We start from the raw sequence: 72,089 nt of genomic DNA on the forward strand, positions 1-72,089 counted from the left end.
TTCTGCAAAACCTTAAAGCTTTCCTAGGGAATGTTATGAGCAAAGCACACAGGTGGAAAGTTTGGTTCTGTGTCCTGGTTCATGGAACTGGGCCATTAGATATGAAATAGTGTACAATTTACAGGAACTCTGAGATCTGACAACAGTGAATTGTTTCAGTGCCTGTGCCCTCTTGCTGGCTCTTGTTGTCTTTCAGCTGAGATTCTAAAGGCTTTAGAGGTGGGTAAATGTTGCCCTTCAGCAGCACTTGAAGGACTAACAATGTTTTCAAGAAACAAAAGCAAATGATACTACCCTGCCAGAGGGAAAAACAAGGTCAATCATGCTATGTAAATCAGCTCTCTGTTGGAGAGAAAAATCAAAACAGAGGAAACCTGCCACCCTCATGGCACAGACTGAACATGAATAATCAAAACCTAATTCCTGCTTGATTTTATCACCAGAGAGGGTGAAATAGGAAGATATATGGGTGCTTAGATGAATACAGCAGTGACCTGGAAACCTCTCAGTGCTTGAAAAATAAACTTGTCGCTATAAACCCCTGCGTTTTCAAACTAACAGTGTATCCCATGCAGAAGGCAGCTGAGGACCTCTGAGGAACTGGCATCTAAACAGCTTTTTGCTGGCATCTATGTAAGAAACATTCAGGCTCTGAATACTATTACTAATATTTTCTTGGGTTATTTAATTTCAGTTCTTGACAGAAAGAGTACCTGAAAGGAAATACTCCAGTGAAAATTCACCTGTTATAGCTCATGTCAGGTATCACTTGCATATTTCTAAGTGTTTAATTAATTTACTTAATGGGTTGGTTACAACTTACCAACCCATCTGTCAAAACAAGATTCAGTTTAACTATAGAGCAATACTTACTGCAGATCTTGCAGAAATCCACACCTCACACATTCAAAAATCCCACTTCAAGCGCCTTGGCCTAGGAGAAAGACAAGAGCAGCAACAGGCACCACCCCAAGCCAGGAGCAGTTCTAAATGGTTGCAGGGCAGGAAGAAAGGTATGCAGCCAGGAATGAAAATGTGAAACCCACTAGGATACTAGAGGAGAACCACACAGCTTATTATAGAAATGCCAAATGCCTGAAAAATATTTCAAACCATAAGCAAATATTTACTCAAAGATTCTATTCAATGTCCTAATTAACTGAGTAAAACCAATTTTGTCTTCTGTGCTTATTGAAAGAATGGACACAATGCTCATTTTCAATTCAAATTTTACTCCCAATGCACAAAGGTTGAAAAGATTTTTTCAAATTTTGAAAACCAGCATAATAATTTTGGTTTTGTATATAAAACAGGGAAACCCAAAGAATACAGAGTTGTGTAACTGACATGTTCCAACATTCAGCATTAACGTTTTGCTCAACTTTATCTCATACATTGATTATTTTCTACATTATCTGCTTCTCAAATTATAACTCTGTACAATACCCACAGACATCTAAGGTTACAATATTCTCAGAAAATACTATGTTTTGGAAGGTTCCAATACTAGTACAGATTACAGTACAAATTAATGACAAGTCAGAGCATCGCTAAGAGATTATTCAGAAGCTTTTACTTTCAGTTCTTATATCACAAAAGACATGTTTAATGTTTACAACAAGTATTAGAAACTGAGATGTTTTTATTTCTGCTATTATAAAAGTAACATAGGAGACCGTTCTAAGCCATCTTCAAAATGCAGACCAATCTTTTTTTTTTTTGTATATAAACTGTACACAAAAAACAAGGCACTATACATTTTTGGATATAAAGTATAAAGATTGATTCGCATAGTTTCTCAAGAAATCCATGCTATAAATACAAATGCTTTGTTCGGTTTAGCACCTGAAGCAGCACTGAGAACACTGATAATTAACTATTTCAAAGAGAAACTTTTCAGAATGCAAAGGAGATACATATTGGTGGTATATCTAATTTGGTACAAGCAACTGCCATCCAGCTACTTTTCTGTAGTTTTGACATGGAAGTCTTGAAAGTGAATATATATTGCATTGTTAAATACATACTTGTTCTATGTGTTTATATAAATATAAATTCTTTATAATCCACAAACTAACAAAATAACACTTTACAAAGATAACTTCTTTAAAAACAAAAATGGCAAGTATTGGATATAGCCAAAGGGCACCTGCAGCAGTAGCTCAAGAAACTACTGTTTAAGTGCATAGGAGAACAGAATTTAAACCCATTACCTTTAAGAGTCAAAATTGAATTCCATTTTCAAAGAGTTCTCTTGGCCTTTTATTTTAATATTACACACCTCCAGATAGGTAGTCACTAATAACTTCAGATTATTTTTATTTGTTCTGCAAATGTAGGGTACAATTCTTCTAAAGGACATAGAAAGTGAGAGTGGACATCCCTTTAGTGCTTACTTCCATGAACACAGCTTAGAAAAGTCCTTTTGCCTTCTTCAGGTTAACCTGCTTCCAAGATGGCAGTGCATTGTACTCCTCTCTTGTCATCTCTAATGCAACCTGCATTTAAAATGATTATTAGCATTAAAATGTTAAAATTATTAAAATGTTTATTAGCAAAAACAACTGATGGGTAGCACAACCAGCAAATCACTTTCTTGCATGGCTAGGCATAGATGCACAGAGTAATAGTGCACCTATTCTTACCTCAAAGTCCTCATCTGAAAGGTAAATTTCAAGCTTCAGTGGATCTACTCCCTCAGGCAGAGGCCTGGCTAAGAGATCTGCTAATGGATACACTGTTTTACACAGTTTGGCCAGAACGTCCTCTACAAGTATTATCTGATTAGAAACATCAGCATCCTGGAAGGAGAAAACAGAGAACAAGATCACAATGCTGAAACCATCAACTGTGCCCATGGCCATCTGCAAATGGCATAGGATAACCTGCTCTGCCTGAGCACAAAGCTGTACACCCAGGTCTGCACACAGGCCAACAGATCTGCCCTACAACAATTTCACAGCTAAAAACAGGTCTGCACTTAGCAGAAGGACATCCTGTACTCCCAGAATCTCAGTTTAAGGCTGAAATCTGTGTTTAGTCATCAAGCCAGCATTTTCTACTAAGGATGGCTACAGAAGACTTACAAAACAGAAAATGTCATTTGTGTTGAGATGCCCCTTGATTGAAAGCTTTTAAAGCGGCCATGTGTAATTTGGCTGTCACTCTGAATCCCAGGTGAGGAAGTAAGTAACAGAGCCCTTGGAGCCAGCTGATCCTTTGAGAGGTGCTTTGCTCCCCTGCACTTCAAATCTGGGGAACAGACAAGAACTGCACATTGCTGCATGACTGAAACAGCTATTCTGTTAAGCTCAAACTCTAGCATATCTCTTTCTAAGAGATGATTCAGGTAACAATTGCCTTCTGTTTTTATCAGAAAAAGAATATGAGAAATTACATGAAAAAATAAAACAGCAATGCCTCTGATATACATATTCCCAGCCAGAATTTAGCTGTGGTGGTGGTTTTTTTTTTTTCCTGCTCAGACTCCTGAACTGTCCTTTCTAAGTTTATCCTCTGGATCTTGGGCTTGATAGTGAAAACAACCAATGTTACTGACAACCCAAGACACAAATACTAGCACTAGGAAAGAGATTATGCAATGAAAAGATTTACCATTTCTGTGATCTCTGCGATGTCTTCCCTGTGCTCCCAACTTGGGAACATATTAGTGAATGTCAGAGGCTCTAGGCCAGCATGAATTAGATAGGATTTTGGGGGCTTCTTTACATTTTTTCCTAAAAACATTCAAAATACAAAAAAAAAGAGGAAGAAATTACAAAAGGTACAATATTTTGCAATCTCACCCACTATCCAAAGTTACCTCCTAAGGGTACTTAATTTTTTCCTGAAAAGCTGAAGCAGTTTAAGGCAGAAAGAATAAATTTTCCAGGATTACTTTTTAATTAATATGGGACCTTTTAACATGTTTTTCAGTATTCTTATACCTGCCTTTTACTGTATCTGACTGCAAAGATTAAAACATATATGCTGAAAATTCCCAATGGCTTCTTCTAACTCAATGCCTTTCTTATTTTACAAAAATAGACTTAGAATAGAGTAAACAGAGTGTGATGGTCTGAAATTAGCCAAATTCAGGTAAATGAAACCTTCTGGTATGCTCAGCAGAAGTGTCCTGCCAACAACCAACTAAGCTTAAGCTTGGAGGCTTAAGTGAGAATATTTAAACTGTTAACTTGTGATTCTGGGGTGTAACACAATAAATAAAGCCTTTCCACTGAGAGCAGAGTCAGCAGAGTATCTTGGCAATTTGGGAATAACGCTGTGACTAGACAAATGGTTTTCTAAGAAAGAGTGAAGAATGTATCTTCAAATAAACACATGTTTATTGCTAACATTGGGGGAGCACCTTTCAGCTCAGGATAGAAGGCATGGACAGGTGTGACACTCAGAGCAGTGGGGCACAGCAATCTGTTACCTTTGCAGTACCGGAGCACCGTCTCCATGGCGCATTTCCTGTCTGTAGCCCACCTGATTCGAGCTGATCCAGTGATTTTGTTCTCCACAGGCCACCAGCCTTGCCACAGGTATACTTCATGGTGATTGTCAACAAGGAAGAGTGCTGCACAGTCAGAAAATACCAAATCCATCATTAGCCACTTACTAGTCTGTGTAATCCCCTAAACAACCCCAGTCTCATATGCTTGTCAGCACCACAACAGGATCATTTCACATCTTACCAAACCCTTTTGTTAATCATCCAGCTAAACTTCAGCTGTACTTTGGTTCTCTGATATAAACAATGTATTTTTACAGCAAGCTTCTGGGATACATACATACACTTGATTATTCCTCAGCATCTTCACAATGGAAAAATTACTGTAATTGCTTAGTCCTGTATAAGCATCACATGCACACATTTTCCTGTGATATATCAAGTTAAAAGTGCTTACAATTACTGAGACACTGCCTGATGCAGAATACAGTCATCTGTTTTCTTGTTACATAAGTATTTTATAGTACATACCTGGCTGTGGGGCAGCATAAAGATCCTCTTGCAAGAATGGCATGGAATTGATGACAGCAGGGTCTCTTGAAGGGTAAACATACTCAGTGGCTGAGAATTCTCCTGATGAACTACTGAGGCCGAACAGGCGGGGCGTGAAATTAAACTTTCCAGGATCTTTAAAGAACAAAAACAAAGAAGAGTCACAACAAAAATGTTAGACTTAATTGCAAAAACTAACAATATACTTTAAAAGTGACTAAATTCTCTGGGTTTTGAAAAATCAGGAAAGACAACCAGATGTCTTGAGGGACTTAGCAACAGCTGTAAAGAAGTCGAGCTGAGCGGCTGGCTGCCATCAGTCTGAATCTGATCCTGGTTAGTTACTATCAGCCATTTCATGACCGGCTGTTTTGCAGCTTAAGTGAAGCAAGCCCATCTCAGAGTTAACTGATAAATTTTCCACTTGGTAAATCAATTCCCCTGCTACCTTTGTTGGCAGTTTCAAAGCAAAGGCTGGACAGGAATGTGTGCAGAACTGCCTCTTAAATCCCTTCAGAAGAGAAGCAAAATATATTGGTAACAGCGTTAACTATTGGTCTGTGCTACAGAGGGGCAGCAGAAGAGGGGGAGAACAAAATGAAACACTTGGTTTTCCAGTACTTTCCATCTAGAACAGTATTACTTAACTCAGCCAGATTTTTGGAAGCATTTCTCTGAAGAACTCGACTACCAAAAAGTTCTTCAAAAACTTTACATTAAATCTGACAACACCACAGACTAGTAAAGTAAAATGTGAGAGCCAAATCCAGGAAGGCAGGTCTACCTTGCAACATGCAATCATAGGCCTTCCGATCTCTCCTCCCCAAAGCGTCCCAGAATCCCAAGGGCTCTGACCCTTCATCACATTCATGAATCGTCACCTTGCTGCTGCTGTGCAGCCCTGCCTCCAGCGGACACCTACAAAACACAAAGAAAGAGTGAACCCAGTGTTCCTGCCCCAAACGGTGCTAACACAAACCTGCTGGCCACTCGCATTAGTGGACCCCAAAAGTACCCTATAGGCTCATTGCACACTTCATACCAGCACAGGCACTTTGAAAAATTATCAAAAAACAAGACGGAATTTCAACAGCTATTCTTGTAGCACTTGGATCCCATTCCCAGAGTGAAGGAGATGCTCACATGAGTTCTCAGTAGGGATTCTCACTGCCTGCTTTTGTAACGGCTGCTGTCCTCCTTGCATGCTTTCCCAAGTTCACTTCCTCTTTTTATTCACAAGGCTGGATTCTAATCCTGTTATCAAATGCACTCTAATTTGCTATTCAGATGTTTAGCATCTCACTCCAAATGGAAAACGACTTTAACTGTAATTAGTACAGTAGGAAGAATGTGGTTGCCCCATCCCTGGAAGTGTTCAAGGCGAGGTTGGATGGGGCTTTGAGCACTGGTCTAGTGGAAGGTATCTCTGCCATGGCAGGGGGATTTGAATTAGATCATCTTTAAGGTCCCTTCCAATTCAAACCATTGTATGAGTTCATCAATAAATGCATTTGACCTCCAGTGAAAGCAATTACAAGATATGAGTTTTCTCTACCAAACCGACCAACCTTCACTCCTCCTCCTGACTAAGCATGCACATGCTGCATTTGTACTTAGAGGACAGCTTTATTTATTTCAAATTTTCTTTGAGCAAGACTACTTCAAGTAAATTGGTAGTCTACATAATCATCTCCAAAATATAGGTCAGACACTCACTGTTCTTTTATTTTATTGGCTGCTGTTCTTCCTACATCCTTGGTGTGAGACTGTGCTTTGCAGCCATGCCACAGGTAGATGAGAGCTTTGTTGATATTGAGGACAATCATGGATGTCCTGGAACGCAGGCTGCTGCAGTGACACGCTACTTCCAGTAAGTTTCCTTCATTGGGAACTTCTCCTCGCACACAATAAAGCCTCCAATCACCTGGAGTAGATAGGAACAGTGCAGCACTATTATAAAATCACATGGGACTGAAAATTCAAAACCTCTGCTCTGGAACAGCTGTTCTTATACTGGATGAATTTCACCACTGAATGCCTACGTTGTCACAGAATGAACTAGCCAAGCACCAGGTTTGGCAAACATTACTTCAGAAATCTTGTGCAGAAAAGATGCCTTCTAAAACCTTGCTACAAGAGTACAAGTATTGAGATCTGAAGAGTTTAACAGAGCAGAAGAGTCAAGTTCTGCTCTTTCATATGGTGAAGAAGGGAAACAAACACAGTATTCCTCTTATTCAGCTCCTCTTCCCCTCTGCACCTTAGGAACATAAATCAAGTGAAAACTGGAACATCTCCAAGCTACAATTCCATTGAAATTCTCCTACCTCAACTACCACATTCAAGGAATATGTTACAAAAAGCAATGATTGGGTAATAAAAGCTTACAGCTTTCTGTGGAGCAGGACTGCTCATAAAGACACTTTTCTTCCTCAGACTGTATAGAAAAGAACATACTTTAAAGCAAATGGACACTTGGCTTAAGTAAAATCAAACAAAAAAAAAACTAGTATGTGCATCAATACAATCAAGTCAGCATGCTCTAGAGTGACAAAATCCATTCTCTGCCTGAAGAAGAAAAAGACTACCTTGAAACAACGCATTGAAAAGCTGTCTCAAGAGTTTCATGGCATTCATTTTTCTTTTCTACAGAGCGTGGAGGTTAAGACTGAATACAAAGCCCTCCACAACAGCTAGAAAAGAACTTTGGGGCTTGAAACTCTTAACTAACAAAAATTTACTTTGTGCATTTTCTTCTTCCTCTTCCCTTCTTCCAGCATGCACAATCATCCCTCCTTGGAAACACTGCAAGAAGCATGGTGGTTCTTTCCCTTGAAGCACTTGTACCTGGAAATTGAAAGCACCACTCTTCATTAGAAAAATTAACCAAGTATACAAAATCAGAAAAACTGGTCTCTATGGATTATTAAAAATTATATAGTTATGGCCACCCACAAAGACAGCTTTCCTTCTATTTTACAATTGTTTAAATTACCACATATCAGCACACAATGGGTTCCATATGTGGCCTGCATATTAAAATAAACCTCTAGCTGGAATCCAATAGTTGAGTTTCAGAGGATAATGGAATACAAAATGAACTGTAGTTTAAATTAGTTTAAACTAACCATTTCTTGAATTTTATGAATTTTTACAGAACCTGTCCACCTTGACTGATGTTCACTGAAACCATTATGGAGATAACATAGGAACTGGAGTAGATTCAAAATTTGCTATAAAACTGGTTTATGATAACATGCATGTTCTTTGCTCACTAAACATTGCATAGCCAACTCCTGAATCAGCTATGTTGCAGAGACTCTCACACTCTTGATCAAGGGCCCTTATAGTTCTCCTCTATGAACTCCTATCTTGCTGGTCATTTCTACGCTGCTGTTAAAAAACTAATTAAAGCAGGAGCAAGGTACAGAAACTAACTTTAAACCACTCATCTTGTATGCTGGTAACAGCGAAGCCACAGCAAAGCCCAAGTCTGCCTAAAGACAAAGCAAACTAGCCTGTCCTTTCAGCTTCAAACTGCATTTGCTAGAATCTCTGCAAACAAAGCAATTAGTATGTAATTACAGAGCAAGCAAATTGAAAATTTCCAATGTGTTTTTTTTGCCTTGGCCTGCAGAAAGTGCTTTTCCTTAGCACTAGGAAGACAGTCCTGCTGTATGAACATGTACTTGAAAGGATGGCATGAATCTGTGTAGCTGTGCTTCACCTATTCCTGCAGGGAAGGGAAAAAAGACCCTCTCCTTCAGCCTTTTTCAGAAATATCCTTAGCAGCAGCATTTTGGAATGACAATCCATAAAGGAGCTTACGTGTCTCTGGCAGCTGGAATAATATCAAAAGTAATTTTGAAGTCTGACTATTTGTAATGGTAAGAACACATTTACAGAAAGGGAGGAGGCAAAAAAGAAAATTCCTGTTTACTGTTTGTGGGTACCCAGACAGGCAAATCTTACCAGGTATGCCATCTAGGAAGCTCACCTGTGCTCCTCTCTCTTCATCAAGTTCCACTGTCATGAGTGCTGATGTTCCTTTCTCACTCACTGTGGAGTGCCTTCCTTGCCAAAAGAAATACACACATTTCTCTTTTCCAACAGCCCGTACTTGTTGCTCTCCTTTTTGTCTGCTTCCAACTGTGAAACAGAGAGCACATGCTGAAGAAAGTACTCTGGCTATAGGTTTAAACAGCACATGATTTAATCTCATCTGCCAGCTCAGCACTATCCCATCCAGAACAGGAAAGAAAAAATGTGCAATTGGAGGAATGTTAGGTCTCCAAGCCAGAGCGTCCCTGTGCAGAGCTGGCACGTCTCCTCAGGTGGATGTGAGCCCACAGGCAGAGATGCCTGTGCTGGTTGGAGAAAGAGATGTAGAAAGACCTGGTACTATCTGGAGAAAAATAACTGACAGCATTTAAGCCAATTTGCATGTCAAATGCATGTCCAGTAATGTTACCAGAAGAGTGCATTAAGGCTCATTTTCCACATTACAAACTGCTCTTTGGCAGCAGGACAGCAGCTGCTTTTTTTTTTTCCCCCTTAAGAATCGGTATTTAGTTGTTTTGATGAGCAAATAATGTTTACAGCAAGTGAAATTCACAACACGACCACTTATAGAATATTGCACACTTCCCAGTGAATAGGGAATAAACAGGTAGAATTAAATCAAATATTTTTAAAAACCCAAGAGTTTTAAAACAGATTTTAAAAAAATGTTAAAACATCTGCCTTGATTCCTGCAGTGCTGAGCAGCAGCCAACTGAAGCACTTAGGAGAAAGCATCCTGTTTTTTTCAAGTTGAGAATACTCAAACCACTGCTCGCTTCTAAAATTTATGGGTTTCATTCTTATCTGTACATCCAGCCCATAAAAGTACTGCCTTCTACATAAAAATTTATTCTGTTTTGGAGTGATTGAATATGTTTTCATCCATTTGGATTAGAAGTCTGTTTACAGTTCAGTACTAGTGTTACCCACTTCTCCCAAGACTTACAAGCTTTTGTATTTTTCTTGGATTTGCCAGTATCTCAACAATTCTGACTAAGACCTACCTACATGTTTTTGGCTAAAAGCCTGAAGTTGTATAACTGTTGTGGTCCTTTCAACCGACCTTAATATATTGCTATTTGGAACAATCAGCTTTAGACTATTTGTCTTTAACTTACCACAAAAACCACCTATTCTTAGTTTAGTGCCAGAAGGGAAGTTCCAATGGGCTTATGGAGCTGACTGGTTCTCAGGCTTTACCTGCTGTTCTCAGGCTCTTTGTCAGAACACTGCTGAGCCTCAAATCCAGATCAAAGGGTTTCCAGCAACAGCAGAAGGGATAGCAAGGGCAATGAGCTGGCAAGGGCTTTTCCTGTCACTGTTACTGATCTCCATAACTAGCAAAGGCTATTTCTTGTTGCTAAGCCTACCTCTCTTGCAAGACATTCAGACCACTGCCATTAGTCCACCTGCTTAGTTATTTTGGTGTTAAGATGTGGGCATAATTCTGGCTTAATGAACTGTCCTGTGCACATGTACACCACCAATGGTGGGTAAAAGCAGAAATAGACAGCATTACATTTGTGTATCAAAAATAACTACAATTTCTTTATTTTCTACTGCTTTCTTTTAAAGAACACACAAAACTTTACTTTTTAACGACCTAGGAAGGCTAAATTGACATCCCTAACCTTTCAAACTGTCTCATATCCATGGAAATCTAGGTCTGGATCTCACCATTTACAGCAGGAGTTTTAGCTGCACTTCTGCATGTTTCAGCAGGATGGAATGGAATTGTTCACTAACCTGTAGTGCTCACCATGTACTTCCACTTCACCACGTATGTATCTCCCTCATGGAACTGCCCTATGCTTTGCTTAGGCAGTCTACTATAATCGAATTCCAGGATGTGCCAGACATCCACAGAGGCAGTGATAATTTCAAACTGCCTCCCATCTTCTCCTTCTACCAGTCCATAACCCCGGCCAATATTCATTCCATCCAAGACTGTGCCCACAGTTGTTTGAGGCACAGCTACCATCAGCATGACATCATATGGTTTAGAGTCAGATCTGGATTCTTCCTGTTAGAAAACACAGAGAAGAGATTTCTTTGAGCACAATATTTTTTTCTTCTTGCCCCACAGTTCCAGTCAAACATTTTGACTCTGGCATATTTCAGGACTTTAGTATCTTGTCATCATTTGATGCCCTGTCAAAGTCACCTCAGCAGTACTCACTGAGCTGCCTGACTCACATATAAATAATAATAATAATTATTATAAATAATGCATAATATATAATCATGCTTATATATAATATATAAACAATACATAAATATAATTCTATTATAATCTATAAATAATAATAACATAAAAACACTCTGTGAGTTCACTGTAGGAAGTGATGTTCTGACCCCTAGGTCAAAGCCCACAAGATAAAAAGTGTGCTCTTGATCCTTGAGCACAAGCTTCCCTGGCTGCTATCCCAACTAGGTCATCTAGTTTGAAATACCTAGCATGCTTATTATATGCACCTTCTGGTGAAGGGATTCACTAGAATTCTTCTCATTGAGTTTCTTCAGTTCTGTCCAGTCAAGAAATTTTTCTTTGAACAGTATCGTCTCATTATGTTCTGTGAGCCTGCCAAACACAGCCCAGTCTGGGCGTCCTTGTCCCTTTCTGTGCAAGGAAACAAGATATAGAATCAAAGTAAACACTGTGAAAAGAGGGCAAGAAAACTTAGTATCTGCAGTGAGACTAAACTCGAGTTACAATACCTGGGTATGAGAGGATTGCATTCTCCTGGGTCCAGAGGATTTATATCACAATTGGAGTAGTCAAAGGTGCCATTCCACAAATGTTTAGCCAGCTGGAATGCCACTTTTCTTTGTGCTAAAGTAACTTCTTTTCCATGCCATACATAAACTTCACTGCCAAAATCAAACACCAGCACCTAAAATCAAAACCAAACAAAAAAAATCAACCTACCATTAGGTTAGGTGATACCCTGATCCTCCAGTTTCCTTGTGCTTAACAGAAACTCCTCCAAATATGAGTTTCTTCAGTGACACTAACAAATAGCACTGCAATACTAGTAAGGACAGGCCAGCGGTCTGCATTGTGATGCCCAGTTTTTGAGGATGACTGGAAGCAAGTAGGTGGAATTCTGTGAGGTGTATCTTTAGGTGGTTGAAGTCACAAGATTAGAGAGCTCTTACTGCTAAAACCTGGGTCTGTTGCATGACTGGTAGCTGTCTGGTTTCAGCAGCTTTCTTTGACATTTAGACCTATGCCTTGTCCTGCAGCCAGGAAAGGCTGACAGAACACACAGTATAGACAAAAATGCAGTGACTTCAGTACTTTCAGGAAAACACATCATATCTTCATTTTAGAAACCTGCTTTCATTCTGGCTTAGATAGGTGAAATATTGTCAGAAGAGGCAAAGTCTGCTAGGGATAGAAATAAAAGCATGTTTTATTTTGTTTAGTTTTTCCAAAGTGCTACTTGTTTTTGCACTTCATGATTCTGGGGTAAGTCAAAATCTTACTGTTGACAAAAGAGGTTTAGACTTCCTAAAATGTTATTTTACTTTAAAGTTAATGTGAACTAATTTCCTGAGACCTGCAGCACACTCTAGACAGCAAAGTGTGCAGAAGCCTTTCAGAAACACAGAGGACTCAGTGCTCAGTGTTCCTCTCCACAAGCATTTGTAGTTGCTGCAAATCATTATCAGTTGCATGTTCCTGCACTTACCACAGGAGCAGTAAGCAGTACAATACCTCTTTTGGTTGTAGCAGGGTACATTTTGGCACCTTTCCCCAGTAGTCATCCTCAGGAATGAGTTTGTCCTCTACAAGGCGGTAAATGCAATTTGTTTCTATTATTGCAGCTTCATACATTTCGTCCTCTTCAGGACTTCCAGCGGCTTAAGGAAAAGATTGTCAGAAATAACAAAAAAAAAAAATTAACTTCAAACTATCTTTACTAAAGAGAACTATTTTATTGTGATAGAGCATCAGATACTGTATCTATAACAATGCTTACACTGGTAATTTGTCTGTCCACCAAGGAGTTTCCAGAAGTCTTTGGCTGCGTGGGTATGGGTATTTATTCCTTCTTCTATAGTCTGTATATAAGAAGCTCTACAGCCAAGTTCCCTCTTTGTCTGAATTAAAGTTGCAAGTTCTGAAGCCTAAGAGATTAACAGTTATCTGAACAGGATTGCTTAAGTCTTTGGAATACTTGTGCAGTATTCTTGCTCAGTGAGAAGGCAAATGAGATATAATACAGCAAATAGCAGAAGAAATGGTTATTATTTATTGCAATAAATAAACAGACACTAGAAAAAAAGTTGCAGAAACGCATTCATTCTTTCATTTGCCTTAAAGCAAGAATTATCTCAGTGGACATGGGAATAAAAGGGACATCCTGCAATTCAGACTGTATTTTTTTTAGTTCAGTCTGTATCCTGAGGATATCCTTTTTATTCCTGCAGTTTCACAAACTACACACTCCTTCACAAACGTCAGCCTTCATTCAGTGCATGACCTAAAACATATTTTCAGGAACCCTGCATATCTTCCTGTCACAGACTCTCAGTTACATGCCACTTTTTGAGAGAACTGGCACTAAGGCTCAATTTCATTAGAGACATATACTGCAATGGTTCTAAAAATAAATAATAAATAAAACCTCACAACACTACTGACCTTAGCTTTTTCTATGACATTTGCAAACTCTCCTACCCACAAGAAACATAAATGTGGAGTTAACAACAGGAAACAGTCTCCACTGTTCAGTGATGAGGCTCTTGGTTCAACTAATCTTGTTTGAACATGTCTTCTTCCTAAAGAGAAAACAAAGCTAATTATATTCCTTCAAATGCTACTATCAAATGTCACGATCTAATTTGTTTTGAATGAAATACAAACAATCCCAGCACATGTGGCAAAATATGTGGAAACAGATTGTTTAAGATTAATTAAAAGACTACTACTGTGGAAAAAGTTTACTCACAGGGAACAAAATAAATGTTGTCTCCTATCAAACTAATATTTCTATTATTTCCTGTTCTTGCTTTAACAACTCTGTGTCCTTCTGGAAAGAAAATAATTAAGTAATGGCAGACATTAGCAAAACTCTAGAACCTTTCTTATTTGCTTAAGTGACATCACAACACAATTTCTGCACGCAGTAAGAAGTTTTAGGAATTTAAGAATTTTAAGAATTTTGCTTTCCAAAGTCTAATTATTTGCAGAATCAGATATGTTACTATGCACTGTAAGGGGAAGTGGATCAAGAACACTGTCACATCATTTCCAAGTTACATTGAGCACTGGAAGAACAGGACAGTTAAAATTTTCTGCAGGGGATAGCCAGAATATCTGAATTATTCTGTTTTCTCCTTGGGAAACACACACCAGTGGACCAATGCAAACCTATTTGTAAGGTTTAACTTCATTACACAATTATCACTCATGTTTTCCGGTTTTGAATATAAATCTTGACCAGAAGATCTAGAACAAGCTAAGCATCTAAATTTGGTAACAATTTCCATATCTTACATTCAGCCTACTATTTATTGAAAGTAAAAGCAGTTCCAGCATACCTTTAATTTGCAGGAGCATTAGCTTCTTGTATGGCACAGCACTGTTGTTAGAGTTTTGCTCTGTTAGATTAACACTCCGCAGGCTAATGTTGCTGAAGTTCTCTTTGCTTGCCAGGCCAGCAAGTGCTACTTCTGAGAAATTTGAATTTGTAGACACTTGTACATAAAAAGAAATTGGAGGAAAGACAAGCAGACAGATATAAAATTATAATAAAAAATTGGTTGTTGCATTAAGAATATAATTTCTGCCCATTATTTCCAGTTTTTCTTCTTCTCCATAGCAACAGCAAAGGCAAGTTGAACTCAGATTAACCACTAGCCCAAAAGCTTTGTGGGTTTAGGATTACCTAAATTTCTAGATATCATCCAAGAGTACACTGTCAGTATCAGAATTATACTATTTGGCAGAAATACCAACTTTGCTAGGAACCATCCCACCCAATGTTTTGTGAAGTACTGTGTAGATCTTCAATGCTTTACAAATAATTAATAGAAGACAGCACAGAGACAAGGCTAATTAACTGTAATTCCCTTAAAATTTGGCTGAGACAGTGTGATGCAACACCCATTTACATGTCAAAGTCTTAGCTTTGTTTTACTGTAAACTTACAGCCCAGATTCTTGGCTACTTTTGTTTATTGCTCAACAAAAGACTTTCAATTCATTCACTTTATGAATTTATAACTCAGGGAAATCCTTCTTGTGAGATGGCAATAAAGTATTACATATATAGTTAGCGTTTTCATCAATACAGTCAATTGTTAAAGATGATCTTTCTCTACTCAAGTGTAATAAGGAAAATTTGTACACCAAAATATGAGTGGCAAGAGAAATCTTTGAATAAATTTTACAGTGATGTCTTTGCTGTCTGTCTGGTTGTCAGGAGAAAGCAACTCCACAAGTAAAACACCTTGTATAAGCCCTTCCACAAAGCACTGATCCTGTATGGAAATTAATCATAAGGAGTCAAGAAGGCTAATTCCACTTTCTGGGAGAAAATTAGGACCCAAAATTGAGGCCAGCGTACCTGAACAAAAGTTCAACTATTCTTGCTAGCTCTCACCCCAGCATAGCAAAGTTGGATCTGCTTTCCTTGATCTCCTGTCCTCATCCTGCACACACTGCAGGCATTGTGGATCTCTCTCTCTCTGCACAAGGTGACTGTACTAAAAATAAATTATTAAATCTGTGTACAGGAGGTGGCTCTAGGTAGCTTTCCCTGAGGAAGTTACACATGCCCTTCTCTACATTTCACCTTATACCTCAATCAATTTATTGCCACTCAGAGAATATATTCCATTCCTTCAGTTCAGTTTTTTTGCATTGGGACTTTTTTTTTAATTAAAAAGGCAAGATGGTGTCTTGTACAAATCATCCTGCTAGCATACTTTTTTCTACTTTCATTCGCTTTGACTCCATGAAGGCAACATTCAGTCTTTGTTCAGTATATTCATGAAGAATATCTTGTCTTGCTGCAAGCATTTTCAGGGGGTTCCTTGAGGACTGGACTCGGCGCGTAGGCCTGACTGCGCGTTTGTGCTCTGCTACAGAAGATGTCAACCTGAAAAACAAGTACTGTTTATAAACATCAGTTAATTTTTCTAGTCCGAATCATCTAATGAGAAGAAATCAGGATCAGTTCCTCAATTCAGGCAGGAGCATGATTTCAGAAGAAATGGACGTGCCCAGCACTAAGATACCTACAAGATGACCTAGAGCTGAACATTTGGAACACTGCCCTTGTGTCTGCATTCAAAACAATGGGGAAAAAGGAACACTTACTTTGGTGCATAAGGATCAAAGATGGCATCAAAGTCCTCATCAAGGTCCAAAGGCACTGAGGAGGAAGGGAAATCCACATGGCGATAAAATTTGGAAAATGTTTCATCATCATCCAGCTTCATCACCTCTTTCACAGATCTTCCTGTAACTGTCAGCACTGTCTCTTGCATCCCAGCAACTGCAGGAATAAAACACCTCAGTGTAAATAATCATACTAGAGTTTCTAACTCTAGAAAAGATAAACATGGCTTGTTTGGTAGTTGTCTGGGTAATTTCGTTTTCTGATGTGGTGGTGGTATTTTGGTTTTTGTTGGTTTTTTTGTGATAGTTTTTTTAATTGATGGTAGAAAAGCGTGTTGATAAAGAACACTAAAACAATGTAACTGCTATTCACATACAATAATCATTATACAAAATAGTAGGGAAACATGGCTAAATGAAAACTTGGACTTTATAAATGAGTTGCTATAGTATGATGATGTATGCATTTTAGGGTCCTGTATATTCCATCTTGTTCCCAACTATGTGATTCCTACCTTTGGAAATACTACAGTCACCAGGGGAAAAGTCACTACTTCAGACTAGTGAGCGTGGCACAGTCATTATCCTACACTAGTGCCTCCTATACTGAAATGTGAATACATTTGTTTATGATACCTGTTACACTATAAATGATATAAATATTTTTGTCTTACAAATGGAGGACAGACATATGAGATAGAAACACCAGACAGCTCTAGAGAGTTTCATATAAATAGCCAACAGGCTGTACAAGGAAGCTGATGAGCTGCTACAGAGAGTCAACTTTCAAAAAAGCAGGAAATTGAATTGTGCTTGGGAGCAGCTTGGTATCCTATTTTGATTTTAATAGGACTAAACTACATTTAAAGATGTTACACTATATATGGCAATATGGTTCAGACTGGTTGTGTGCTCTTAGGAAGTTCTACCCTACAGAAGGATGTGCACATTGCTTTTAGAGAATTAAGAAAGTTATTTAGGCGTCTGTGATTTATTCTACTGCATATTTGTAATGCAATCATGAACAGCTTTTCTTGTTAAAATTTAGCAAAGACTGAATCACAAAAATAAAATTATCATTAATTGCAGTCTGAGCAAAGAAATACTCAGTTTCTGCTACCAGATATTTTAACTAAGGGGTATTTTAATCGATTTACTAAAGTCAGAGAGTGGATACAATGCCATCCTTTGTAACTTTACCAACCTTTGTTATTCAGCCTTCCCAAGAATGACTCCAACTTGTCAAGCTTCATATCAGATTCCAACTGCATATCAGGCCTGGCTTCAATTTCTAAGGAAACCAGAAAGTAAAACCTGTTAATTGAGAGGAAGTATATAAGCCTGAATGTATTTCAGCCATTTTTATTTCTTACCTTCCAAGGGCTTTGTAACTGGAGTGGTGGACTTCTGCCGGAAAGGGGATGCTACTGGTGTTAGTGCACTTGGAGAAGCCAGGCCTGCACAGGGACACAGAACATAGGAAATGCAGCCATGAGTAAGTCTGTGTTTCCAACAGTGACAGCAGAGAAGCTATTTGGGGAAAGCAGATAAGCCTGGCTACTTCCTACAGCCCAGCACACTTCCCCAGCCTCCCCAGCTGAGCTGTTGTATTAGGGATGGCAGAGGGCTCTGCCTGCTCCTTTAATCAACAGCAGCCTCAGAAACCAACCATTCACAAGAACAAAGCTTCATTTCCAAGTGTCTCCTAGCAAGCTAACACAAGATATATTGGCTTTCTCTGGAATACAGTAATTTTGCTCCTTTTCAAGGTAGCAGTAGTTCATTTGGTCTACATTTTGGGCTCTAGCTGTACCACAAGCTACATTTAAAAAAAACATGGAAGTGTTCTGAAAAAAATGGTTTCGTTAGCAGGGAAGTCACTGTGAACTTGCTAGGCACCTTCACCACCACCACCCCCTTTATAAATTTAAGCACATCTCTATTAATACACATAAGAGGATGCATCTGACTTGTGAACGTTGTCTCTGGTTTTCGCAGAAAATCTTGGGCCTTGTTGGGTTTTTAAGAACACATAGAAAGTGAAGTAGAAATGGAAGTTAGAGTCTCCACCATATCAAGCACTACCCTCTCCTTTTGTTGTACTTTCCTCCATCCTTTGCAGTAACTATCATAAAGCAATTCATTCTGATGAATAGCAGATAAAATAAGCATGTATTTTTTAGTTTTAGCTTTCATGTGAATCTACACTACTCTAGTAAGAAAACTGCTTGCTACAGGAGTTGTGGGTTTTACTAGGTAGAAAAGCATACTGAGGCAAAAGAACTGCACCTCTTAACTTTTGTTGCCTAGACTTGCAGTAAATGGGGAAACAGTCATTTACACTTTTCTCTATTATCTATTTTCCACTTAGCCATAGTTTACTAATTACTGAGCCATGTAAGTTTAAGCTTTTAGTTATTTTGATCACATTAAACCAATATTGTGCTGGGAAAGCACATACTAAACATGTTTCCACTATCTTTACTGCAAGGCCTAGCAATATAATTGACATAATTGTTAAACACCAAGTTAAATTTGGAATATAGACCCGCAACAGAATACAACTAGGTAGCTTTTTTCCCCTGTTTCCTAAGAGACTCAAAATTCCAGCAGATTTTAAGTCAATGGGAAAAGCCTTCCTCAAGACACACTCAAGAGGACACAGCTCTTAAGCAGCTCTACCAACACATAATACACAAGACCATACTGAGAACTGCTTAGGAAAGGATCACCTTCCAATTAGGACTGAATAATTTTCAGCCATAAGAAGCAATTAAAATACAGCATCTGTGCACATGCATATAACAAAGATGTTATTTTGCATTTCTTTCTCATAATCTCTTAATTTAAAAACTCATAACAATAGTTCATACTTTCAGGATACAAAAGAGTACACATATAACTAATCCTACTTGGGCTACTTTTATTGATTTCACTGTCATTGTGTTACCTTGCTTCTTCAAAAGAATGATCATAGCACCTAAAGAGATCCTTTCAAGATAATTTTTTTCCTCATTAAGGAGAGAACAAACAAACAAACAAAACCTCAAAGGGCAGGTCCGTGGACAACGAAACAGTTTGTCTTGGTGATCCTCCAAAAAGGGTTACTCTTTAAATAGTGACCAACTGTCATTTCTAGCAGCAAAACCATGTAAACTGTAACCAGCAGCTAAAATATGTTACTAACAGAGGTAGTTCCTAATATTGTTTATTTGTTTGCCTGCCAACAGATTGTAGCTTGGATTGCAAGGAGTTAGTTACTCCTGTTGCAGTATTGCCCTTGCCCTACAATGAGTTTTTTTAATGGTTATACTTTAATTCAAGGTTCATTGTCACTGTGTTTAATAACCAAGTCCTTGTAACAACACAAACCCTAGTATTCATTAAGCACAGGAGATCAGTTTAGGTGCCTTCTTCCCAAAGCTACCATCTTCCCAGGTATGCTGCATGAACAGCTGCATTCCTACCATGTACAGCTTTCAGAGACTCCTGTCCACTTTAGAAGAATCATTAGATCTAGAAACAGTGACTGAATTCAAGAGATCCCAAAAAAGTCAACATTGCTCCCTTGTAATTTCTCCTCTGGGTTTTATGCAGAACCAGGGAATCTTCAGCCAAACATAACACTTCAAGCTGTTGTCCAAATCAGCATCCATAAAAACAGTACTTGTTGGCTAAATATTCCCAGTGATCCTAGGAGTGGGGGAAATGCCAGCAACAGAAATAACTCGATTTCACAACTATCCTCTGGACAGTGCAGCTGGGTTTTCAAAGGAATAATAAGTAAGAAAGAATAATCCAACTATGCCCTGTGGGTTGCATTAGAAGGAAAACCAAAACCATATATCCCTGTTCAAGTGATAGATTTCCACCAGCCAGAGAGAGCCCAGTAATAAGTGGGAGTACAACAGTGCAACACAAAATGGATCAATACACGCCCACAAGAAACAAAACTGAACAGCTTCATGACACAATATTCAGACAAAGATAGACAGTCTTCCTCTTGCTAAATACAGATGAAGTTTCTGCATAGCTTTAGTTTGACTTTATTTTGACTAGACAGATAAGAGGTGTCTTATTTATACTGGGACCATTTCATCACTGACCTTTTTTTACCATTCGGCCAGCTACAGTGAACTGTGTGGAGTCATTGGCTGCTCCTTTGCCCTTGGACTTCCAGGCTTCTTCTCGAGCTGTAATCAGGTGTTTCCTCTCCTCAATGGTCATTTGACTCTCCTGGTTATCTGACATTCTTTGCTTTTTGGGAGAAAGAAAGAAAGAAAAAAGAGATATTTTAAAAAATGCTAAAGACATAGCTGAAGACTGGCTGAACATTGCAACTGCCAGATGCAGAGGGAAGGGAGCAGGGAAGAAGCTGCTGAAGTGAAGTCACACACACAGCCTGGTGACCCTGTGGTGCTTTGCTGCCTTGCTGCCCCATTACACTGTGAGTACAAGGTTTTGGTCTGTGCTCTTTAACCTTTTCTTGAGACTACCAGCCAGGGCAGACGGCACTCCTCTACACACAGCAAACTATTCACTCTGTGTATGAAATAATTTTCCAGGCCTTGTTCTTCTGAACCATGACTTGCTACACAAGTGAGATCACTACTGACTATGAACAGATGTTTTCAAGTGTGCAAATCTGCAGGTGGCGCACAGAAAAACAAAGAAGTGGTGTAACTCCAGTGGGTGATTCCTAATCAGCCTCTTACAGTAACTCAGTTCTCCAGGCAGGATTAGCAGCCTCTCCAGAGACTGCTCATTTTAGTTCTTAAGTCAGCTTGTTCGACTAAACATTTTTCCAAGGACTGTGATCGTCTCTACCACTCCCTCTTTTTTTTTTTCCTAGGTTATCTTTAGCTTCCCTTTCTTGCTTTAGAGGTTGGCAGCCAACAGTTGGAGTGATTAGAAGCAGAAAGTGCACTATCTCAGTGCTCTTCTCACACAGAAGGATTGATGATGCTACATAAAGTAGGAAAGAAACTGAATTTACATACTCTGCTGTAGCTAGGTCAGGCCAAAGGACTATTACTTTAATATACTTTATCTTTAAAAACTACCAGTATTTCAGGGATTACACTGCATAGAAATCAAACATAGAAGTATTTTTAGTGCATGGAACTGTCAACTCTAGACTTACTTCCAAGTTGATGCTATTCATCATTTTTCTTCACAACCTAGCTGCTAATTGAAAAAAACAAATTAAAATCTCAAGCTTTAATACCACTCTAGCTCAGAGAACCACAGAAGGGAAATGTGAAAGTATGCACAAGCTTGCTAACACAAACATTCTTCTCCTTTCAAGATACAAAGAAGATATTCTTATTTTTTATTTTCTTAAAAATCAATCAAATTAAATAAATAAGGCATTTTATATAAAAACTATCGTGACTGCACGGGACACTCTAATTTAGACTTTGTACCTTTCAGCATTTACCAGGATCAGTAGACATCAGCCAGAAGAATGAAGACAAGCCAAGAAATGGTCTGTACAAGGACTAGGACAATGAGAGGCCTCCAGTACTTCCCTCTAGTCCCATATATTTTTGCAGCCTTCTGCAGTAACACTTCCTCTCAAATTATCAGGAAAAGAGAGATGAACAGCCAGACAATATGACTGCAAGCCATGATAATCAAGATTAAAAACTCTGACTTTTCCCTAGAACTCCAAAATGTTCAATAGAAATAATAACATAGAGTTCTATTCAGTATCATTTCCTCACTTGTCGAAGTCTCTGAATGCTTTAAAGAAAAACACTGAAGAAATGAAATAAAAACTCTTTCATTTCTTCCAGTCTCTACCCATTCCAGTGTCAGCACAGCCAGCTCTAGGATGAAAAAGTTGGTAGAAAAACCCACAAAAATATATTAAAGGGGACCTGGGCAGGAAATTAATAAATATCTAGTGAAGCCACAGGTAAAATTTATTACATAAAATAAATACATTTAATTTTGTTAGGATGCTGACTCCCATTACAATATAAGGGAAGTGAGGGAGATGCAGAAAGAAGTAAAATCATAATGGATTTGGTTTTGGGTTTTTAAACCTACAGGGGTCTTAATTTTGGATTTTGTCTCCAGTAAATATCTGCCGCTTCAGAGTCTACAGAGCTACTAAAAATTCTGAAGATGCAGACCTAGAAAGTATGTGTGTTAATCACTACACACATGAATTGCCAGAAAGACTGTCAGTAATTCTGGAGCTGTGTCAAAGGATTGAAGAAAACAGCTGTTGGACAGGAGAAACAAATGTTTTTGTTTTGTTTTTTAATGGAAGATTTCAAGCTGTTCCATTGAGCAAAATATCTTTGGAGTTTCTATCCCTGCCTCCCTCCCCCCCACCCCAAAAAAAAAAAAATCAGACTGGGTGCATATGTTACACAATTTGGAGTAATTCCATTCTAGATCTCTTCCTTAATCCATGAAGACTCCTACTTTAATCTATCATTGAACTAAAAAAATATTAACTAAATAAACACCAAGCAATTCCCAATCAACTTCATTTCCCATAACAGTCCTGCTGAAAAACAGAAGTATATGCCACAATTAAATAAATAGTTATTTTCTATAGCTAGAAAGCTAATATAAGCCAACACGACTGTCAAAAGAAATTTCAGACAAAATCCACCTACTAGTTGGGAACAGTTTAGAAAGCTTTCAGAATTGCCACATGGAGCATTTGTGGAGGAATTAACTGGTCAAAGCACATTCTATTTGGGAGAAAATATTTTAAGAAAACTAAGCAAGTTAAAACTCGAGAAGCTTTCAAGTCTAAATTTTATTTCTAAGTTAAAAAGCCAATTTATGATATAAAAGAAGAACCTCAAATTTTCTGCTCTAAAAAGTCAAACCAAAAATTACTATATCAAGAATAAATAAAAATAACATAGAAAAACTTGGGAATAAAACAGCTCTAATGCAATTTTTTTCATTAAAAAAGTGGTTCCTTTCAATTAAATATTCTAATTTATGGTGTACAACAGATGGATGTGTTCATTCACCTTAGACAAAATAGCTGGAAAAGGAGATGCCCCAAATCACAAGAATTAATTTTTTCAAAAAGCCTTTGAAAATGGGGAAATAAATAGGATAAAATCTCAGATGTGGACAATATTTAGAAGTAAAATGAAAACATGTAGGAACAGGTCACACAAGCTATGGGCTGTTCCAGACACCCATGAAAAGACTGCTGCAAAGACAATCAATGAAGAATCAAATCACTGGCACATAATTAATGACATTCCACATGACATTATGGAAAACAGGTTTAATCAAAATGGTAAGTTTGATGAGCTCAAGTATGATTAAATATATTAACACAGTTGCCTCTGATTTCTTTAATATATTTGAGTTAATCACAGATGACATTCTGAAGCAGGCTTTTTGGAGCAATACAAAAATATCAGAACAGCTTACAGGCTGTAAACTGGTTATCTGGCTGAAAAATTATTTCTAAACAGGAAATAGCCATGCAAGGATCTGATTCATCCCAAATTTGATCAAAATGTTTTCATGAACATGGAAAACAAAAGATGTCATCTCATCCCCTGAAAAGACCCTCATGATGACAGCAACATACAGAAGAATAATGAAGATAAAGAAGAGATAATCACATAAATGGTTGAGGGAAAAAAGGGATATCAGAAAAGTCTGGTAAACCAAGCTTTTAAGTGAAATGTCATTTGAAAAGCAAAGAACAAAAATAAAATAAACCAGCCAACCAAAAAAAAAAAAAAAAACCAAAAAAACCCCCACAAAAAAAAACCCAAAACCAAAAAAAAACCAACCCAGCCAATCAGGAGGACAGAAAAAGAAGAGAGACAAAACTCCCATGGAAAGTTGTTCTGAATAGATAATCTGTACAGGAATAACTCATTGATTTCCCAACTCCATGCTTCTACCCAGAATGCTGACAATTTTAAAAGGTTTCAGGAAAGGGCTGAAATATATATATTTTTTTAATCTACCTCAGATTATATCAGATAAATATGTATTTTCACTGAATAAAGGGTTAAGAGTTACATTTAACACAGTAAGAAAAATAACATATGAAAAATTATTTAACATTGCCAAGAATTTTCTGTAGGCTGACAGTTTAGGATTAAGACTGCGTGTTTTCCTAAAAGATTCTGTTTTCAGTCTGGGAAGGATTTATAGACTCGATGCAAGAACAGTTAGAAACAGGGATTACATTTTCCCACTGCTTGGCTAGGTTGGATGATGATATTGGTCTTTTCTAGCACTGCAACACATTTTCTGAGGGTATGGCAGGCACTCCCCTGCTCATGCTAAGGAAGGGACCACATCTAGGCAAGGCTCTGTCTTGTACCCTACAATTTTGAAATCCAAGCAGTGTCCCTTTAGGTGACTGAGAAAGAGTGGTTGGTTAGCATGCTGGTGTGCTGATTGGTTTAATTGGGTGGTTTTGTTTGTTTGTTTGTTTTCCAATACAAGAAATAAAGTAATTAATGGTTTTCTATGTAGAAGATCAAGACTGCCCCTACCTGGGGGAGTCCAAACCAAGAATGAACACAAAAAAATATTGTTTTTTCAAAAGAGGGTTCCATTTAAAATCAATGCTATAAATCACATAAAAGAATAATTCAAAAAGTACCTATTTGGTTTTTAATGCAAGTAACTTCTCTAGTTTAAGCTCCTAAGACAAAAAACTAAAAAAAAACCCAAAAAACAAACAAAAAAACCTAAAAAAAACCCCAAAAAACAAACAAACACAAAAAAACCAAACAAACCCACCCCAAACATAAGGAGAATCCAGCAGTTGTTCAAGTAGTAAAAAGTCTCTGCATTGTTTTCCTCCGCAACTTTATATGGGCCTTGTTATAAAAGAACATGGAGAGAAAACTCCAACGCAAGCATATGGCTTTCTGTGCAACACTGGTTTGAGGAAAACAGAATGCACTCACCTCATGTTTGGCACAAATAACAAAGTGATTATCTGTGCCAGAAAACAGAAAAACCCAAACAAGTCTGCATGTTCCTTGACCCTGTGCTAGAGGAAAACAGCTAGCTAAGATGTAGCTCACCACAGTCAATGGAAAGATGAATACTTTTTTACTGTCTTCCTTTTATGAAAGATGGAATGCGCTCATTAAAGGGGCTCCTCTCATTACTGGAGGGTTATTATTAAGTTAAGACTATATTGTTATTTTCTAGATACATAAAGTTGGCTAACTCTCACAACAAAATTATTTGGTGATCTGAAGTAAAAGAGCTATATTAAATCCAGAGCTTATAGGAAAGAGGTAATACTAACACATTTACTAAAATGTTACTAAAAGAATTCAGTCCAAAATTTAATGTTAAATTAAAAAAACTCATAGTAAAAGATCATATTAAAAACCAGCTATGGAAGTGAATGCGGAAGTGGTAATTATCAGTCATCTAAATGTTTATAATATATCCAGTAGCCTCATCCTCAACCCAGCAGTGAGCATCTGCTTCTTGAATTCACTGCCATTACCCATGGTGGTCAGGAAGCTCCCTGCATGCAGCACAAACTGTGGGAATGAAGAACCCAATGGATTCATTGCAGTACAGGAACCACAAGTGTGAGCTGGGAGGCAAGGGACAAGGAGGTGTAATACAGCAGAATTTGATTTGCATAGATCTGTTGAGACCTTCCAATGAGCTCTCCTTGTTTTCTTGTGTTTTTCTGCAGCTTATTTCTTTTCCCACTTCTGCCTTTACATTTTTTACCTCTGATCATGTGAACCAGGTACAATTTGCTCAGATCAAAGTCTAGTATTCCACTGTTCAAAGACAACTTCCTTATATTGCTCTGGGTGCAGAAAGTTTGTATTTCTCAGTATCTATTAATTCTTCAGATTGTCTGTGATGGAATTGCAGAGGTACAGACATGATACTGAGGAACACTTCACATGAAGCTTCTCTAACATTTTCTGAAGCAGCAGCAGAACTCTATTCCCAAGCAAACACAAAGTTAACTCTACATCCACAAGTTGCTTTAGGAATCTGAATATAATTTCCTGTCTCACTCCTCCCTCCAAAAATGGAATAGAAAGTTTATATAGCATTTCACCTTCCATCTCCAAGGATGACGGTCATCAGAAATCAGAGATCTTGATTCTTTCAAACTAGTACTACAGACCTTAAAGGAAGAAAGAGAGAGAAGCAGGAAGATGGGATAGTCAGAGAATAGAAGCAGGACATGCCAAGGCAAAAATCCTTCACACAGAGACTAGGGAAAAGCACTATGGGAAAGTTCACCTCTGAACAAAAGCAGTTTTTCACAGTCAGTAAATTAGATGATGTTATGTCTCACATTGTACATGCACATTTCTTACAGGGAGGTCAGGGTACACAGCATTTTATTCTAATAAAGGCCGTGTAGTTACGTACTACTCCTTTTATATACTTCTTTTAGCAACTTACAAGTTTTCAGTATTTTAATTAATTCAATTATGTTTCCTTCCTTTACTTTATTACCTATACAGTCTAAGACAGATAGAGAATTTTTAGAGAAGCAACCATAAGAAATATAGTAGCATAATGTATATTGAAGAAGAGTACACAGCATAGTGGCATAACATGCTCCTTTAAAGCTACATTTACTGAGCTGATTAATCAGTTAAGAGGATTATTAATTTTGTATGTTAAAAAACACTGTTAAAATGTGCTTACTTGAAATTGTTGAGCATTTAAATTGTGCAAACTTTTGCTCACCTGATTAATAGGTAGAAAAGGATGAAATTTATGGAGAGCAGGTATAACAGGAGAGTAAGTAGAAGCATATACAGGCTCCTATGACAAGGACAGAAGCAGAGCAAAGGAATTAGAAAAGAACTGGACTACCAGAAATGGAAGTGGGGGAGAAATAACTCCTCTTTCCCTTATTTCTTACTAAATCTTTTGATCTTCTAGAAATGTTTTCCCTGTTGGAAAGCAGAGATCAAAAATGTTGTCATAATACAACAGCATGTTTACCAAAGCCATTCCATGCAGGAATTATTCAAGTTAGTAACAGTATCACTGCAACCCAACACAGAACAAGCACAGCACAGCTGGAAGATACACTTTTTGTATGCTGATAATTTTTATATGTCTCTGTTTTCATGCACCATTAAATTGATGAACCATGTCAACCACAATGTGAATAATTCTGCTGCAAGTTTAATCAGACCCTGCTAAACAGCAAGACATCTATTTTCTGGATGAAAGTAAAGAATGCTTGCTGAAACTGGGAGACTCAAAAGCCATCTGGAAGGATTTCCTAAGCCCAGAGTACTCAGTGAAGGTGAGTTCACCATTCTAAACACAGCCTACAGAAAAACTCTGCCCCAGACCGGGGCTTACCCAAAGCTGATTAGACATGGCTTTATCAGCTTTAATTCTTCTCCCTTTCTGTAGGTTAAAGCAAATGGGGAACATGGGACAGTGGATGGATAAATGCAGCTTATTAGAGTGGCTCAAAATGAAGCCTAATAATTAGTTTCAGCTTTGATGAGAATGTGATCCAAGCCCTTGGTGGAGGCCATATATGAAATGGATAAAACTATTACCACAGCAAATGACTAATATTTTGCTTAAAAATCACTTTTCAAGGGCTTGCCCTCTCTAGATTTTTACACACTTCATCTGAGTAATTTTGAAATTACTGTTGAGCCCTGGCCTTTAACACCCATGCTGTGCTGCAATTTAAATATAATGTAAGAATTAAGTGTTTCAAATGTCAGTCACTGCTTTAATGCCACTGCAATGCAGCTGGTAATCACATTAATCAGGGACTCTGTTAAAAATGGCTCACTATAAAATAGAAATTTTTATTCCAGTAAATCTTCCTATTTTGATATTATGGAAAGATTTTGAAGTTAATTAATTTTTCTCCTCATGAAGAAATCCAACAAACTGCAAGTGTTCAATCCAGCCTAAGATGTTGAAAACAAAGATACTAAATCCAAAACACTTTTCCCAAATAAAAGAGATTTTTTTTTCCAGTAAGGCATTCATCAGTGTACAGTTGTTCCCCTGATATTAGAGCTATTCTTTGAATTGTCCAAATAAGTTTTACCATATATAAAAATAACTTAAGAAGTCCCACAGCTTCCAAAAATTTTTCCTCTTGTGTGCAGCAATCATCAAAACAGATGCTGGACCTCCAAGTAAATCTCAATTTCCCCCTCATCTGTATCTGCTTGAGTTAATTCCTTAGTCTCCTTTTTTTTTCCCTGTTTGAGGTTGCTCTGTCAGCTTTCCCATGAATTTTATGGTGGTTTTCTACAGGTTAGTCTACATACAAATGACTATAACACATTTGGATAAATTTCTCTCCATGTAGACACCACGCAGAAGCATTTTGACTAGAAGTGATCAAACAGCACTATTTGATGTAGCTATTTTGTTAAGAGTATGAATCTTTCCACTTTTGTTGTTTATACAAAATCTAAATGTACTCTAATAGCTTCTAATTTCTGCAGCTATAATCAGTAATAATCAATTCTCCAGAACAATTTAGGTAACTTTTTAAGAGAGAGACACACACACACACAAAAAAAAAAAATCCTAAAAAGTTGTCTGACTAAATTAATAGGAGCACCATACTGCAACTAAAACCATCAGGCATTGTTTTGAACCAGCAGGGCATGGCAGAAGTTCACACACCCTTGCTGTTGATGCATGACTGCCATGGAAATTGTCTGACCAGCTGAAAATTCAGTAATCAATACAATTCCTGCATTTTTACTGTAATTCAGCAACAGAAAATACTTAAGATTCTCAAGTACACCAGAGTCTCTAAGTTCTACAAACAGTCTTCAATAGCACAGATCTTCATGGTCCTCAGGGGATAACAGCCACCACACTGGTTACTTACCAAAACCAGTATTTTGAGATTTGAGGGCAGCTGACATGACAGTCTTGTAAGTAGTGTGGTCACCTTAGTAAAGGTTTACATATTTCTCGTGTATCACATAATGAATCCCAAACATCAATATAGTTCAAGGAACAGTGTATCTTACACACCCAAGTTTTCGTCCATGGGCAGACATGAAAATCCTTTGATTTAGCCTCTAATTAGCCAAGAGCTAATATGAACTATCAGAGTGGGTGACCCAGTGTCACAGAAACTCCCCCTGCTAGCACTGTCACTTCAAAGCTTGTATCCCTCAAGCACTTCATGCTCCCTTACTTGCTTTAAAAGCCTGACTCGTGCTTTGCTGAGTGAAGTTGCTGCACATGGGAATGCAGCAGGGAGGATATGGGCACTGAGGGGTGAGAAGAGAGAACAAAGGGTTTGTCTCTGCCTAATCTTGGCAGCTCTTTAAAGCTTTTTCTCAACCCCATTGTCTTAAGCTGGAGTACATTTGTTATCTGATCTCAACAGTTGTCATTTTGGAGACTAGCCTGTTAAAAATGGACCACAATTTTGCTTTCCTCCCTGGAACTATTTTTGCTTTAGGACATCTTTCAAACTAGCAGATGGATTTTTGAACAAGTCCACAGGGCAAAACCAAAACAAACCCCATAAACCACACTGCAAAAATCAGCTTTATTCTTTTCTGTCCATTTAACACGACTGATGACTCACATGCTCAGACACAGATTTGTCCTCAGTAATGACAAACTGTGTCCTTACTTGTAATGCATTGATGGAACAGGAGACTTTGTTAGTGTTTGCCTATACTAATTAGAAACAGTATTTTCACAACTAAATATTTGGATCCAAAGATTACCATCCCCACTAGCAAATTTTGTAACACAAATTTTATTTTCACCTGTCCTCTGTGAAGTACTTCTTCAGAAATGAAAGGATTTTGGGATAGCCTATTTCATCTGTCTGAGAAGGGAAACAAGTCAACACTGGTCCTGTACTTTGAGTCAGGAGACAGTCCAATTTGAAGCAAATCTCCCAGTCATCCTCACTTTCTCCACTTTGGTTCACATTGCAGAATGCACAGACTTGCATGAAACCAAGCCCTGAAGTGCACTCCAAGATCCCCATGTAACACCACTGCTGCTAAAGGCAGTCAGGCCACAGGACCAAACTAAATTTAGTCTGAAACAAAATTTCACTGAACCAAAACAAGCAAGTATGGCACAGATAGCAGGCCCTCAGCAGTAATTATCTGGATTTACAGATGCACTCTTGCTGGGCAATCTAACTTACATGTGTACAGACATAATCAGAATGTGTTAACAATGTGGATCTCCCTTTCCTCTACACCTTTCTACCCATCTCCCTCTCTATTCACTACCTATGGTAAGACAGATAATATCTTGGTCCTGCCAGTTCTGGCTATTCACAAACAGCAAAGATCATGTAAGATAACCAAAAGCCAAATGGCTCATGGATGAGCCTGCATAACCTCAGTGGCTCTGGGACTCAAAATTACCGGTCAAAAACCCAGTGTATGCACAGAGATAACACAATGTTATGAATGTGACATTTTTACAAACTCGCCCTCATACATAAGAAAACATCTGAACTAAGAATTAAGGCAATTTCAATGTGGGGGCAGGAGAAAGAGCTTAAATCATTATACCTGTACATGTTGCAGAAGCCTTCCAGACCCACTTACTAGTTCATTATCTCTTGATGTGAAGACACTGTAACCAGTATTACGCATCCCAGGACAGTGAAGACATTCCCATTAAATAATCTCTGACGTTGGGAGGATTGTTTTTTAAACAAGCCTGACAACAACAGGAGTAGCAGGAGCTAGCAGGTAATATTAGGCATGCCCGTCTAGTTGAATGCATCTTCAAAAAGCAAAAGCATTTCAAGCAAGATTTTTTTTTTCCAAACAGGTACAATGTTACCTTCTTCAACAGCTGCTCAACTTCTTGCATCTGTGCACTACCATCCGTGCCAGGCACTTTTGCATACTCCTGCTTTTTGCTGAGCCTGCTCTTCCAATCTTCTTCACCACTCTTCTTCAGCAGTGCCAACCTACAGGGAACACCATGCCAACAGGTAGCTTTAAACATTGTGCTTCTCATTAGCCTCAAAAGATAACCTTATTGTTTCACTAATGCTGCATTCAAGATAATCTGAAATTAGGTTTTCTAGCATTAACTAAGTTATTTACATTTCATACACATATACAAAGCTCACAAACAAACACTAAGCCTTATACTGTACATGTTGAGTGGCAATCATCTGTCAAAACACAGACATCTAGAACTGAGACAGACACTCCAGTTAATTTCTATCATCTGTGGAAACTGCCAATACAGTCAAGGGAGACCAAAGTACAACACAGCTTGTCCTAGAGCAGATGTATAAAAAGGTCAGATTTAATAACTGCTTTTCCCCCCTCCATCCTGTAACTAAGCAAATGAGTAGCTTGGCTATGGATGCTTATCCTGTGGATGTCCAAAGTTAAGCATATGTATCCTACCTTTGGTCTTCACTGTACTCATTTAAAAATGCTTTAAAAATTATTTTCTTTAAAGCCCAAGAAGAAAGAGGTCTGTTCAGCAGGCACACACCAATTAGGTCTCATCAGGCACATCAAAGGACAGCTCTACAGTTACTGCTTTCATTACAACTCCCTGGGCTGAGGTTACTTATCAGATTCCTTGGGATCACTTCGTCTCTCCTTGCTCAGCCCAGGCATTGCTGGGACACAAATCAGCAGCACCAATGCACTAATAACCTGCTGCTAACTACCCTGCAGCTGTGAAATATAACAGCAAGATTCAACTTGTTTAAAGGAGATCTTATACTTAAAATGTGGATTACCATCAATCTCAGTAAGTGGGATCTTTTCAAAGCGCTGTTTCTTAATCTTGAGCAAAATTCTGAATATAGTACAAATGACTGGCTGCAGTGGGGACAACACATAGATTAGTTTTGCTAGAATTATATTTGCCCATACAAACCCCGAGGCGATTCTTCTGGGGGTAGGAGAAGTCAGTCAGGAATACAAGGTTGATACAGGCATGATGATCTTCAGTTTACTTTGCTCAGAAATTAACATTTATATGAATTTTCTATCCTTCAGAAGTCATTCTTAGTAATCCATAAAATGTGTATCTGCAGCACTTGTGCAAACAGTTGCATTGATCTACTAAATAATTTTTAGTTGAATTATGTCTTGCAACATACCTTTTTCAAATTTATAGCATTTCAGTAAGAATTGTACAAAACCCTTAACCCTATTAATATTTGAACAGGTTCAGTAGTTAAACCTATTCTGACTACAAGATATGGAAATTCTTTTTCAGAGATGTGATTACTGTTGCAGCAAATCTTGTCTGGAAACTCTGAGGAGAAGGAAAGGGTAGAACCAAAGAGGTCTAGACAGAAGCCAAGTTTCAGGCAGGTGCTTCCTGCAAAAATCCAGGGGGCGCATCCATGCTACTGACCTATTTGGGGATGACCAACTGGGTCTAAGGCAGGCACTTGAGAAAAACGAAGAATGCAGAAAACAGTAAATCTACAGAATACAATGGCAGTAAGAATGTTAGTATTCAAGAAAGCAGTTATTTCCTCTCTTCCTGCCCAGGCAGGCAGTGTTGGCAGGTTTCACATTGCCTGGTTGCTTCATACCTCACAGCACGGGATGGATGAGTAGGGGTGAGAAGGACTCACAATAAGGAGTTGAGGTCATGGTCATGGTTTGCAGAAAGGACACAAGATTTCACTGCCCAGAACTAATCTTCTGGAGTGCATCCGTGCATGTGTGAAACTGTGGAGGAGACCAAGACGGGACTGAATTGCCACCATGCAATGAATTATCTTCAGTAGCTATGTTCTCTCGAGTCAGTTTTGCTTAGAAATGATCTGTGATAATTGAAGCTGGAAGGCATTTTGGTCGGTTTTGGTCTAAGCTGGGTTTGCTTTTAAAAATGTTTGCAGCTACTCAGCATAGCAGGCAGTGGGACAAAAAAGTGGGGTTGTGGTTGTTTTTTTTTTTTAAGCTGACATTACCAGGGGTATTTTCTCTAGACCTTTGACCCAAACAGCCTGCTTGATCAGAGAGAGAAAAATCTATAATTCTAAGAATACTTATATGTCTTTGGAGATTTTTTTTTCTTCTCTGTCATAAGGATGGTTTCATACCAGCCCTCCATTTTTCACTGGGATGTGTAATGAAACAACTGACTCCTACTAGCAAGAACACATATTTGCTTGTTTTGAGCAATGAAATCACCACTTTAAAGAAACATGTATGCTCTGCATGCCAATAAAAACTTCACTGCTGTGTAAAACCTAAAGCCATGCATTTCTTTCAAACAATGGAAGTGGCAATAAAGTCAGACTGCCCTGACTCAGCAACAACTGAATGGAAGACACTCTTTTGTATGAATAAGATTCAAGAACTACTGAATTGGTTCCTAAAAGCATGCCCACCAGCTCAGCAGTACAGCACAGCTGATTATTTGGAAAGTCTAAGAAAATAAAGCAGATATTAGGTCTAACCCTTAGATTTGTCTAAGGCCTACTGCTTACTAGTTTCTTTGCTTACCTCTAGTTTTCTGCTTTTATAAATAATGAATAATCATTCATTAGTCACTTTCACAGTTTAGACACACTGCTTTTGTCTCCAAAAGTTCCTTTTCCAATATGAAGAAAGTAAGTTCTGCTCTTTTCTTGCATGAAAAAAGCTTTTAGTGTGTCTGCCTACCTTTGACAGCTTGCTCTGCATCCTTCTTTCACCTGCTATTGAGATAGACTATGTGACATCAAGATAGAATGATCCTCATCCTAGAGGTGTCAGGCTGGCCTCAAAGCAAAAGCTTTCAGAGCTGAAGGCAAAATGCGGGACAGTGAATACTGAAGGGAAACAGAAATGAGCTCTGAACAATGGTTTTGCCTAAACAAAAATAATTGCTTGAAAGGCCTTGGCAAAAATCCCGGCAAAAAATGTCCAAAATGACACATCTTTCTTCTGTGGCAATATTTTAATATCTTAGTTGCTAGTTGTCTCCTTGAGCTAGAATAAGCAGGACATAGGTTTGGTATTCACATGTTCTCCCTTGGCTGCACTTGACCAGTTCTTTTTGGATAAACTATAAATCCTGGAGGGCAATATGAGATATGTAACTACAGAAAAGAAGTTGACTGTTAAAAGAATGCATAACTTCAATATAGTGGGGACCAGACTGCATAACAAAGTATTGCTCAGGCATCCATACATCAAAAAAGGTCGAAAACTAAGTTTAGGCTAGATTCTTCCTCAGAAAGTGGAAATGATGGCAAGAGGTTCATCAGAAATTAATCAAATGTAGCTTTTTAAATGATGATCACGGCATGCAGCTGACTTCAACAGTGGAGCTGACAGGATGGACTTTGGTTTTCACAAATGCCCAAAGACAGGAGAAGAGAGTATAGGTTTCTTTCCTCCTTAAAAATCGTGATTTTCATTCTTCTTTATAATACAGGTAATTCAGAAAATGCCAGCCTTAAACTCACTCTACAAGGATAGTATTAGTTCAGTGAAGCAAGTCTTTGTGGAAAATCACTTTCATCCAGACCAGCATTCATGCATCCTGCCCAAATACTATTGCATTTGTGGAAAAGTTGTTCTTCCATAAGGTGAAAGAATGTCTGACACAGCCAGAAAAATCCACTGGATGGGAAGATGAAGTTAGTGAATGTAAAAGGAAAAAAAAAATCAAAGTGTAATAGTTTAGCAGAAATGTTCTTTGATGTTTAGGAACACTTGGCATCAACTACAGCCAAGCAAAAGAAACTTACTGGTTGTAAGTTGTACTGGCACAAGAAGTAGACTACTGTGGTATTTTGGTAGGCTTAAACTTTTTGATACTCAGTCATTTACAGATGTTTGTGGAATCAGGGTATGCAAATTCCTGACAAGACAGCAGGCATTTTCTTCTGTCACCTCTGGGTGAGTAGACAGTCTCAGAGTCCTAACAAAAGTGGTTCCTGATTGTGTGACTGACAGGCTTCAGTTCCTCAAGAGATCAACTCAGCTGAGGAAATAAAGTTAGGACTGAAACAGCTGCTAAAACTTGGATCTTCCCTTCCCTCCAACTTTTTTCTCCCCACCAGGATCGGGGATGGTAGATCATTTACCACCTATAAACCAGAAGTTATTGGTCTTAAACCTCATCTGCCAATACAATTGAAATATTTACAGGAGGGGGATGGGGATGAAAGTTGCATTAAACAAAACAAAAGTAAACTAAAAAAGGCAAGTACAAACTTCAGAAGGAGCACTAAGACTGCACAGCTGCTGTAGCTGCCCCTGCACCCCCTTGTGCAAAGGAGTTGACAGGGAGTGGGGATGCTCTGTAAATGACTCACATACCTCCTAGAAACATGAATTTAAGAAGCAAACGTTGAAATTGCATTTAAAAGAAAAAGAAAGGTTCAAAATGCCTAATATCAAAGTGAGGGAGTACTTTTACACAGTGAAAGTTTAATCAGGCACCTATTTCTATTTATTGGCTCTTCGTTCACTTCAGAAAAACTGAAGTAAATATAGGCCAACTAATTGTACTTCTACTCACTGGACTGCTACCAGTTTGGGATTGAGTTTATACTCTCAAAGTTTTAGCTAGGTTAGAAAAACTTTTACAAGTACTACAGCAGCTATTGGCACTTTAATCCTGAACTCCCACTCTCTGCACAACTGCAGGAGTTAACATTTCGTTTCAGATCAGAATGATCTTGGGTTGGAAAAACTTTCTAGTACTCCCATAAACCTGTCCAACTTACTATCCTTTAAAAATCTCTACAGTAAGTTCCAAGAAGTCAAAATGGCAACCATGCACTCCTGAAGTAGTGGGGCAATATCAGAGAGTCTGTATGTGACTCCCTCTACTCAGTTTATTTAAGGGACTCCTGTAGAGCAACAAGCATTGTATATTAAAATAAACCAGAACCACATTATACCTGTTGTAACTGAAAGCAGAACCTAGAGAAGTATATTGAGTATATATGTAATTAGAACATGTATATTTTACAACTTTAATTTTCTGAAATATTAATTGATATTGAGGTGGCTCTTTCAAACTCAGGTCATTATGTTCTCTTGATTGGCAATTCTCATTCACCATCATCTGCCTTATAAGCATGTCAGGCAGATTAGCTACATCTTTCTGCTATTAGCAATAATAAAGCCTAATAATCACTACTTAGCTTTTTTAGAAACAGTTTGAAAACTTTTTATACCATCATCAATATAATAACTGTATTTATAGGGATCACTTGAAAAAAGAAAGAGAAATTTAAGTACCTTTCCTTAATTGACATTGTTTTGCTGGAATTATCAAGGACATCCTCAGCTGTTTGTGCTTTGCTCTCTCCCATGGAAAACATCTCACAGGAATTCTTATAAAATTTGCCTTCCAATTGTTCAGAGAGCTCCTGCAGTCTACAGGATGCTGCAGCTGCTGTTTGTGAAACTGTCCTCATGGCTGATGTGCTGGTGAGTTCAGAAGAAGGCTCAGCGTGGTCTGCCCATTCAAAAGAGAAGTGCTGAATTAGTCCTATTCTCAAAGACACTTTACAATGCTAACACTGAAGAAGCAAATCTGTATTTTAAACATTCACATCACATACTGATCTAACAGGGAGAGCTGGAGCACAAAGATTAATTGTGCAGTATTACTTGCTGCAGGGAGTAGCCATCTGTGACTGATGTTCACATGAAGCCACAAAATACCACATTCAACACACAATTCTGAACTTCATGTGGATGAGGCACAAACTGCTGCTCCCAATCATCACACCAACAGGAAAACCAACACATGAAAGTGACAGGGAGCAAAGAGCTGGGGAAGACAAGCAGACACAATTTAAACAAGAAAAGTAACTATTTGGTAAAGCTATTTAAGGCTTGGGTAGCATACTAGGACATTTAATAGGACATTTAATAGGGCATTTAATAGCTCAACAGAAGTATTACTTTCTAGGGGGTTGTTGGGGGCTCTTTTGGGTTTTGTTTTTCAAGCAGCAATTAAACCACAGGAAAAAAACTACCTTCATGAAAGAGAAATGCACTGTTGCAGTTATCCTTAAAGAAATATAAGTGATCTTAATTTTTCTCTTTGAAATGTTATAAGCACAACACCCCTCTGATATATGACTGCTCCTATTATACCCCTGTCTCCATCTCCCCTGCAGCCATCAAAAGCTAATTGGATAGAATGGATACTGCTTTAGAGGAATACAGGCAGAACTCTACCTTCCTCTCTATGCCTGTGTCAAGACCACTAAATTCAAAATAAATTAACTTCACAGGATGAACACAAAAATATTTTAGTGCTACAGGATACTATGATTCTGTCACCCATCACAATAATACAGAAAAAGTTTAGAACTTCCTTCTAAATTCAACAGAATAGAAGGACTTATACAATGATCAAATTCACTCTTTATTTCCAAAGTACTTTATTTAAAGATAGACAAGTTCATTTTTTAAGTTTAAATTATGCTGTGCATGTAAAAATGTAATTGCTCTGAGAATTTCCTGGTTTGCATTTCAGCACCACATTAAAAAGGAAATTATATTAGTTTTGCAAAAGTAATTATCTGAAAATTATCCACTCTTAGTTATGTATGCACATATGTAGGTAATTAATAACTACATATGCACAATAAAGCAAAAATTAAGGGCAGATAACTGACCCATAGTAGCAAGTTTAGTTTGTTCAGAATTTTGGAGGGCAGGGGCAAAGGCAAAAAAAGAAAGAACAAATCTTAGCTTCAGCATATAGTACCACCTCTTTCAAAGTAAATAAATATGAATAAAACTGAGCCATCTTTAAAGACTGAAAAATTGAAAGAATAAAAACTCTATTTGTAAAACTTAATACTTTACAGATATTTCTCTACTTCTAAGCAGAGTTAGAAAAAGGAAACATAACCAGCCTTGATAAAGCTTGAATCACCATTTGGTGAATGAGACCACACCAACAGCAAGTAATTACCACACCTCTTTGCCAAGTCTTGCTTTTCATAACACTTTCCAAATCCATCTTTTCTTCAAAGGACTGGCCTTTTTTGTTTTCCCATTTACCTTGCATGCCAGTATTGATTTCCTTCTGTTCCAGAGGCTGAAAAAGTGCTTGTGAACTGTACAGTTCCAAGCTGCCCTTCCTCAGGAAGCTGTATGTTGTCTCTTTATGGTGGTCTCCTGTTTTTTCAGGAACAGGATGTGCGGTTTCTTCCTCAAAGGAGCTGTACTTTTTAATTTCATTAGCTTCATGTGCTAGAAACCTCTTTCTTTCTTCTTCATGTTTCTTTGATGCTCTTCTGCTTTCTAATGCTTCCGCTGAGGGCTGCCACTGTTCTGACTTGTGTGTGCGTTTTCCTGATGAGTCCACGTTTTCTGCTGCAGGGTGGAACCTGGTGGCAGCGCTCACGCTTCCATCAGCCCCTGCCTTCCTGGGCAGGTCCCCGAACAACGGAGCAAGAGCAGAGGCCATCGCTGAAATCGATGTTGCAACTGCAGATGACAGGGGGGCAATCTTTCCACTTTCATTTTGTACCTACGAAGGGAAAACAAACAAACAAAACCCAAAAAACCCAAATGGGACTTACAAGCTCTGAAAATGTCGATTCCAAAAAAAAAGCCTCATCCCATCAGCCCATCAAAGGTATGTTTTCATGTAAATATTGTACTCTATCAGTACAGACTAGAACAGGCAAGGAAAGCAACAATGCCCCCGCCTGCAGATGGGTTATTCCACCCAAGGTAAAACCAACTGCATGTGAACAGCAACATCTTTAGTAACAAGAGCTGTGTGTGGAGCATGCAACACGACATTGTGTCAGTGCTCAGGACCTGCAGCAGTGGAGGAAGGCATTAGCTGAGCTTCCAGATGCTGGATGACATGCCATGTGCCCAGGCTAATCACCTGTGCATCTCAGCAGGGCTCATCAGCTCTGCTCTTACACAGCCCTGCAGCTCCCACCTCTGGTGACCACTCAGTGCCAGGGAGAGACTGTTCCGTGCTGTCCTAACCCAGGGCAGACATTCCTGGTGCTCCTGCCACATAAATCACCTTCATGCAGGACTTCTTCAAATATAAACACTGGCTGTCATGAGCAAAGTATTGGAGCCTAAGATGCATATTAAAAATACTTCCAAATTTATTTTGACAGCCCCTATGGTGGAACAATTATGTTTTCTACTCTTCTAATATAATAATTTTGTAAAATTTTCCTAGATGCAGTTAAGATGCATTTTTTTTCTGAAATGCAGAGCTTTCCTTTATCTTCTCCAAGGGAGACAAAAGCTGTGAAAGAGAGTGACAAATATGCCTCATACACATTTGGAGAGGTTTTTTTTTGTTGTTGTTGTTTTCTTAAACTGCAGAGCTATGCAAAAGGACAGACAAGATCACACCAGTAGGAGGAAATCAGCTCAGAATCTAAAATGTGCATGCAGAATCCATAAAACACAGACAACAGTCCTTCACCAAGCAAACTAGAAAGCAGAGCAAAGACTGTGTTAGCTCAAAGATTCCAAAGCAAGATTAAGAAAATAGTTACCAGTTTATTTTTTTTCCATTGCATCTAACAGAATTAAAAATTTAAAGGAGATCAGAAAAGTGAATTCCATTTTAATTACAAGATATTTACATTTTTGGAACATAACCACTAATTATCTATTCTGATAGCTCTCTTTTGCTGCTTCCTAGAAAAACCATACCTGCATCTCAAACACCCCCAACACCCCAATAAACTATAAAAAGACTTTTTGAAAATCCACTCCCATTGAGCTTGCTTCAGAAGCAACTCTGATTTCATTTGCTAGGTTCAGAAAGGTGACACAACATGCTTCCTCTGATTTTCCTTGCTTGGAAAGCATGTTTGTTCTGTAAGTCTGACACACTAACGTGACTGTCACTTCTTCCCCATCTGCTTCATTCATTCATTCACCACCTTCCAGACCCCCAGACAAGTTAGTGACACAATCATTAAAGAGGCCATGCTGTGACAGTGATTGGCATGTGGAAAGTGAATGGAAAAAGGACTATGTAAGGTCTGGAAATCTTGCTTAAAAAAATTACTACACTCCATGTGCAAGTGAAGTAGGCATAAAGTACAATTATAATCTGTACAGCTTTGCACCAATATGTTTAGAGAAATCCTGCTTTCTCACTATCCTGTTATTATAAAATATGGAAAATGTATAATCATGAATGAAGCATATAGAAAGAAAAGGGTAGGAACTTTCTCACACTCAGATTTATCCAAACACCTAGAAATATGATAGGCACAGAGTTGTGCTGCACTGTTAGAGTGATTTCTTTTAAAGCTCTAATGCAAAGGGACTGCTGTTTTTGCTATTTTGAAGAGATCTAAAAGAGCACTTCTGGGCCACTTTGTGCTGAGGCTTTACTAAAAAGGCATTCCTTTGCAGTTCCAATTAGATGAAGTATTCCAGAACAGGAAGCTAAATTTCACTGCATACATAAAAAAAAAATCACTTTGACTTCCTGAATTTCAAAAATATTCTGCTTTTAGGGAAAAAAATCCAGATAAAAATCAATGCCTCCTCCCAGAGGAACATGACAGACTACGTCCTTACTAATAATGGAATTATACTGTGCTTTCAAGAAAGAGCCCAAAAATTGCATATGACAAAGCTCCAAAATGTCCTGAAAATACACCTAAAGCAGAATGACATGTGTCTCAGTTTTTACCCCTTTGATCAGGAATTTATTTTTCGGTAACTTGTAATACTCTAGTGGAAGTGACACCCACTGTGAAAGGTACACCTTGCACTAGGCAGGAATTCAATACACTCTCAAATTACTTAAAAAAGAAGAAAACCATACAAAACAATTTGAACCCTTTAGGGAATGTTGCTCCTTAATGTCAGAAGGCTGCTTCCTGACAAACCTTTTCCTCTGTGTGTAGCTCAGAGCAAAGGAAAGGCCAGCCTTCGTGGTATCTTAAACTGAAGCTGTTTTCTCCAATAAAAAGAAATGCAAAAGAGCTCTGATGGCACTTACCTGCTCAACTTCTCCAAGGGTGACTGGCTGAGTCTGGTAACGAGCATTCATTCTCCTGTGCCTCATGTCTCCCCGATTCCTTGTGGAGATGGCCCTGGATACTGGTTGAGACAGTTTGTTAAACAAAGCCATCTTCTCTGCCAAACTTAAGGTGGAAGAATCTGGCTCCTCAGACTGATCTTGCCCCATTGCCTCTTTGGCTGCTCTTATCTCCTCTTTAGCTAAAATTTTTTGGTGTGCTGATGCCTGCAAGCTGAAGAAACAGAACTGGAAATTAGTTCTGAAGAAACCATTGTGAAGTTTTAAAGTCTCAACCTGATAGAAGCAGATCATCTGCACGTGAAGCACAATAGCCAATGTAATATAGCAGCCTAAGTGGGTATGCAGTGGTTCAACATTGGCATGATGAATTCTAATTCAACAGCTGAAGATTTAAAAAAGTTACATTTTCAGTCAAGAATTCATTTGATTAGGACACAGTATTTTTTTAAGAGGGAACTCAAGATTGAAGAGAGATTTTACAGACAATCTCTATACAGAGTACAGACTATGGTGCTAATAGTACAGACTATTTGAGAGAAATTTAAGGTCCTACAGTGCAATTTATATAATGTTAAATTTTATTGAAAGCAATTTGTGGACCATATATGATAAAAACATTTTAAAATCAGACTTAAACTCCAAGTTAGTGCTGCTTTTAAATTAGAAAAAATTGCAATGACTCTTCTAATCTGAAGTGGAACAGAATTCAGACTGTCTTTTGTTTTGATTTGTCTGGGATAAATCAGCAACAAAAATTGGTTTTGAAACACAGTCCATTTATTTTGAAGATTGACCAATGCTGAAGGCAGACATATTCATTCATAAAAGCTGTAACTGCATTTGTCTCTACAATAATGTATTGTATTCACCTCTACTATAAAAAATTTAATTGTTCAACTTCTTCCACATTTATGGAATTAGCAGTATTCTCTAATTATTTTTTTTTCTGTCATAGTCTCTGCTAAAATTCTCTCATTCAGAACAGGCAAACAATATTCTGCAACTTTACCTATAGGTGGTGCAATTTCTTGTATTTCCTTTAATTTTGCAAGCTAAAAAAATTTATGTAGAGACAGACAAAGGACATGTACTCCTTGTGAATCAAGCACTCAGCTGTGCTATTTTCATCTCAGGATGACATTACCATACAAAAAAAATTACAAGAGCAAAGAGGCTTCTGCTATGTTTGCTTACATGCAAATTAATTTCTTTCAGAAGAAGAATATGCTTCTACAACAGGTTAAGTGTGGTTAGAAGGGTCCTGAAAACAGATGCTTGACAAAAAAAAAAAAAAAAAAAGCTGCATTGCTTTATCATGCAAACATAAATGAAGTTGACGAATGTTTTAAATATTCTTGAAAGAAGTACTGACTTGACACATTGAAAAGGCATTCAAGACTTTAAAGATGCAGCTGCTATTGAGGAATCTTGTGCTCCATGTAACATGCATGTTTACCCCCCCAGTACCTGGTAGGTTGTACAGTGCTCTTAACTACAGTGGGACTAGGTACTCTTGTCACTACTGTGTGGGTATTCACAGAACGTGAAGCAGGGGTAGTTTCACTTTAAAGAATTGCCAAGGAGGGAAAATTCACAGGGAGAGAGAAGAAAAAAGCATTAAGAAAAGCAATACGTTAAGTGTTAACTACAGAAAAGACCAAACCAAAACAAAACAGAAAAATAACAAACAGCAATAATTTTAACTAACTGAGTTATCTTCTGTGACATTTGCAAAATAATTCCAAATACTTTGAAAGAACTAAAAACATAGAGGAGCAAACAGGCTGTCTTTTGAAGTTATTCTTAACCCATAAAGTAAGCTACCTTTCAGCTGAACATCCATTCAATTCACCATTTCCCCCCTCAATTTGATTTTCCCTGTTCCAGGAAAACATCATGCTATATGACCAGAGTGCAAGAAAAGCGTTTCCAAAAAGTACCTTTGAGATTTCAGAGTGTAAAAAGTTTTCCCCAAAACATTCCATAAGAAATTGTGCAGATTTCCCTCAGCACAAACTATCTTTTTCACTTGGGTTACGAAACGATCCTATGATTAATCTCATTTACCTAATCCACAGGTTCCTAAACTTTGTGCCAAACTACAGTTCATACAAGTTATGCTTTAGCAGTCCCTCTACATTTAAAAAGGAATTTCAATATAGTTTTCCCTGTGGCTCTCAAGGCCCTTAGCAATAAATGTTTGCCTCCCTACAGAGTTATAAGCACCACAGATATGGATCTTATTCCCAGATTTGAAAGCAGGAGCTGGAGTTAGAGCCAAGACATGCACAACACTTACGTGGCTGCAATGACCACCTCCTCACTGGTGATGGGCTGTGTGTGAGACCTGTCCTGAAAACGCCGCATCCTCCTCTCTACTGCCGAGCTTCTTGTAGGTGGCTTGGGAATATTTTTCATTTCAAATGATTTTTCCATTTCCTAACAGGACATATGTCATAATTAAAACAATGGAAGAAAAATTATGAGACAATATTTTCTTCTTAGTTTTCTTGCATGCACAGCAGTAAAGTTCCCAAATGCCAACCTCTGAATTAGAAGCAAGATGCAATTGCACAGTATGCACCATGGAGATAAAACTAACTACACACTTCTCTCTAAATGGCATTCTTAGAGCAAGCTTTAGAGCAGCAGGTCTACTGTGTAGGTAGGGAATGAAGTAAAAAAGAAAAATTATGTAGCTTGAACTTGGTTAACTGCATTATACTTCATGCTAATGCATTTTGGATTCCTTCAGCATGTTGTATTTGAAGTATTTAATTCGACCTCCTCTTTAGAAAATGCAATACTCACTCTAAAAAGGAGTCTCTTTGCAGCTACACTTAGTTTAGCTCGGTCATCCAATTTTTCTTCATCTGCACAAAGGGGAAAAAAAAAGCAGGCTGAACATAATGAATCAATCTCATATTAAGACTAATGTATTTTTTTTAAAATGAGTGATTACAGATCAGCAAATAAGCTGGCTGTTTCTCACATTTAACAAAAAACTTATTGTGAACCCAGCTGTGTAAACTTTACCTGTTTTTACATGTATTGCATCAAATGAGAATTCTTGACATGATTTGCAAACAAAAGACTTGTCTTCAGGACAGTTCAAGTCCTTTCAAGCTATCTAAACAACATTTGATGAATAATCATGCTTATTGCATCAGTCTATGAAAACACATGGACTAAGAAAGTGAAGACTGCCTTAAGGTTCAGTGAAGAGTATTGGACATCTATCTTCTACTAGCTGACCATTCTGATTACCAGCTTGTGTCCCCATTTCTCAGAGGCTAAATTGGTATCCTCAGGAGCTGAAATCAGCATCCTCCAGATCCAAGAGCCAGCATCTCAGAGTTGCAAGGAATATCAGCTTTCAAATAGCATAAGGCATTAAACCTAAATATAGCTACTCATGAGATTACCTACTTATTTTGTGCCAGACTTGCGAAGGGTGACAAAAGGGGAAGGGAAGCAAGATGGCAGACTGAATTCTGTAATTTAATAACCTGCATTTTGCAACTTCCTTACCCAAAAACAAGTTACAACATCACTTTCACATTATACTTAAGGCTTTCTTTAAATTTTAAGTCCTAAACCAGTGACTAAAATTGACTAATTATTTTTTTCCCAACAACTAGCTTATTTATTGTCTAAATTAGGATAAAACCCAAATCATATTGAAAAGTTTCAAGCCATTCTCCACTTGACTCCCATTTGAAGTTTGGCATCCACAGACAGACTTTTGGAGTGAAATGAGTTTGAAATCAAGTCTGTAGTAGACATGGCCCAAAGAATAGGTGTATTTCAACTGTATATCATAGAGATATTTTCAATGGATTTTGTTTCTATTATCAAACAGCTCTTCAGTTTAAATAAAACATATCAGATCCCATTTCTTCCTTGGAAAACAGTATAACAACATACCATCAGCAGTTGGTATTTCTGCACACAAAATTGACCTAGTGAAAAATTATCAAAGAGAAAAAAGTTAGCTGGAAACAAGACATCAAAAATGAAATTCAAATTCAATCTGAAGTAGCAGGATCTCAAAGTCTTAAGAGTGGGAGAATTTATCTATTTTTCAAGTTTCAGAAGTGTCCACTTGGGAACATCCTTTAATAAAGCATAAAGGCAAGCAATTGCAGCCAAACTTAAATACAGTAAAGGAAAATTATTTCTAGTTCACCTTGCAGGAAATAAAAGTCTAAGATTTGCTGCCAGCTTTTTAACATAAAATAGGTAGCTTTGGTGGCTTACAAAGAGAGTTAATGATAAAGCAGAGTAGATGGAAGGAAACCTGTTATATAAAACCAAAAGCATTTAACATTTAAACCAGACAGCCACAGTACTTTACAACGATTCACTGTTCACTATTTCAAATGGGAGGAATTTGCAACAAATTGGTTTGGGGGGGAGGGGGGGTTGGATTTCATTTTATAAGAAGCTGTAATCAATACTTGATGGTTTTTAAAGAGGAACAATAACCTTTCAAAATGTTTATTCTAATCTACGAACAAATCTTTTCACAACCTTGTTAATATCCACCTGTGCCAGAATGCTACACAGAGCTATGCACGTGCCTACCTATCTGTCTCCTTTCGTTCTGCTGATGTTATAGGCTGAGTTTTAAATCTCTCAGAAGTCTTTCTATTTTCCCCAGGAGTGAAATAGCGCCTCGCCTTTCGTGGCCCTCTTTCACGGTCCCCATTGGCAGATACAGTACTACCTGCTGTTGACATCTCAAACCGAGATTCACTTTCAAATCGCACGACAGAGAGAGCATAGGAAAGAAAAGAGGAGAAAGAAGTAAAACATAGATGTAAGCATCTCAACAACTCCCCAGAGATCACTCTGCATGCTCCTCCGGTACCATGCGCAGACGAACACATTCCAGCTACCCCATCACAACTCGCACTAGCAAGCAGAAGCACAAAAGCAGGGTTCAAACCACCTCAGCCTCCAGTACACACTGGTGAGAGCTAAGCTGTGTGCTATAAGTGCTGAACAACAACTGCTGTTGAGTGGGTGTAATTTTGCCAAGGACGTGCAAGTTTCACATGAAAATATGAGTGAAATGTCACCTACAGTTCCGTTTTCTTGTTGGCATTAGCAGACTCCAGAAAGACATTACGGAGCTGGGCAACAGAGACTTTTGTGTCAACCATGCCAATCTCACCATTTGGTGGATTTGCTTCCATGCTCTCCTTACTTTTAAAAGGTTCTAGCTTAGCAGTCACAGTATAGTCAGACATGGAGCGAGTCAGGACCTTATGCTTTGTTGTTGACACTTTCCAAACAGGAGCCTTTGCTTTGTCAGGCTGCAAGACAGATCCACTCTGTATGTACATAACAGCTTCACTCCTTTCTATGTTCTCAGGGGTCTTAAGCTGCTGCTTGGGGGCCTGCCTCTTATTGCATTCCAACTCTCTCTGAACTTCTGAGTTAACTTTCGGCTTGCTTGCAAAGGAGGAACTCCCCACAGGGGTCTCCAATTCTCCTCCAAAGAGACCTTCATGGTTCTTCCCTTGCTTGCGAATCTCAGATGGCAGAATTGGCCTTCTGCCTTTGGAAGCCTGTTCACCCTCCAAGGAATCTTCTTCATTAGGTTTTGCTCCATAAGCAGGTGCTTCTTTCTTTTCACTCTCTGATGCAGTGGCTGTTGATGGTTTTGATCCGAGGCTAACATTGTCTGTCAGGAGCAGGCTGCCAGCAGTGGTGTTTGCTGGCTCTTCCGCTGCCATCAGCTGAGCTGTGTGAGCAATGCCAGCAGGCTGAATATAGCCATGGATTGGCTGGCGGACGGAACTGACGGGCTGATTTATAACCCTATCAAAGGCAGACGGCTCTGTCTGAAGAGGCATGTAGTGGGCTGGCACTGGATGGGATTTTCTCTGAGATACTGTGTCTGTGACAAGTTCAGGGCTTCCACGAGCACTTTCCTCTTTCACCAATTTCTCTCTAACTTTTACTCTTTAAGAAAGAAAAAGGATTAAAGCTGTGAAGAGCAATACCCAATCTGGAAAGGAACACAGACACCTACTGTGGGTACAGACAGCAATATTGCAGTAAAATAAAAAAACATACAATAAAATAAAGCAATCTTATGATGCAACCCCTTCCTCCCCCCAAGTCTTAGCAGCAACACTGCTCAAAAACAGTCAGGTGATTCATGGCCCTTTGGACATGCATGACTCCTGAGAAGGTAACTGTGCAAGCTCTGGGAACATACAGGATGTTCTCCTGAGATCACACGTGCATTTGCCAAACAGCACATACCCATAGTCTCAAACAAACAAGATGATCAAAACTGCTTTTTATGTTATCAGAGCGTTGGGTTCAGCCTGCAATTGCAAATTCTACTGGCACTTGTGTATGCAGTCAGATGTTTGAAGATGTCTAAACACTGGGAAGCGTACGTCATACCAAGATGTTGTTGCATTGAGGAAGGGATGAAAAAAATATGTTATCTCCACCTAGCCCGTCAGATATTTTGCCAGAGACTGGTTTACTTGTGCTTTTGTGTATCATTTAAGACATCTGAAATGTCACATGTAGTGTAGCCTGTTTCAGTAAGTGAGAAAAAACATTGAAAGGGCAAGTCCGAAACCCAAAAGTGAAACTATGGCATGGCTGCTGCTCTTCAGAGAGCTGGCAGGGAAAAGGACATTTAAAAACTGAAACAGACATTCTGTTTCAAAATGTTTCATTACATTCTAACATGCAAAACTTGCAAAAAACACTTGCTCCCAAAAGTTACCTTACTTCAGTGTTTTCTAGAAACACCTCTGGACTTCTGGAACATTCATGCAAAACAGGGTTTTATTTAACCTTTCTAAACTGAATACAGCATCACAGTGGGAGGCAGGCAGGTGCAGCCAGGGGCAGCCTTTGCTCTGGGGCTATCACTGCAGGTAAAGCTCTCCAGCACTTTTACAGCCTCTCTGAGGCTCAGACAGCTCACAGGGCGAGCGGCTGCAGATAATGCACACAGCATTAAAAATGAAAGCCCTGTACTTCCCCCCCTCCCAAATGGGTATGAAAAAATCATTTCAGTTCTGAGGAAAGAGAGACTCAAGCTAGGAAACTTGCTCTCTGTTTGAAAGCAAGTAATCCGGCTCAAAGTATGTGCAATTCCAGGGTTGCTACCAACAGACTTCTTTGGGTTTAAATCATTAGAAAAGAGAATAAAGTAAGATTTGGGGGGGAAAAAAAAGGCAAATTACCTAAGAGAACAATTCAGAATATCCAAAGTTATTTGAAGCACCAATCTTTCTAATATTTTGGTGCTTCTTACCTCTGAAGATTGATGCACTTGTCAGGGAAAGTTGCTTAAGCACATAAAATGAGTTAAATCTGAAGAAGTATTCTTTAAACTACACGTACCAAGCATTCTCCAGAACATCCACACCAATGTTAGTACTGGGTTATAGGTATTACTTTAATTAGGAACATGAAAAAGAGACTTCCTGCAATGTTTTTCATGGTGGGCTCAACTTTATATGTTACCAAACCAGGAGAAAGCAGCTGCCTGTAGCTTTGATCAGGATTTTGGTTTACTTTTCCATTTAATTATTTTTTTACTTCTCTTGTACCATCTCCTTTGGAATTCAAGGAGTTACTTGCAGGAAATGCTAACATGGAATGGTGCATAGTATAAAAATATGCTGGCTTGCAGAGCACAAAATGAGATAAAACAAGAAGTTATAAAATCTAGTGGAAGCCAGAATGACAGCAGCTGTGAAAGTAGCTTGGGGAATTTGTACTTCTTCATCAAAATAGTAATTGGTTCTAAGTTAGAATAAAAGCAGATGCTTCAGTAAAGTTTCAACAGCTTCTTATTTACAAAAAAAACCAAAAAAACAAAAAAAAACAACCAACATTTCCTCACTTGCTGCTGTTAAAGGAAAATTAAGGGCAAGTGTTAAATGTAGATAGTAAAAGGAAAGAAAGGGAAGGTTTGTAGCCTGACTGTTAGCCACACAGCTATGTTTTATGATACCTGGAGGGCCAGCTGATAAGTGAAGGTGTGTCCCCTTCCGAATCTTTCTGAAGAAACCATTCAGGTTTTGCTTTCCCTGCACTACTACAGAAAACAGAACTTCAGGTAATTTCTGAGATCTCAACACATGCTCCTATTATTTTTCCCAATCTCCCCTCCCCACTGCTTTCCATTTTTTGATTACTCAGTTGCAGAGGACTGTTTTAGAAAACAAAAGCAACACCCACTAATTGAATTCAAAGGTGATAAACCGTGAAAGAAACTATTATATAATCCCACAAACATAAACAAAGTATTCTAAATGGTAAAGATTCTGCAGAGGTAACTTTACCAAATGTATGTTATCCAAAAACTGTGAAGTGAAAGCAACTACACAACCTTATTTTTGCATTTGTTATTGTGGGTCAGTCTGTGTAAGGACACCTGAAAAAGTTGTTAAAACCATTCTTTTAATTTGCAATTTAAAGGGGCAAAGACTGCTGCAACCAAAACAAAGTATTAACAGGGATTTAATGAAGTGAAAAATTCACATGGCTACATCAGATTTCCTAAGCAGTTCTCAGGAGCATCTGGGACCCCTCTGTCCTCTTGTAACCCTGTGTCACAAAGCTTCAGAAATGCCCACCTGGTTAGCACAAGTCAAACATGCTGTGCCACTGGGCGACTTGGCAAAGGGAAAACTTAAGAAACAAAGTGACCCCTAATTTAATCTTGTGTTGACTACTCTATTTACACTTTGAAGCTGAAAGCATAAAAAGAAAGAAGAGCTTTGAAAAGCCCTGCAGCAGTGCAGGAAAGGGTGTTTGCAGACTTCCTACATAAAGTTTCTTATATACTGTCCTAAAGTTCACCTTCACCTACAGTCCCCAAGCAACAGTAGAACACATCAAATATTTTTAACCTTGCAAACACAGCCTGTCCTGCCATATGAAAGTTTACAAACTCACTCCCCAGAGGCGACAAGCATCCAAGATGCTTTCCATTACTTACAGCTACATCTGAAAGAACTCTTCCATTGGAGAAGAGCATTTGGGATAGAAACCCCAAATTAAGCTCCATGTAATATACTTCAATATTTCTTAGCTACTCTTCTAAGAAAAACAGTTGGAAAAGGTCAAATCAACAACTGTTCTGAAGATAAGAGTGTATTTGACGTAAGTAAGTTTAAATTTGAGAACTCACCTACCGCTGTCATTGAATCCAAATCTATCTTAGAACGACAAACACCAACTGTTGAAACACCTTCTGTTTTTCCAAATGTTTTGGAATCCCTAATGGAACTGACCAAATAGGAGGCAAAGCCTTTTCACAGAAGCTGATTAGAAGCAGCTATCTGAAACTGTTTTGAAGCACGGGAACTTCCTTCTCTCCTAATGTGTACTTTGGCACATTTTTATAGTGGGCATGGCCCAAGCAGCAATTATTTGTACTTGATCGTTCATCCTTTGAAGAGTGCAATCAAAAGAACGCAAGCCACGTTTTGAATTTAAGCTGCCATTTCAGCAGCCAAATGCAGGCAATGTCAAATGATACCTTCTCAGTGGTGGGTAACTGGATTAATTATTAAATCTTCTTAATACTGAAGGCACAAAAGCTTTCGTATATATTCCAAAGCAAGCTGCATTTATTTTCCAATTTAAACTAATGAAATTTAAATTTAACGAAACCAATTTTGTAGCCTGTATATAATGAGGAACTGACTTCAGAACAGCAGTCACCAGAAAAACTGGAGTTAGCCTTTTTCCTCTTGTGCAAATAGCTTTATAGGAGACCACCACAGAGTAATTTTAAATGGACTACATGGACACAGTGACTTTTTTACCACTCAAAATCAGGGACAAGAGTTTCAGAGAGGTTATTCTTGCATCTCTGAATATCAGACCAGGAAGAACACACTGGCACTGGAAGTGTCAGGGATATTAAAGAATGGCAAACATGGCCTTTAAAATACCACCTATTGCCTACATGTGTATCCAAAGAGACTAATTCTACATTTAAGCTCTTTGGTGCTTAAATACTACACCACACCTTGGTCGGTGCAGATGGTTTCCTTTAAAAGACAGACAGACAGCAATTAGGGGAAATTAGTTTTATGCAAATACTGACCCAAGCCTCATCCAGAAAGAAATCCAAAATTAGAGATAACGCAGTCAGCAATTTGTATTATATTATTACTTATTCACAGAATCACAGAATAGTTTGGGTTGGATGGAATCTTTAAAGATCATTCAGTCCAATCCCTTTGCAATGACCAGGGACATCCACCTTCTCTCTGGACTACCTGTGCCAGTGTTTTATCACCCTTGTAAAAAATTTCTTCCTTGTATCTAGTATCAAGCTACCTCTCTTTTAGTTCAAAATATTCCTCCTTGTCCTATAGGAAAGGAGGAATGTCCCTGTTACAAAGTCTGTCCCGATTTTATAATAACTGCCTGCAGCACTGAAAGGCTGAAATCAGATCTCCCTGGAGCCTTCTCTTCTCAAAGCTGAACAATCCCAGTTCTCTCAGCCTTTCCTCACAGAAAAGGTGCTCCATCTCTCTGGTTATTTTTGTGGCTCTCCTTTGGACTTTCTCCAACACTTTATGTCTTTCCTGTTCTGAGGATTACAGAGCTACAGATATACAGTATTCCAGGTGGGATCTCATAAGAGCTGAGTAGAGGGGCAGAATCACTTCTCTCAACCCCTGACCATGATCCTTTCGATGTGGCCCAGGACACATTTAGCTTTCTGGGCTGCAGGTGCACATTGCCAGCTCATGTCCAGCCCCTCATCCACCAGTTTCCCCAAGTTCTTCTTGGCAGAGCTGCTCTCAATCCCTTCAGGCCCCAGCCTGTACTGGGCTGTACAGAGCCTGTACAGAGGTTTGCTCCAGCCCAGGTCCAGGACTTTGTACTTGGCCTTACCAAACCCCTCATGAGACTCTGATGTAGCTTGACCCTCACGAGGCTCTGATGAAGCTTGTCCATGTTCCTCTGGGTGATATCCCATCCTTCAGGAGTGTCAACCACACCACTTGGCTTGGTGTCATCTGCAAAACCGCTGGCGGTGTACCCAACCCCCTTGTGTCATTGAGGAAGACATTAAATAATCCTGGTTCCCATGCAGACCCTTAAGGTATACCACTGGTCACTGATGTCCATCAAGATTCTGAGCTGTTGACCACTACTCCCTGGATGCAACTGTCCAACCAATTCCTCATCTACTGACCAATCTACCCATAACTCCTCAATTTAGAGAGCAGGATGTTGTGGGGGACTGTGTAGAAGGCCCTGCAGGTGCACAGCCACGGACATCTGTAGCCTTTCCCTTGTCCACTGATGTAGTCACTCAACCACAGAAAGCCACTAGATGGGTCAGGCAGGACTTGCCTTGATGAAGCTGTGCTGGCTGTCTCGAATCCCTGTCCTCCGTGTACCTTAGCATAGCTTCTGAAAGGATCTGTTCCATGATCTTCCCAGGCACAGAGGTGAGGCTGACAGGGCAGTGATTTCCAGTATCCTCTTTTCTACCCTTTTTAAAGATGGGTGCAATGTTTCCTTTTCTCCACTCACTTGGGACTCCACCTCACTGCTCAGTTATCATGGAGATATACCAGCCAATTCCCTCAAGACTCTGGGATAAATATAACTGGGTCCTATAGCTTTACTTTTGTTCAGCTTCCTGAGGTAGTCAGGAACTTGATTTTTTTCTTATAGTGGGAGGGACTTTGCTTCCTCAGTCACCATCCTGCTGTCCACCCACTCATGAGGTGTGGAAAGAGAGGCTGCCATTGAAGACTGAGGCAGAAAAGCAGTTGAGCCTTCTTTTGTCCACTGTTACCAGTTTTGCTTGGACCTTCCATTTCCAGCTAACATACCTGTAGAAGTCCTTGCTATGCTTTGCATCCCTTGCCAAGTTCAGTTCCAGTTTCACTTTGCCCTTCCTAACCTCATCTCTACACAACTGGGCAGTGTCCCTGTACTCTTCCCAAAGCACCTGTCTCTGCTCACTGACTGTGCATTTACTTCTTTAATAATCCATGTTGGAGACTTTCCACATTTTTCCTGATTTCTCACAACTGGGAACTGAGAGCTTTTGTGCTCTATGGAAAGCATAAATGGTTGAGTTTATACCAGTTACCTCAGTTTCTTAAAAACAGTCATCACTGCTCAGCATTTTGCACATGCGTTTAAAATTAAATTCTCATTTACATAAGTTAAAATGTTGCAACTAAAAATTAAGTTTTTACAGTTATTATTTTCTAACTAGCCAGCTACCAAGAAATTAAAGACTTGCACTTAGAGAAAATCATACTTTTAAAAAATTCCTAGTCACACATTGTTTTCAGTCAGCAGAAGAATTTGACAGTAATTCTATACCACAGTGAGAAATTGTAATATAAAATTAGTGAAAACTAGTTTTTTTTTTTCCTTTTGGAAGAATCTGATTACCCTGTTGCCATAGTAAATTTGCCAAGTCTGAAGCAATTCAGCATAGAATTTTAACCCTCCCTCTGCCCCTTCATGCACATATACACCTGATATTATCTGAAGGATTGACTATCACAGTTCCAAAGGGTTTTTACGCTTTGACATCAGGAAAACAAATCAACTATTACTTCAACTGACCCAAGATACTCTTCAGCTTTTAAGTCTGCAAACTGTTTTGTTTTGGCAGAAGACATTATAAAATTTTCAATTCTTCACTGAGAAACAGCTTGCCTCTACTTGGAAGCTCCCAGCCAACAATTACAAGATATAGAAGAAAGAATGTTAAAGACTCACTCTACTCTAACAGGTTGTTAAAAAAAAACAAAAAACAAAACCCAAGGAGATTTAGAACCAGAACTCCTTCAATTTCTACTTTGTGTCCTCCCCACAAATGGCCTCATTTTAGCAAACATTCTATAAATATAAAGCGAAACCAATGACATAGCTAATTAGAGAAATATATAGCCACTTTCTTGTATCAGACACACACTGATACAATAAACCCAACTAATCCAGCTTGAGACATCCAAAGCAACTAAATACATTCTTCAAGGGTAATAAATACATTCTCATAAAAATCACACTTACCTTTGCCTGCTGTTACTGTGCAAGGGCTGGTCATTCTGCAAGTGGGTCGGTGAGGCTGCCCGCTTTGGTGAAGGGAGGGACTCTCGGGGGGTTTGCTTTGATGTTGGCACTTCGTTATAGCAGGAAGAGTCTCGTCCAGAAAGTGAAAGGGAAACAGAACTATCCAAGGTTGCTGAAGGGTCAGAAGCCTGTCTAATGGCACTGTCACCTGCTTTTCTAACACTCTTTTCATTTGAGAGGTCATCTTTATCTTCATGGCTGGAGTACTCTTTGGAATCAGAAATCACATTCTTTGATGCCTTCGTCTCAGTCCTGGACAAATAGAGGGTGCCATAGTCCTTGTTTTCCCCATCCTGCCTTTCACTTTTCAGTCCCTTTCTTTCCACGCTATCGGGATCTTTCCTTGTCCGTGTATATCTGGATGAGTAGTCGGAATCCAGATCAGAATCAAGAGATAATCCATACTTTTCTGCCAGCTGGCGTCGCCTCTCTGCCTTGTACCTAGCTATTCTCTCTGCTTTTGACTCTAGCTCCTGGACATCCATGTTTGCTGTACTGTACAAGGGTTCTGTATTACCTCCTGTGGTTTCTGATCGGTATCTGGATGATCTGGGCTGTTTTTCTACAGAAGAATCTGAAGTTTCCTCCTCTTCATTTGATCTGCCTGTCAAAAGTACAACATATATGAGCAAGTCCTTCCCAAAACTCCAATTACCCCACCCACCACTCAAACTGAGTGAACTAAAAGCTTCCTATTTTCCTACATATCTAAGTGACTGCATAAACACATTATATTTTTGCACTTTTGTCCCCAAAAGCACATACAGACAATTAAGAAGTATGTATTAGGAATAATTCTTTAGTAAGTAATAATTCTCAATTTGAATAGTTATTTTAAAGCAATAAGAACCATCAACGTTTTTCAAATAGGACAACTGGAGACTTAAAAGGCAAATTAAAAAAAAACAAACCCAAACAACCTGACAGAGCTCTTCTGTAGAACTCTTCTCTAGGTACTGCACAACTGATAAGTGTAGCAAACGTGAAGTAATTCAGCAGTGAAAGACTGACTGACGTGTGCTACTTACCTAAGTGGGGGCTGTATGGGTCAGTTGCACGCATATATCTTGGTGTATCTTCCTCTAGTAAACGGTGTGTGACTGATCCTGGGCAGTTTTGTAGAAGCATAGGTTGTGTATCATTTTCAATTCCCTCTAAGCGCCTAGCTATTCTTTCCTTTCTGAAAAATATGTGAAAAATGTGAAAACAGGCATCTTGAAGATTTGAGGGCAGAGTTTCTATGAGTAGGTAACAAAACAAGCTGTGTGTTTTGTTTTACAGGCCAAAGACATTTTTCCTTTACCTTTTCATTTCCAAAAAATCTCGGTTGTTTGGTTCAAAGAGTTTCCTTAATTCTGAAACTGAGACAACAAAAGATTATGTAGCTTATAAGACAGTAAGTTTTAGAAACTTGCTAAAATGCTTTAGAATAAGAAGGAACAGTCAAATAAAGTCGAGAGGTTTGAAACAACTTTTTTCAGGAAATGAGCATTTTTATCTTGTTTTCCTAGTTTATTAGGGTTGTGCTGTCAAAAGTGCATTAGGCACATAGGTGCGACCATCAAGACTCCTCCCTTCTATATAGTTCCAGGCTAATCCCAAATCTGCTATACCATCCTAGAATTTTTCAAGATCTTGTATATACTGGACAAGCTGTATTTTGATTAGCTGAAGTCAAGCTTACATGCTCTAGTAACCCATTTCAAAACCAGGTAATATGGAAAGTCTGCTTACCCCGTCTACTCAAAGGTCAGGGTCTGACTATGTTTAAAGAGAAGCAGTAAGGACGAGGTTCCTTCTTCCTTACTTTCCTCCACACCCTTATATTGATCAAATCCCAATAATCCCAGTGACTCATTGCTGAAGTGAAAATTACCATGCACCATCATGATACTCTTGCGTGGTTAATCACTTAGTACTTTGCTAACTTTCCCTTGCGGTTCTAATTGGACATACTTTCCTTCTCTTTCCCTGAACTCCTTGCTGCCAGATGCCATAGTCCACAAAATGGTAGTGAACCATGGGGAGGCACGATAGATGAAGTAATCCCTATATATACACTCACATATGTGCATGTGCAAACCACACTAGAGCAGTGAGTGCTACACAAATAAGTGCAGTGTGACTTCTTACCACCAGGAACAGAAACTGTCCAGCGAAGCAGTTGGACTGGGGTGGGGGCGTGCCTAATGCACACACAGGCATGCACATCCACACACCCCATATTGTGGCCTTGATAAACATGGTGCTGAAAGCCGTGTGCACCTATTCTTGAGCCAGTGCACCTCTGGGGTTCTAACCCTCTTGACCCAGCGATCAAAAGTTAAAGCAAACTAAAGTGTACACCTGATAAATTGGCAGAGATTGCCATGAGAAATACCTGATGAGACAGGAGTGTCTAGCTGACATTGCTCCACTGCAGAGGTAAACCTACCTAATTTTCTTGCTACCAGACCTCATTGCTCTAGATACTTCAAAGATAAATATTATGGAAACACCACCCTTTTAAAGGTCAGATGCACCTTTTCTACCTTCCCTCTTCTGCAAGAACTTAACATGCATGGCTTGGCCAGGGTTCCAGCTCAGCTGACTCATCCAGGAAGTTTGCTGTACTCAGTACCAGCGCTCACACCTCATAGATACTGTTGACATTGACTGTCATATCAACTTTACATGCTGAAAAGCTTGAAAGTAGGACTACAGATAAAATGTGTGGGATCAGCAAGAATGGACACATTCTGATCCTGAACCAACACCATAGCAAAGATGAGCCCTTATGTTGTGTTTGCACAGACTTTTCTCTCAATGCATGAGCAGTTTCCACTATTGCCCTGTCTACTCAAGCTGTTCTAGCAGTGGAACTGCATTAAACAGAGAACTTACCCATTAGAAACCAGCCGTCATTACAGACCGACACCAAAGGAAATGATTTTTCATAAAGACTTCACTCTCACCTCCTAAAATCTACTTCTGTTTAATTATGTCCCACTAGCTATTAGAGCTTTTCTGTTACATCTGCTGTCTATGCATACAAAACACTGTCAAAACAAAACCTGTAATTGTCTGTCTTCAGACAAGTCAAAGGCCTCCAGAGCTCATAGTAAAGTCACATTTCATCCAAATCTTGATCCTTTTTTTCCCTTAGTCACCATTTTATACAGTCGCCTAAACCATCATCACAGAAGAGGTCTTTTACACAGCTTTGGTAAAGCTCTAAAGCTTCCTTTATTAGCAAAAGTCTTCTCTCCCCCCACCCCCAGAAAAGGAAACTTGACTATAAGTTGTCCACATATGACAAATGTGGAACATCCAAAGAACTCCCAAAGCATTAGCTCAACACTCTCTTGCTACATGCTAGCTGAAGTTCCAGAGATTCTACTACCACTTTGCAGTCCTAAAAAGAGCACTGGTCTCATGAAAAATGTCTCCCAACACCTCCCCAAACAACATGGGACAAAAATAGCGTGGGACTACTCCATGCTGCCTTACACTTTTTCCAAGCTTGAGATTACAGAAGTAATTTCAGCCAATTAGTAATTAGCCAAGCTGTAGGTTGGCCAACATCTGAAGAATTATTTTCGTGAAAGCAGTTCCAGCAATGTTCTTCTTTTGGTAAGGTGGGAAAAAGAAGCACAAAAAAAAAGCAAAACCAAAAGAGGATAAAAATGCAGAAAGTCTTCTAGTCTAGGGATTTCTTTCTGACGAATTTTACTTCAAAACATAAAAACCAGTTGGAGACATTTCACTCCCAGGAACACAGGTTGGCCCTTGCAAATTTAGGTGCCCAAGTTTCTCCTTTTTAGTTTACAATTTGAATATGTTGGTGCCAGTTCCCATCTGTTCATGGGATGCTTTCCCATGAGACCATTACAAACAACACCATGGGAGTGCTAAAGAATAGCAACACTTCTACATAAAAGCTTGCACAAAAATCTGATTCAGCACACAAGAAAATACTAAGAAGCTTAAAATAATTAATTTCACACTAAAGCTCCTTATCTAGATTACTTCATGGCAACACACTTTGTAAGTACCATTGGTCAGTTAAGGGCAAGAGGAAGAACAGCCCCAGCTCAGAAACTGCTCTGCACTTGAGGTTTTATTTTAGGATGTTGAGTAGGATACTGTGGTAGGATGCTCTCTGAGGTAAACTGTCAAGAGGCATCTAACTTTGGTAACTGTAGTCCTTTGAAATGAAATTTACTTTGAAATAACATTATTTAGGAAAAAAAGTATTGTTCCCCGTGTTGTCGCAGATTGAAAAACAAAAAGGACATTTGGAGCACATCTTATATTTTAAAAACTTCTTAAATTAAGGCGAAATATTGCTTATAGAAATATATATTCATAGAAATTTTTCAGAAATCTGCAATAGAATATAAACATGTTTATGCTGAAAGCCCTCTTTGACAGCTGCAGAGGGGACATGAATAAAGTTGCAGCCATGTGACAGCAATTTTATTTTTACAGTACAGATGCTGTAAATAATCAAATAAGCCTTCTAAAAGTTCATGACAGAGGGGGAGCACGTACATTTGTGAAGCCTGGATAGACATGGATCAAAAGGTTACCTGCCAGAGGGTTAATTTCTCAGAGATGGTAAATAATCATTGCAACACAGGTACCACACATTTTCATTTTGAAGAAAATCTAACACAACAGCAAAGCCTACCAGCCTCATTCCTACTTCCTCCTCTCCACAACTGGAAAGGTGATGGTCTTAAAACTATGCTGGAGAAGCATTTATCTTCAGTTTATGCCAGCAAGGGTGTACTGACATGGTCAGTGCTCAACTGCAGGCCCCAGTAAAACCTGTATCAGTTGAAAAGTAAACATATTCCTTCAATTTCTCGGTATGTGCAAATCTGCGTCAAAATTAGGCTCTAGAAAGTCAAATAGACTGCATTTTCAAAAAGCCCTGGACTTCAAGTAGTTTCCTCAGAATGCAACCAAAAGCTCCCACTGCTGTTTCATAAGTCTGGTACACACCAAATATGATGCCTTTATTATAAGAGTATTTTTTTGAAAAATAGAAACATCCTGGAATGGAAATTAGATCACTGAGAAGCAACTTACAGATAAGGTTTCTCAAGTGAAGGCTGAATTAACTTGCTGGCCACATGATTGTAAGGCTAAGTATAAGGAATAATGAGGAAATAAGGATTATTACTGTCTGGTGCTCTCAGAAGTCTGTATTGCATAAATGCATAACACTCTATTCCATCATTTTGCCAACACTGTTTCTTTCTGAACATCTGTAATGATTGTCTTTAAAAGCAAGCATGTCACTTAAATTGCACTTAAATGTTATCTGGAAGAAGTGCTCCTTTCTCAGCAACAAATGACATAAAAAGATCAAGCCAGTTCCTTTACATTGGGATTACTGCATTTGGCCTTGTAGCTTGTCCAAAAAGAGTATATATCACCAGAACACAATTTTAATCAAAGTTCTGAGGTCCACAACACCCTTGAATGAAGGGATCCTCTTTGTGCCAGTTGTACATAGTTCTTCAGACAGATGTCACCCCCTATGGGTCAAGCACACAGTGATTTTCTCTAAATAATTCAAGAGAATTATTTCTTGCCTCTATATCAACTGTGTCAAACGATAAAGATGGGACTGCTGTTTTCTTCAGAAATTATTCAGATTAAGATAGAAGTTTAGAACAAAAAAACCTAACCCCATCCCCCCAAACTAAACTCCATATGCACTGCAGGCCCTTTAGCATGCAAGACAAAAATTTGAGTGCAGTCAGTTGGTCATGCAAGCACCGTGATTCCACCAACCACCAAAGGGGCCTGGAAAGAGCTATGACTCTTAACAACTCAAGTTAATATTTCTGAACTCAGAATTAATCTAAGCATACAAAGAAACTCTCTGAAGTTTTGACTTTCAGCTACAAATCTATTGAAACTAGGAAAACAAAACTGAACTTTATGAAGTGGGGATGTAGGAAAAGAGCATTGTGGTTCATCCCGTTTCATCCTTCATGCATACTTCACAGGGAAAGCTCATTTACAAAACATCTGTGCCTAAGTGATTTTAACTGTGGTTTGTACTTGCATAGATGAAACATCACATGCTGTTAAGTAACCACTTGTGTTCATAATATGTCTCCCTTACCTACCTTTCGGAAGTACTGCTAAGAGATTAGCATCAATATCCTTTGTGCTGTTCACAAGTTCTTCTTTATCTTCAAATGAGAACTCCTTCTGAAAACTGAAAGCAACATCTGGTTTACAGAACTGTGGATATCTCTGCTACAAATCAAATAAACCCAAGACATAACCAATTTACTGCAAGATAGTCTAACAGAGATACCAAAGAAAATAGTTTCCCTGAGAATGAGCTAAGAAATAACCCAAAGAAACTCAGAAAGCCAAACCTAACATAATTTGAAACTTGTCTGGAACTGACTGTGACACATTTTTGCATTAAATTACTGACTTGAGAGTGCCTTCAAAATGCTCCACTAAGCAATTACATTTAAAATAATCTATATTGAATGATTCTTCATAAATATTAAAACATGTCATCAAAGGCAGGACTGCATGTACACTCCACCTAGAAGCCTTCTGCATGACTACCCTATTGTAGTTACTTCACTGTTCTCTGGAACAGTTTACACAGTTTATAATATGCCAATAGGAATATCAGATCAGTTAATTTTATACCATGTCTTTTCAAAACAGGAAAACTGCCCATTTAGTTGAAACAAAGTATTTCTTTAAATATCTCCATTAAATATACTAATTTTAACTGTAAAATGTGGGTGTCATAATAGTCTAAAGTAGATCCCAACTGTCTACAGAGACTTACTTTTTGGAGAAAATGTTCCAACTTGCAAGCAAAATTTTTTTTCTTCAATCAATAAAAATAGAGAAGAAATTATTGTATTCTGCCATTGTGACTATCACAGCTGGGCATAAGAAAATTTACAAAGGTCTTAAAATCTTTAGTAAACTGTGTGGACAGGTGTAACAGATAGGTCCTCACAATGATCCCAGGTTCTTCATTTTGTCACAGTAGTGGTGTGCCATATGATTTAAAGTAATTCTGATAAGAAAAACCATACAGTCTTACTGTTGGAAAATCCTTTCTTAGGACAGATTTTAAATGGCTGCTTCTTTTTCAAAGGTATGAATTCTGTACTCACTATTTCCAAAGAACAATTCTCATTGAAAAGTGTTTTAACATATATTGACTACTATTTTTCATAAGTATTTGTCTGTTTATCATTTACAAATAACATTTCTTTTTAAGACATTGAGGGGAGAATAAAACCCTTGAAATGACAGTGAAGAAACTGGACTGTGTCACTACCAGGCACTGTGCCACCTGCTGCAAATTGTCTCCAACAACTGCACTTAGAGAAATTATTCCAGGTATTGCCAAGAAAAGCAGTGTTAGCCACTACAGAAAATAACAAATAGAAGATGGAGAGCTGCAATAAGCTGTCATTAGAGAGAACTGTGTATCCTTACAGGGCAAACACACAGAAATTGAACCAAACAAAAATCAAAACACAACGAAAAAATAGCCACAAGCAAATGGATCCATGTGTCATCTGAGACTGGGCAGATTCACAGTTCTTCTATGTTCTGATGTTCTTCTATGCCTGACCCCACACTGCCAACACTTCTAATTCTTACTCGTCTCCCAATATATTATTTTCTTACAGACACACTTCTGGAGAGCCCTGGATGGAGGGATACCCAGTTCCCATCTGAGAGCAGTTTCTACTCCTTTTAGCTGAAGATGATTTTCAAAAATGCCAATAATATTGGCATAAGGTTATAAACCAGCCCCAAATTTATTCTGCCAAATCAACTTAATTACTTAAGACAAAAGTGCTGAAGGATCCAGCTCATGACTTTTGAATACCTGGGCTTTATTTAGCAGTGTCTCCACTTTCTTTCATAATGACTGTGGCAGTGCAGCACCTTAAGTTTCCCTTGAAAAGGGGCTTTGTACAGAAAAGCATTCACTCCACAGCAAAATTCTTGTTTAAATGAACTGAGCATGAACACCCACCACCATGCCTAATTCCTACGTGAATTTCCAAGGGTAAAATCATGGAATCAGGACTGGCACTAGCCTGATGGTTCTATAAACAACCACATTAGTGGATTGCTTTTAAACTAGTTACATTCACTCCTGCTCCTCCCTCCTGTGAGCTCCAGGGACTTTGAAGGCAGAGATCCTTTAAACCCTGTTTAAATGTCTGTCACTGGGTTTCTATCCGTTTGTTCTCTGCCAGTGTTGTCAGTTACCTTACTTATTTTTCTTAATAGAGGTTATCTACATGTACTCAGATTTCTCAGGACAGGCTCTCAGTCTCATTGATTATCTGTTACAATGTTCTTTACTTATTCCAGTCTTAAGTATTTTTTTTTCTTTTTTTTTTTTTTTTTTTTTTGTGTGTGTGTGTGTATGGTGACCAGAATTGGGTAGTCTTGATTCCAGACTTGGCTCTTAGCAGTAGCTTGTGAAAATATGATTTTTAACAGAGAAAGCATTATTATATGACTAGCTAGCTGAATGCTGGGATCTACAACACATTTGCCTTTTTAGATACACTGTAGTGGTTGCTCAATCCTGCATGAGAAACGAATATGCAAAGGCTTTGCTTTCATCAGTTGCAAGTGACAGAAAAATTTATCAGCCCCCAATGCACAACTGTGCACTTAGTATTATTACATTACATCCTTTTTCTATTACTCCTCAAGGTCATCCAGTTCTTCCTGTATGGGAGCTCCCTCCTCCTTTATTCAGAGGGTGGCTTGCAGCCTTTGCTCACTGGCAGATTTCATTAAAATTCCTTAAATAACCACAAACTTCCTAAGCTTAACCCTTGCTACACTACACAGCACCACAGGTTAGCTGCTTTGTGAAAGTCCCTTCACAATTTCCTTTATGCTCCCATTTTTTATTTCCCCTCTGGACAGACTGTCAACCATTATGGCTTATTTTTTAAAGATTAACAATTTTCATATACTATTTGATTCAGACATTTTTTTCCCCTCTCTTGCTAAGCTGCAGGTGGTATTGCTTGTTTTAAATGTTTGCACACGAGAAAACCCAAATGTTTTAATCCAATTCATAATTACATTGCTTTCCCATGCACAGAGGATTCAGAGACAGCATTGCTCTGAAGATGACAGAGTCAAGCCAAACAATTGAGTATTTATAGACACATACATCAAATTAGCTCTAAAAATGAAAGCAGGCATATTTAGGACATGTCACAGTCTTCAGTAAGAACATTCATTAGGAATCTAAATTGGAATGATTTCAAGGCAATTTCAAATAGCAAAAAAAAATAAAAATACAGAAGACTAGGCGGCTACTCATCACCATTTATAAGTGTTTTAAAAAACAAACTCATAAGCAATAATTCCTTAACAAGACTTCCCTTTTTCCTCAAAGAGATCTTTCCAGAGCTTTGTTAGTCTCTCTGCTGGAGGAGCAGTCACAGCACCAATTCAGTTGCTTAAGCAGAGTCAGACAGTCAGACTTGGATTGCCAAATATATTGCACCTTCAAACTCACCCAAAACCCTCTTCTAGACATACCACAACTACATCCAGCCATGCTGTAAATTTAGGTGCAGATTCTGAGCAGCAACTCTATGAAGTTTTGCACTTAATAGCTAGACTGTGAATATTTATTACAAAATAATTAGGGAATGGATTTCTCTAAATAAAAAAAGAATGAACTAGAAGTTTGAAGGAATTATTTCTTCAAGTCCCTGATAAATATAGATACTGAAAGAGGAATTTATTGTCCTTTCCTTGCTTGAAAGATAGCCTTTGATCAGGGTTCATGAAATGCAATCAACAGCATGAGGTTCCACCAGTTTGTTTCACACAGGATTTGTGTGTGGCTTGGCCTCAGGTTCCCAACAAACTGACTATACTCTCCAATGTTCAGGAACTCAGACGATTCCTGTTAAAACACAGGCAACAATATTTCACAATATCAATTGTTTCCTTTAAAAACAATGTATAATGCAGGATTAGTCGAGTAGTCTCAGTAGCTGTACTGTTCTGGCAACTTCCAAAGTAAGTGTATGGTGTACATCAGGCTGAAAACTTCATCTGCTGCAGAAGCAGCAGCATATGGTTTCTAACCAGCTGTCCTACTAACCTAGTTACATGCTCAAAAACAACCAGAAGTTTGATCCAAAAGCCACTGGTAACACTGACCTGCCATCCCAATTAAAGTTATGACATAGACTGATATTTTATGACTGAAGTACAAAAACCACTTGTACACCTGTCAGTTAGGTGCTTGCTGTTCACTGTTCTTCTCTTTCTCTACCTCCAGGAGAACTTCCTTCCCTGGACTGTTATGTAAAAGGTTCATTTTACAGTCATGTCCTTCTCTACTGCTCTCATTGCTACTTTCCCCTACCTGCTTTCATAGCACAGTGTGTCTTGTACACCCATTCCCTCCATCTCTCTGCAGGACCTAAGAAGCAACATGGCAGGGGACCAGGTGTGTTGCAGGTGTGTGCACTGACTGAAGGAAGCCTGCAAACATGAGTTTGTGTGCCTACGGCAGATGGATTCATGTGCAGCTGAGCCAATGAAACAGCTGCTTCCTGGGACAAGGGTTGGTTTCCAACTCCTGACTCCTCTCTGTGCCATTGTGAATGAATCCAGCAAGCACAGATGTGGACACCCAAGGCAGCTGGAGCAAGAATGGCAAGAGAGAGGGCATGTGAGGTGCCTTCTTGCTTAACTGCCTAATGGTATCCCCTTTTTCTGTGTTGTGGAACTGTGCCCTAAGAATGCAGACCACGAGGCAGCCACAGCCCTGCATGGAAGCAACACCACCAGTCCATTCTTCTCTGCAGTGTCCACCTTCTTCTCTCTCCCCCAGACTGCTCCCTGCAAGGATCTATAATTAATTCACCCACTTCAGCCACCTGTTTTTACAGGCAGGTAAGTGTTTCAGGCTGGCTCACACTGGATGTCTGTACTCTATCCATGCCCTGCAAGGAAAGATGGGCATTGCAATGGCAGCAGGCTCAGTGCACAGTGGGACTTTCCCTTTAGCAATGTCAGCAATAAAATTTAACATTATTTAGAGGCAGTCAGTGTTCTCAATGCTTGATCAGAGCATCTGCTCTAAGCAAAAGCTTGGTCCTGTGAGAGGACCAGCAATCACTTTTCCTGACAAAAGAATAAATGCAGATTCAAGCAATGACGAAAAGTTACTGCAGCTGGCCATCTTAACTGGGCAAGAAAAACTCCACCTTACCTTAAAGCTCTCTTCCTTAGGAGCAGTCGTGAAGGCTTAAATCTGATTGAGTTTCCTTTGGCAAAATCTGAGAAATAGAAAAAAAAACAACAAACCACACCATGATGAAGATTCTGTAATAAATGGGGAACTTTTGGTAAACTAGGTTATAGTTCCCAAACATAACCTTTTTTCCCTGCAAAAGACTGTGCAGAGGGCTTCTCTCTAAGCAAAGGAGCACCAGCTGGCATGTCCAAGATGGTGATATACCAAAGCTTTGCAAAATGAGCACAGATAGTAGACATATCAAAAGCAACAACACTTCATGGAACTGCCATGTTCTATTCCTAATATTTGTGGTGTAGCACTACAACCTGGGGTGATCACTTAAAATCATTGTTTCCCAGCTTATAAAATAGGCAATGGACATGTTTATGAAGCACTCTGCAAATGAGAAATGCTGCAAGTAGCAAAAGCTTTTTTGGCTGCAGCCTGGCAATACTATAAAAACTGCATATTCACTGCAGAAGCCAAGAGATGTCCAGCTGAGCATCTGTTGCAACAGTATTACACCACCCATGACAGAAATATTTCTAAAGATTGTCTACTGTTTGAAAGCTCCCTTTTTTTTTCTGAATAGCCTTACAACTTCCATTTCATGGAGGAAGACATGTTTACACTGAGAGCAAAATTGCAGAATTGCAGCCTTATGTTCAAAAAGCATGTGTTACAAAGCCTCTGGGTTCCCAAAGCTGTGTGAACCATAACAAGCAATGGCCAATCACCCCACCCTCTCCTAGATTAAACTTTTTCATTTCTCCAAACAAGTGCATCACCAGAGGGTCTAAATGATGCCCAGTGGCAAGGGGGACCAGCGTTTCAAGTACCCTCTCCCTCAATTCACTGAGGATGCAACCAAGAGACCTCAGAGCACTGCCAGCCAGGGAGCAGGTCCTGGTCTGGGACTGCTGCACAAAAACACATGGAGCCACTGACAACTTACTCCCAATGAAAAATTGCCTTCCATCCCCATCTGTATTAAATCTACTACCCAAGACACAAATTAATAAACAGTTGGTCACTGACACAAATTATTTTATTTTTCAAAGACAGACCCAGACTTTAGAACAATTAATCTGCAGCTCCTCTTACTCTACCTCAGAGCTCAGATTTAACTATTTCAAGGAAGATCTAACTGCAAAAAAATATTTTTTTTCTTATGCACAGTATTTTAAGTATGGGCAGAATGTCTCTTATTTTTACAGCAAGGGTTTAATGAAATAATAACATAGCTGACAATATGGGTCTTAATTTAGAGAATGTGCATTTTGTCTATGCATTTCAAAACTTCTTATCCTCTTCCATTTTCTTCTGCCACCTCTACAGGTATAAAGATTGAAAATAAAAGCATTTATAAAAGTAACATAAAAAAGATGATGTTAACAAATTGATAAAGAAGCTTAAAATGTGCAAAAAGGCATTTTTAGGCATCTGCTGCAAGTCAGTGCAGATTTCAAGCAGCTTTGCTAATAGCATTCTTCAACTTTAATAGGCAACTTTTTCCTGTTTTTGTTAACATTCATTTTCTCTTTCCACTAAATGGAGAATAAAGCACACAGATTACACAGAAACATCTTGTTAGACCAAAACAGAATATTGCAAGAAAAACAGGGTGGATGGTATATAAATCATTATATTTTACACTACAGCATTAAAAAGAATACTATGAGCCATATGGATCCTCTAAAAAGGCCAGATTTACATTATTTTGAGAAGACTATGCACTAACTTCCAAAGCCCAGCTCAGTATCAGCTTAGCTAATCAGAACCAGGCATATCTTAAATTTATAGCTGTTCTAACAGGATGCAACCCATCCTAGAATTTTTTGGCATTGGAACAGCTGTCCACCATGAAAACCACAAGTAGACCACAGAGAAATTCTGCCTAGCCCAGCCAAAACTGGGGAGGGAATCTGAGAATGTTAGAAAGGAGCCTGCATTGCTTCCCTGGGAGCAGGGAGGGAGAACGGCTGCTAGGAGGGGCACAAGTTTGGCTCTTGTACCCCTTAAACACATTCAGCAACATCCATACATACCACATCTATAATGCCTCAAAATCATCTTAAAACTTTGCTGTGTTTCACAGAGCTCATTCCCGACCTTCCCCCAAACACAGACAAACTTAGCAGACAATTAAATTCCATTACACAGTTTTGATATTTTATGCATTTCCTCTTGTTCAAATTAAACACCATGTGGGGGGGATTAAAGTCCAATAAAACTTACTTACCACAATATGGAAGTCTTAAATACAAACACAGGAGGAAAACTAAAACAACTCTGCATCAAAAGACAATAAATATGCCCACAAAAAGAAACATCAGTTTAGCAGAGTCTTATTCAATGGTTAACTAAAAGATAAAAAAACACCCACACAGTACTTGATAGACAGCAGGAAAATATTTACAACAGCACTTTGTTTTGTTTTTTACTGAAGAATTCTAAACATGTTCATAATCATATTATAGCAATAGAAAAGATTTTTATTAAAAATTAAGAGAATCTTTACTGAAGTGTAAATCAGACTTGCTCACAAGTTTAACCATTTGTTCAGTTGAGTTCCACTCTCTCTTAGGTACAAACTACCCGATAAAACTACTATCCATACTTTAATATGTAGTAAATTAAAATGCACAATCAAAAAAGAAAAAGTAGATGCAACCTTCCAGATTACTTGGTATATTTAAAGGCCCTAAATCGGTGGCATGCTGAGCTAATTAAAAGATCCATCTAATCGGATCTTTCAAAAGTGTCCTTTAGGAAATAACAAAATAACCTAGGTGACTAACTGCATACTGATTGCTAAAGTACCTAATGCAGCTGCAGGAGAGCCAGTCAAACAATATTTACACATGCAGACATATATAAGAGAGATTAAGCACACACAAACTGCATTTTCTTTTATCTACTCGGAACGCTTACCTTGCTCCTCAGAGTATTTAACATTTCCCAAATAGCTGGAGATCCAAGGATTTCTGAACATGGTTGCACAAACAAAGGATTCGGCGAAGAGAAACTACAATAGCAGCTAATTCTGAACCAGCCACAGCCCTCGGGCCTGTCTTAGCAATATCGTGTAGAGATTTTTCATAGCACAGGACTGGAGCTGTCAGGCTCTCGCGTCCCGGGGAGTACAGTAAATGCATAGCAATAGGCTGCAAGCCGGAGCAGCTCAAGCCAGTAATCAGATTACGAACAGAAATTAGGCACATGAATGCTGAAACAGATTGGGCAATGGTGACTGGGAGATTTATAATATTACCACTTCAAAGATCCAGCCAAATCACACATTATATTCCTGCAAAACGAATGCAGAACCCCTAAACCCTCACATTAAGAAACCAAACAAATTAAAAAACCCCAACAACAACAGAAAAAAAAGCCAAGATGAGGAATAATTCCTTCATATCTCTAATCAGGATAAACTGCAGTGCTTATTTAAGAAAAACAGTACCCAGTCTGCCAAAAAATTGACTCTGATAATCATAGCATTATGCTTAAATGTTTTGCCTAACTATTAGTTGGAACATTTAAAACAGACAAGATTTATGGATAACATATGAGCAAAATTACTGGTGGGGGTAGGGACTTACGTACAGACACCACAGCTCCAAATATTTTAATTCGAGACAGAAGGTGAAAAATTGCACTAAAGTACTGTCTAGCTACCTTTTTAAAAATGTATTTATTAAACAGATTTGATGGATTTTGGATTGAAGACCTGGCAACCTTTTAGTTAATTCTGAAAGTCTGGAAATATTTGTTTGCAATGGTGCAATAACCTTGGCTCGGTCACCCACCCTGAACTACCTGATGGTCTAACACAGACACAAAGAAGCATTAAATGTGTGACTGAAACAGGTCCATGCACTCAACCCCATCCAAACAAATAGGGAAGTCTATCAGCTTCCCTCCAACAGACTTCCTCCCTTCCAAAAGATTTCAGCTACTCTCAGTATTACAGGCTGAGACATCTGGGGTGGTTGAGCCCGGAAAAGGTTCCAGGGAGATCTTAGAGCACTACCACACTTCTTTGCTTTGCCTGTAACCTCTCTACCACTCATATTTAATTTAACCACTCCCACCACTACCAACAGAACACAAAATAACACTGCTGTGCACTTTTGACCAGCTGTGAAGGCCTCCATGAACTTGAGCCTAATATATACAAAATAATGTAATCTGTTGACACAAGTCCAAATCTGTTGCTTTATGGCCTAGGTGTAAGTGCAGGTGTGCTTAAAACACAAAAATAAGATGGGGCAGAACTAACTAAGGAGCCGCTGGTAACAGTCAATGGGAAAATTCTGGACCAGGATATGCATTGGTATAGCAACGAGAGACACCCTGTTTAAAAAAAACCAAAAAAAACCAAACCCTTCCTTCTCAACCCTGCTTGTCTGAAGAACATTTACCTGATCTTGTGAATAGAGGTATTATTACCTGGAGAATTTTCAAGCACCTGTAACTCATCTGATACACAGTAAGGGAAGTTTCTGATAAGGCACAGGTAAACACCACTCATTTGATAAATTTTGTGTCTGCAATCTTTAGCAAGATTGAAGAAGTTAGACTTGACAGCTGAGCTGATGCAACAGCTCAAGGTGCCAAGAAAGATAGTTCTAGCCATCGTTCCTCCTGCTGCAGGACCTCTGCTAAGTCCTGCTTCCCTAGTGACCCAGCCTGATCACTAAACTGGTAGTAAATTCTCCCTTCTATTTCTGCTGGGTGTGCTTTTCAGGAGGTGCCAGAACAAAGAAAAAGGCACAGGATCTTATGATCAAGAAAGGGATCAGCCCTTTTGGCTAACAAAGGAGGTGAGCTCAGGTCAAATGTCACCCCCAGTGTCTGGTAATGTCCCCTACAACAGAGAGGAGGAGTATGGCTCCTTTTGTGGAAGGAGGGGTCAGGCTCCCCCATTCCTCTGCTATACGTCATCCTCAACATTTTGTCCTCAGCATCTTCCCAGTGAATGAGGTGCAGAAGGGAAAGCACAGTGAGCTTCAGAAAGACAGGAAAACTCAGGAGTGCCTTTCACAATTGTGTAATTTTTAAACAGGATTTTGCTTGTGCTGTTCAGATTCTGCCTACAGTACACAGTAAGAACTCTGGTCTGGCCACCACCTGGGAAGAAATACCTATGATAGGCTTTGGTGCAAATAGGACTCCTCTTCCTACTATATACAGCTGGAAGGTCAAGTATCCAGGGGCTACCTCATGGGACCAAAGACAGTTATAGGGGAAAGTAAAATATTCAATTTTAGAAAAGTATCTCTCAAGCTCTTCACAAAAATACCTAGAGTTCGGCTCCAAGATCTCTTCACGTTTGGTTGGAAGGTAATCACCAGCCATTGCTCTGTGCACAGTACCTATGTTTTAACATTAATGTCACTGCTGTCAATACTAAAACTGTGCTGCTGTGCAGAATCTGTGATCTCAGAGTTCATTCAGTGTCAATTCAAGATGAGGGGTATGTGCCAACACTGCTTCCAACATTAAAACTCTTGAGATGTTGGAGCCTTGGGATATTCCAGCAATGCTATGCACTTCACATACAGATCATTTGGAATATTGAACTGTAGGTATCTGACCACGTCTATCCCTCCTTTCCATCAAAAAGGGATCACCTATCACAAGAGAAGTCTCTGTGCTGGCCCTTAACCAGCTTTGGAAGTAGAGAAAAACTGGGCACAAAAACAGTAAGTCAGCACAGTGAACCAAGGGTATCAGGAAAAGAAGTTTTGGATTTTGTGTTTTGATGCTTGTTTAAAAACAGCAGGATTAAGAGCAAATCTTTCCCAGAGGAAAAGAAATTAATCTCCAAATACTTGACTAAGAATGGAGCAGTCTGTCCTTCAAAAATGATCTAGTCTCCAGGACCTACAAGTGTACTCAGCCAAACTATGTTATCCAGGCTGTGTTACAAATCGGTAGTAATGTTCTTGTCTCCCTCTGCCATCATTAATTCTTGAGCATTAGCAGCTTCCAACATAAGCAAACAAAGAGAGAACAACAGTTCAGCCGTCAGAAAAGGGGGCAGCCCAGTGGGAAGCTAAGTTTGCAGCAATCTGGGCTTAGAGCTCGAGGTTAAGCATGTATACATTTCAAATCTGAGACCGCTCATGAAAGACCAGCTGGCAGTTAAATGTTGTTCTGAAGCTTCCCACAGGAAGAGAAGGAAAATATCTTCCTTTTGTCTGGCAAAACTAATAGCTCTAATCAAAGCTGGAGTATAAATGACTTGAAAACACCTCCCAGTTTACAGGCCTGCCG

At 38.8% G+C, this 72,089-nt stretch overlaps 1 protein-coding gene across 2 annotated transcripts; it reads right to left on the reverse strand.

Moving 5' to 3' along the window:
• Positions 1-1,212: 1,212 nt before the first annotated feature.
• Positions 1,213-55,844, reverse strand: SVIL (supervillin). Of its 2 annotated transcripts, XM_062506966.1 has the most exons (32): positions 55,812-55,844; positions 55,537-55,688; positions 54,449-55,112; positions 45,314-45,348; positions 44,198-44,259; positions 43,686-43,825; positions 42,854-42,949; positions 41,345-41,597; positions 38,314-38,869; positions 36,613-36,832; positions 31,223-31,352; positions 20,530-20,680; positions 17,797-17,880; positions 17,628-17,714; positions 16,403-16,580; positions 16,009-16,181; positions 14,621-14,776; positions 13,722-13,858; positions 13,057-13,204; positions 12,792-12,937; positions 11,789-11,964; positions 11,546-11,690; positions 10,817-11,093; positions 9,006-9,157; positions 7,750-7,855; positions 6,725-6,932; positions 5,793-5,926; positions 4,988-5,143; positions 4,439-4,582; positions 3,616-3,737; positions 2,646-2,801; positions 1,213-2,498 (listed from the first exon to the last, which is right to left on the reverse strand). In XM_062506966.1, the coding sequence occupies exons 1-32, from the start codon at positions 55,817-55,819 to the stop codon at positions 2,412-2,414; spliced, it is 5,439 nt and encodes a 1,812-aa protein (XP_062362950.1). In that variant the 5' UTR covers positions 55,820-55,844; the 3' UTR covers positions 1,213-2,411. The 2 variants fall into 2 exon arrangements, with proteins under 2 accessions (XP_062362950.1, XP_062362958.1); XM_062506974.1 differs by lacking the exon at positions 42,854-42,949.
• Between the last annotated feature and the right edge of the window lie 16,245 nt (positions 55,845-72,089).

This window comes from Cinclus cinclus, chromosome 1, assembly GCF_963662255.1.
Source record: "Cinclus cinclus chromosome 1, bCinCin1.1, whole genome shotgun sequence".
Classification (NCBI taxonomy): domain Eukaryota; kingdom Metazoa; phylum Chordata; class Aves; order Passeriformes; family Cinclidae; genus Cinclus; species Cinclus cinclus.

Coding starts and splice junctions, on each gene's coding strand:
- SVIL (XM_062506966.1), bottom strand. Junction 44,260..45,313: donor AGAAATACCAACTGCTGATG/GTATGTTGTTAT, acceptor CCCTTTGTGCAG/ATGAAGAAAAATTGGATGAC. Junction 31,353..36,612: donor ACAATGTCAATTAAGGAAAG/GTACTTAAATTT, acceptor TGTTCCCTGTAG/GTTGGCACTGCTGAAGAAGA.